Below are 58380 nucleotides of genomic sequence, written 5' to 3'. Positions count from 1 at the left end.
ATATGGTGATTATGGTAAGTGGGGTTATTTTGAAATTAATTATAAAATGTGGACTCAATCTCCTCAAGTAGATAAATTTTATTGTGTATCTTAGTTTTATATATAATATAGGTATGATAAAGTTACATTAATTCATATGCTCGGGTATCGTGAAAGAAAAAAATTAAAAAAAAAAGGTAAAAGATTATTCTAAAATGATATTATACTCACGATTCACAAAAAGAGAACGATGGTCGGCTGATGAAGTATCGAGAGAACAATATTATCCTGCAGTTTAGAATAAACAATGAAATGAACCGTGTATATATAATATGATGATAGTTAATAATTCCTAAATCATAGTAAATGATTCCTATAGTAAATGATATTATAATTCCTAAATTTTAGTTCCGTAATTATAGTAAATAAAATACAATTATATTTAATAGTACCGAAATTAGAGTAATTTATAGTTAATAAATATTCATATTGCATGTAATTAAGTAGAATTAAGGAATTTCCTATAAATAAAATACATAAATTAGGATTAGTCATTTATTTATATGCATATATATATATATATATATATATATATATATATATATATATATATATATATATATATATATATATATATATATATATATATATATATATAACCGAGAGTATATATTTTTTTCCCTTAATATAATATCCACATGTACTATAATTTAGGGATTAGTTGGAAAACAAATGGAATATTTAAAAGTGACATTATTCACATTTACTCTAACTTAGGCATTAATGTAGGAGTATACATATACGTATTTAATAAGAGTGTTTGTTTTCATTAATTGTGAATTGGACTTATTGCAATCCCGTAATTGACATACACGTATAAACATTGATTTTATTTTTTATTTTTTTCAATTAGCTGCTAATATAGATAATCATCTAAATTATATTAGCCATTATAAAATACTACTATATGATAAAATAATATTATATTATAAGTTTATACTATAAATAAACAAAGGTTAATTATGGTATTGCTATTATATTATATTATAAGTTTTATATTTGTACAATTATGAATGCATAATTTTAAATTAAATTAGAAGAGCTTATAATATATTACGACATTCTAGCTCAATGGTTAAATCACGAAATCAAGAGTTGGTTTCCATATTGTTTAATGCAGTAGTTTATACTATGAGATATTGCACTGAAAAGAGTACGTTTTCCCAACCTTCATTATATATATATATATATATATATATATATATATATATATATATATATATATATATATATATATATATCTATATATATTGTGACTATTTTTGTAATATATAATAATTGTTTTATCGTTTCTACATATTTATTTAATTATTTTATGGATATTCGTTTTCATGTGGATGCGCACAATTATGTTAATGGTATACAATGCTCTTTCAACATGATAAATAAAACACTAAAAGAAATGGAAATTATTTATAAATCGATGCAACTCATATTATTAATAATAAAACTTTAATGAGGGCGAAGACATATCATATCGTTGGAAAGGCTGGGCCGTGCCACACCTCAAGTACATCATCCCATTGGTTAAAAAAAAAAAGAATACGTGTGGCCGCAAACTATGTTATGTGCGTAACAAAACTCTGTCCAACCCTTAGTCAACAACATATACATTTTTCCATGTTTTTGGCGCGAAGATACCGCAACATGAAAATAATTTCCCTCCTCGTATCTAATATTGATAGTAGACAATCCGGTCAACCGAGAAGCTTCAACAAAAGCATTCTTTAACGGCTACATATAAAATTGAATGAAGAAATCAGATACAAAATAAAGCAATAATTCATTGTTACACTAAAAAAGAGACTATGATGAATATACCATTGCATGTAGGTGATACCAATGCAATTCTTTTTCAAGAATTCTCTCCATATCTCCGAAACAGAAAAAAAAAAGTATGTGGAAAAGTTGAAGAATGTACATCATGTTGAATGTTAATTTATAGTAGAGTTAGGGAATATAAAAAAGGTAACAAAAAAAGTAATTAATATAAATTGATGATAAAATTTATTGTGAAATTAATTCATTAATACTATGGGTGACTATGGTAAGTTTTGTTATTTTGAAATTAATAAAATTTGTGATATATGTGGTGGAACATAATTGCATTTCAGTCCCACGATTTTTTTAATGAAAATATTATAATAAAAAAAAACTATTTTACCAATAAAAAGACACTATTTTGCCACGTAGGATAGATGACATTTGAAAATTGGGTTTTTTTGGCAATTAATATAATATTGTGCATAAAATTTAATTAACGGAAATTAAGTGGAATGTCCATTTATATATTTACGTTTTTTAATATGATGCAATGGACCCAAAAGGAAAATCAATAACCAATAAAAAGACACCATTTTGACATGTAGGAGAGATAATATTTAAAAATTATTGTTGTGAAATTAATTAATTAGTAATATGGGTGAATATGGTAAGTTGGGTTATTTTGAAATTAATAATAATATGTGATATATGTGGTGGAACATAATTGCATTTCAGTCCCACGATTTTTTTAATGAAAATATTATAATAAAAAAAAATTCGTTAACCAATAAAAGGACACTATTTTGCCATGTAGGATAGATGAAATTTGAAAATTGGGTTTTTTTGGCAATTAATATAATATTGTGCATAAAATTTAACTAACCTAAATTAAGTGGAATGTCCATTTATATATTTACGTTTTTTTAATATGATGCAATGGATTAAAAAGGAAAATTAATAACCAATAAAAAGACACCATTTTGACATGTAGGAGAGATAAAAAAATAAAAACTAATAATGTGAAATTAATTCATTAGTAATATAGGTGAATATGGTAAGTGGGGTTATTTTGAAATTTATAAAACATTATGAACTCAATCTCCTCAATTAGAAAACTTTGATTGTGTATCTTAGTTTTATATATAATATACATAAACTAGTAATTCACCCGTGCGATGCACGAGATCAATTTTTTCAAAAAAAATATTTTGGATAAAATAAAACGAACGAAAACTTTGAACAGTTGACATACATGTAAATAATACAAAATATTCATTTGTTTGTGATTTACCTTCATATTCGCTGAAAATCTTTTGTCACACAACATTGCTCGTAATTTTAGTTATATCGCCCGATTCTGAGTTGATAATTATTTTTTATCTCAAATCTACTTTTATCTCTGGACATTGCGGCGTACAATTGCCTATCCACCCTAATATTAACACTAATATTCCACTAACAACTACTACTACTAATACTAAAACCAACATTGATAATACTAATACCAATACTAATATTAATACTAAAATCAACACTAATAATACTAATATTAATACTAATTTTAATATTAATACGATGATTAATACTAATAGTCTAATACTAATATTAATATCAACACTAATATTAATAATAATACGCCACTTCTAATATGAATATTTAATGTTTAAACTAATAAGCCAATACTAATAAGAAAACTAATACTAATACTAATGCTAATGCTAATGTTAATGCTAATAGGCCAAGACTAATATGAATTTGAATACTAATAATAATAATAATATTGATAATAATATTGATATTGGTATTGATACTGATACTGATATTAATTTGATACGAATATTAATACACATACTGATACGTACATATTGATACTGATACCGATATCGATACCGATACAAATACTAATATTATTATTAATACTTATACCAATACTAATACCGATACTAATATTCATACCAATATTCATACCCATAATCATACCAATACTCATACCAATACTAATATAGATATAGATATTGATACATATATTGATACTGATATGGATACTCATACTCATACTCATACTGATGTTGTTATTGATAAATACTAATACTGATAGTGATACTGATACTAATATTGATACTAATACAGATACTGATATTGATACTGATACTCATACTAATACTAATACTAATACTAATACTAATACTAATACTAATACTAATACTAATACTAATACTAATACTAATACTAATACTAATATAACTAATATTAATACTAATATTGATACTGATATTGATATTGATATTGATATTGATATTGATATTGATATTGATATTAATACTTATACTGATAGTGATATTGATATTGATACTATTGATGATACTGCTACTGATATTATACTGATACTTATACTGATATTAATACTGATACGAATACTGATACTGATATTTATACCCATACTTATACTCGTACTCATACTCATACTCATACTCATACTCATACTCATACTCATACTCATACTCATACTCATACTCATACTCATACTCATACTCATGCATACTCATACTCATAGTGATATTGATACTGTTATTAATACTGATACTAATATTGATATTGATATTGATATTAATACTAATACTAATACTAATACTAATACTAATACTAATATTAATACTAATACTAATACTAATACTAATACTAATACTAATACTAATACTAATACTAATACTAATACTAATACTATTACTAATACTAATACTAATACTAATACTAATACTAATACTAAAACTAATAATAATATTAATACTAATACTAATATTAATACTAATACTACTACTAATACTAATATTAATACTCATACTCACAGAGATCTTCCTCAAATTTCAGTTTGCAATCTCAACAAATCCGTAATCGAGACCTACTTCATAAATATCAATCTCGTAATATTGTACGTCGATTTCTTTTCATTGGAATATCAAACCATTTTGTTTTAGGGAAAGAGATAATTTCTCTAAAATGTTTTTAATGATCCAAAGAATACACACACATAATGTCCTCGTTGGATTGACAACATCGATTTTCACATATGTATATTTTACTATATATTTCACACATTATTTTTAATGTGTTTTTTTCCTTCCCTGATCAATGTAGAATGCTATATAATTTATATATTTCTCTAGTTAGTATAGGTTTTTCTGCAAAAACATTACTTCTAAATCCTAATATGCTTGCATAAATAATTATTTCTATTTCAAAACATACAAAATCAAATATTGTCACAAATACATCTAGGCACAATGTTTCTAATATATCATAATATTGGAATTACAGTGAATGAAGAAGGGTGAATCTAATATCATGTATGTACATAAAGATTCAAAAGATTAACAGCAAAAAAAAAATTATGAACGTACAAACTAATAATATTTTACATAAATATTAAAAAATGATAAAAATAAAAGAATTATTACGATACGTACAAATTAATATTGTAACATAAAAATATAAACACTAAAGAAGATTTATTTAAATATGTTCAACAAATTATATAAGAATCTCTATTACAAATAACGAAATACATACATGAGTTACTTTAGTATTTTTTTATTACATTATCACCTTCATTAAACTCAACTTCTTCATCGAAACTAAACTTACAATTATTGAATGTATAATCAAAGATGGAAAACCAGAAGTAAAAGTTTTTAAAACCCATCCATATAATATATCTAAATCATATATTTGTATTCTACGCAACGCCACAATGCTTCTCCCTTGCGGACGTCGCCGCATATAGCACACACGATGTTATCCATGAATTTGAAAATTAAAAGGAAAGCAAAACAATGATTTGTTAGATTATTATACATACGCATACATAATAAACGTATAACGTAATAAACACTTGGCGATAAATAAAATGCTTCAAAGCGAGCATGCACATCGCACAATACTGATCGCATTATGAAATTACAAAACATAAATATGAAGAAAAAAAAGTTTTAAGGTGAGGACCTTGGTTTAGCATGATCATAACAAAACGTGTTGAGAAAGAATGAGATAAATGATCAGTTTGTGTTGATGGTCTTTATACTTCATTTTCACATACTAAATAAGTTAATAAAATAACTTTAAGCAAACAATATATTTTATTATTTTTTGTGTTACTCGGTTAGAACAAATCAAACAAATTCAAACAATTAGAATTAATAAGAATCCGAAATTATTGAGATGCATAATATAAATGCGATTGTTAGGGGTTACTAAAAAAATTATTCAAATCACATGTATTGATTTGATAATAACATTAAATAGTAATGAATTAATCAGAATCAGAAATAACATAACCAAGGAAACATAACCAAGGAAACATAACAAAAGTAACCAATTTTAATATAACATGGCTTTTAAAATATTACCACTTTTACGTGTTTATTAGGTATAAAATATTATGCTCATAATTTATTTAGCATAATACACACATTGATTTGATACAATAATAAATAGAAACCTAAATAATATCAATTTGTATTTAACAAAGACAAACATAACAAAAAATAAATAAACAAATAAAATCAGTGATCAATCATATCCTTAAAATTCATACTTTAAATAAGAATATCAAACAAATGAAATCAAGTCATTAATCTTATCCTTCAAATCAATACTTTTAATAAGAATATCAAACAAATCAAGTCAAATTATTATTTCATGCTAATGTAAGACATTATTTTTTTTCTTCTCTAAAGTATAAGTTGATATGCAAAATAATCATTACAAATACTTATGTTACAACATTATCGAAAATACAAAAAAAAAAAATCATAATGAAAAATGCTAGGAAAATTAAATAAATAAAGTAATTTATATAATAAAAAATTATTAAAATAATTAATTCGTAATAAATGTAATAAAAAATAAAAATCTAGTTAATAATGCGTTTTATTACTTCATTAAATATTTAATGGAATAATATTGAAATATGTTACTTATATATACCATTTATTAAATTATTTATGACAATTTAAATATATTTCATTCCATTAATTGACATATTACTATTCAATTAATATATTATAATTTCCTAAGATTGAGTATATAAAAAGGACAACTCGATACAATATTTTATTCCATTAATTGACATATTACCATTCCATTAATATAATAATGCATTAATAAACTAAATTAATGTACAATTATAAAACAATATAATTACTATATAATGAATTAGTGATAATATATTAGCACTCAACATTTCAATGTAGTTAAGTAAAACAAATCAAGAAAAAAAGACGAAAACAATAAGTTTCCAAAAACAAAAACGACAGATGATCCAACTTTACACGAATTAAAAAATGAAATATATAAAATTTTAAATAGCGAAATTGCATATATAACCATATACTAAATGAGCTTGATGAAACAATATTAAAAATAATTACAGACATATATAAAGAATAGAAAATTGATAATTGCATATAATGTTTTACATTTATCACTTCGATGACGGTCTTTTAAGGATTGAAAAAAATGAGTATTTTTTCTCGCACAATTCATATGAGATTCACGAAATTCTTTCTATTCCTTTGACGCAACCAATGTCGTCACACATAGCCCATATGTCGATATTATCCATAATATCTACAAAAATAACATAAACAAACAACAAATAACATGTTAGACTAAATACATGTATATGTGTAAATAACCATTAGACACATACATTATATCAAAATAATGAAATAAAGAACATGTAAAACTATGAATATATTAACAACAAAAAAATACAATATTTCCTCTTTGCAGCCATTTCGGGCTGACCTATTTTTTTTATTTTTATGCGAGTGTAAAATTCGGGTGGAGAGTATGAGTGAGTGAAATGGATTGGAATGAGGGGTATTTATACTTGAATTTTATATAATAAAAAAATAAATAGTAAGTTCTTATGGAAATACACATTTAATGTTATAATCTTACCAATTATTTGATTAGATATTTTCCATGAATTAACCATATGAATCAAAACCAATCAACTTAAAAAGGTAAGAAATCAAATTATATGACATAAAATTGGGGAATGATTGATAATTTATAGTAAAAAAATATTTGAAATTCAAAATTTGGAATACAAAAATTTTAATTTCAATTTTAAATGTTGTTTAGTTATTAATATTTATAAAATTAAATTAATACATATACATTAAGTTGGCAAAACATTTAAACAAAAAAAATCCATGTATAGTGATTAATAATTATTAATGATTTGTAAAAATAATAATTATTAGTATTATTATTATTATTTTCGAATATTATTATTAAAAAAACTAAATTCCAAAATATATATCATAAAAAATGAGTGTTCGATTTAAAAAAAAAAAGACATTCGAAAAATATATTTCGGAGAATTAAATTAAAAACGTGAGATAAAAACAATTAATCAACCGTGTATAGATAATTAAATATAATAATAATTATTTCGCTATAAAAAAATAGTGTGTAAAATATGATATAAAAAATCGAATATTCGTTAAAAATTGAGTGTTCTGAATTTAAAAATAAAAAAGAATAGACGAAAAATATAGTTCAAAAAATTAAAACTATAAAAAATATAATATTTTTAGAAATGATAGGAAATTAAATTCCTGAAATATTATATGTTAATATGTGGTAATTATTAAATGATTGTGTAAATGTGAAATAGGAAAGAACTTAAAAACATACCTAAATAAAAATGACACATAATCAATTGAAAAATCCACCTCATCAATTGAACTCCAACTAAGCAATTTTGACAAATGACATCATCATTTGCCACATGTCAATCATTGAGGGCATAGATTCTCTTTTTATATTATATATAGATAATAAGATAGTATAAGCGTGTGACTTTTGTCACAGCTTTTGATTCATTAAACAACTAAAGTAATATATAATTACAAAAAGAGGGTGGAAAAAAATAGATTTCTTATTAAAAAAAGAAAAGTGAAAAGAAAAACAAGGTTTGAGTCAGTCAACATGTATATGTGAAATATAGCATATATGCAATATTGTATATATCTTTCAACATGAAGATTTGAAGGATAAAATATAGATATATTATATATATATATATATATATATATATATATATATATATATATATATATATATATCTTTCTCAAGGTTTGAGTCAGTCAACATGTATTTGTGAAATATATCATATATGCAAATTTTAAAAAAACGTTGACCGTGACTTTGTTAATGAATCTAAATAAAGACAACCGTCAAACCCTCACGTTGACCATTTTATTTGGTGACGTCATTCTTTCGTCTAATCGATTACGTATTTATTTAATTAATTTATTAATTTTAGAAGTTTCCTATTGAACTAAAGGAAGATGTGTTTGGTTTCTCTAAATTTTTCATGTTAATTAATCATTAAAAGAAAAAAGAAAACAAAAAATGCTTCAAAACATTTTAGTAAAAAAAAAAATTAAAAAAATACTATGCTCTGGACCAAAGAAAAAAGGATAAAAAGGAAATTTGGTATACTTAGAGGGTGTTTGGCTAAGCTTATAAGATGTTAAAAGGAGCTTATAAGATGTTTTAGAGCTTATAAGCTCTTTCAAAGTGTTTGGTAATTTTTTTAGAAATTTTTTTTTTTTTTTTAAAATAAGCTGTTGGAGAGCAAATAAGATCTTTTTAAATAAGTACCTCTACCCCACCTTTTTATTTAAGATCTTTTAATGAGTACAAATAGGAAATAAGCCCATTATCCAAACAATTTAAAAATTAATTATAAAAATAAGATATAACAGCTTATCAGCTCTTAAAACATCTTATCAGACGGAAGAGCTTATCAGCTGTTTAAAATAAGCTTAGCCAAACACCTTCTTATTTGGACAACTCAATAGGCTCATCAATTATTCTTCAACATTATCAAAGATAGTCCAAAACACAATTATCGGAAAACAATTAAGCTAATGGCCCTATCCCATTAAATTAATGGTATATGTTTTCATACAATTAAGTGTTGAACACTGAATGCTGACTACGCAAACCGAATATCTAACAAATTATAGTTCGAAATTATAATTAAATTTAGTCTATTTTTGTTCGAAATTTTATTAGTCTTTGTTCAAAATTCTTTCAAATATATTTTACATATACTATCTTTGTTAAAACAAATTGTGTTATGTTTTAATATTTCTAAAAGTTAAATATTTGAATGAGGGGTATTTTTGTACTTTTTAGTATTATACTAAGTAAATACTTGTAATATTTGGTCTTCAACTAAGAAATGCTTGTACCTAAACAAATTATGGTAGTAGAAATAGCTGTCACCATATCTTAATGATATTTAAAAAAAAAATCACCTTATGAATTACAATACTTATTGGGCCAAAAGTTGGCGATGTTATTTAGTGGGCTTGTTGTGTGTGGTGATACATTGCATTAAAGGCCTTTTAGCCAAACCCTATACTTCCATACTACTATATAAACCCAATTTATCTTTTTTATATCTAATATTTTTTTCGATGAATATTAAAAGTATTCTATTCTACTATTATACTAAACTAGCATTTTTCCCGTACGATGCACGGGATATTATTTAAATAATGAAAAAAAAAATCAAATTTAATACATAATAAGAAAATATAGTACATAATATAGTAAAATTTAATAATGTAGTATTATTCATATTTTATATAACACTAGTAACCATGGCCCGTGCGTTGCACGGGGTTAAATTCAAAATAGAGGAAAGTAATTATTTAATAGTTGACATACATCTAATTATTGTTATGAGCTTTATTATTTTATGTTCAATATTTGTCTTAAGGAATATTATTTAGTTAAAGTAATTGGTCCATTAAAAGTTATGAGCCAAAATGTATCAATTAATGAAAAACTATAAGGAGACAATAAAACTTTAAAGATTCATAATATTCGTCTATTATTAAAAGATAATGATTTTGTAAGCAACACCCCCTTTGATTGTGCTACTTATACCATGCAAATAGTTTTACAAAATAATTGATCGAGTTATACATAAAAACGTAAACTGTCAAATCAGTAAATTAAAGAGGAGGATCATGAAACTCTAAAAATTCATACCAATAGTCTATTCATAAAAAAATTGTAAAAGTTGGCAGGAAATTTTATGTGTCAGTCTAATTTCAAATAGAAGTGGAATGCATAATATTTGAAAAGTATAGAAAATAATAAAAGAACCAATTCGCATCTAATGTCAAAACATGGCATTGAATTTTAATATAATTCAAACAATTTGTTGATGAGGCAAAATCACACGATCATCCTGTTAAGAGAACCTTGAATAAAGCTTTGTTAAAGAAAACAAATAAACATACAGTTCATAGAATAGATTATACATTCACAAACCAAAATGAACTTGTGATAAGTTCAAGAAACTATCTCGTGTATTTTCTGTATATGGCCAAAACAATTCGATGTATGATTAAGTTTAAATATCTCTATCAAATAAACTTTTAATGGAGAAACCTTACAAATCCATTTTTCTCAAATCATGATTATAATACTTATAACCAACTATTCCCAATGAAATGTACCAATGTATTTGCAGTAATTTCTCTCCGTGTGTATGACTTGGCTTGGAGTTTTCAAAATTTTAAAACAACAATAGAGGTTTTACCTAACTTTTGTTTCCTGCATAAATACAACCATTAGTGCAGAACTACTTGGGTAACCTAGTATCTTTCAAAAAAGTTGAGGCAAAAAAGTTGGTTACATTCTTAGCTCGGGCTTCAGTTTTCCTTTACTTTTGCATGAATTTCTTTTTCTAAGGAGGCTACTTTGACATCTTTGCTTCTTGTTTTGGGGAAGCACGGAGGAGAATTCTACAACTTCAAATAGCATTTGCGTATCAAATTGTGTCATAAATACAATGGATAAGAATAGAAGTAATCTACAATTCTAATTGATTGTTAAGCATGCCTCTATTAAAATTAGTACACGATCTCAAGTCCCATAAAACAAATTTCTTACAATGACGACAACAAAATTGAGTCTAAAATGACAAAAATCTCATAGTAGAGCAACAATATAGTAATACTCATGGCCCCAGCAACTGCATTGCAGAAATAAGAATCAGTCGTGAAATTTAGACATAAGTTCTATGAATCATTTTTCTTAAGTTGTTGAGTGGAAGTCATTTAGGTCATGTCCAAGGTCCCCTTGCGATGCACGCGACATATACGAAATGCAAGAATCTTGTAACTCAATTTATGGAGACACGAAAATAAAAGAAGAAATCACAAAAAAAAAAAACTCACCCCTGAGTCATGAGGTACCCGGGATCACGAAAGAGGACTTCGGCTATTCAGCCCGACCCCAGATTTCTTTGTATCACATCTCATTTTTCTTATGATTTGAGGGGTTAACATATGAGAGAATTGTTTCTAATCTCTCAGAAAATTTTTAACTGTTGAGTAGACTTGCGTTGCTAAGTGGGAGATTATGTCACATCTCATTTTTCTTATGATTTGAGGGGTTAACATATGAGAGAATTGTTTCTAATCTCTCAGAAAATTTTTAACTGTTGAGTAGACTTGCGTTGCTAAGTGGGAGATTATGTTTCTCCGAGAAAGTGAAAAAACGCTGCTACAACAAAAAACACAGAAATAGTGAGGTAATTTAAATAAATATCTACAGACTTGTTTAATAATAATAACTGAAACACCACCATATGAGGGTAAAAGCAGTTCAATGGGTTCAAACATTATTACCTAAATCTATATGCACAGCTAACCCCGCTAAATGAATTAGAACTACAATGCAAATTTGTGAGGAAAAAGAAATACATTTACAGAGACGGGTACATTTTTTTGGCCGGTTAAATAAAGATGAAAATACAGGTAAAAAAGGAAATTCAAGAGAGTGAGAATAAATTGTATGAATTTCGGACAGAGAAATTGTGAGAATCTCTTCTTACTTTTTATTCTCGGATGTTTTTTCGTACTCTTCTGACAAATGGTTGCTCTTTTAATTCAAGATATACCAAATGCCATAAATCTGCAATTTGTTTTTCGAAATGATAATATATGAAATTAGATTACCTCTTTCGACGGATTCCAGATGTGGTTCCGTAGCTAAACAAATTTATTCAAGACAATTGTTGGAGATGCCTGGATTACTACAAACAACAATGATCATAAATATTATTAATTAAAAAAAAAAGTTGAAAACGCCACCCATTGTATTGAATATGGAGACCAAATTTAAGAAGTTGTTACCTTGAGCCTTTACTTTATGATTTGTGAGGAGGAGTTTTTTCTTCTAGTATTTGATGGCGGAATCTTCCAAAAACCTGAAAATTATGGACAAAGGGAAAAAAATAAACACCGAATATAATCATACAAAATTACGTACATAATGAAGAAAAGTATTCCAAAATTGAACCGAGATTCAACTGTTTTCACCTTTGATAAAAATTGTGTGATATGTAATTTTCTTCCTAATTTTCACCTTTAACCGCCTCTGTCATCTTTTCTTTTTCTCTAGTTTACTCACAACTGTAAATTATTTGTAAGAGGATGTTTTTTTTCTTTTTTATGTGAGTTTTTTTATGATAAACCAAATGATTAGTGGAGGATGGTAGTGGTAGATGTGGAAGTATATATGGAATTATCACAAATAATTATTTATATCGTCGGCGGTTTTATTTTAATTAATTTATTTATTATTTATTAACATAATTTATGAGACAACTGGTTAAGAAAACAAAAAACACGAATATTAAATATAATAATGGAATCAATTTTTATTACCGTAATTTATGAGACAATTAAATAAGAAAAAATAAAACACCAAAATTAAAGATAATTATGGAATCAATTTAATCCCTTATTAATAGGAATCCACTAATCACTAAAAACTTCACCCGTTTAAAATTCCTTATCTATAGGCAACCACTTTCATTAAAAATTTAAAATAAAAGAAACCTTTAAATTAAAAAAAAAAAAAGAAAAAAAAAAAAGACTTTCATTACAATAGAGAAAACCAAAATCACCGAGAAAAGAAAAATTGAAAGTACGAAAAAAAATAAAAAAAATAAACAATTAATAGAAGGAAAAGGAAAAAAAAACTGTCAAAATAGAAATGTCTAAAATACCCCTAGGTTTAGGTTTAGGGTTATAGTTCAAAATATCTTCTTTTTATATATAAGATTAGTTTTTTTTTTTTTTTTAAATCTTACATATTAAGATTTATAATCCAAATAAATAGACTAAGATTTAACAAATCGAATTTCTAGCTTTATCTCTTAAGATTTGAGATATATTGATGAAAAATAGGAGATTAATAATTGTTGAAAATTATAGTTTAAAAATTAGTAGATAAAAAAATATTAAAAATAAATAATTACATAAGTACCAATAAGGTAGGATTCTTCATGGGTTAGTTTTAATTTTGATAATTGTTAAAAATTATAGTTAGATATTAGTAGAGATAAAATATTAAAAATAAATAATTAGAGAAATACTATTAGGGTTTTTTTAGGGTTCCCAGCATTTCTTTCTTTTATATATAATATACTGTAGAATTAACTCTTATGGGCTATAAATAGCGTTGTAAATAAATTGGGTCGAGTAGAGTCAAACTTTTGTTTGTTCAAGCTTGTTTGAACTTTTATCGAGCTTCCAAAGATGTGTTTGACCTTTGTTTGATAAATAATTGAGTTGAGTTCGAACGAGCTTTAATTGATCCACACACAAATCGAGTTCGAGAAGTCTGATTTTGTATGCATATTTTATAAAAAGAATTCTAAATAAGCTCGAGCTGAGTTCATAACTTAGTTCGTTATGCTGACAAATTGAGCTTAAACGAGCTTTTAACGAACAATGTTTAATCGAGTGTCGAATAACTTGATTTTATTTTGTACATAAAAAAATTGTTGAATGCCAATTTTGCATTTTCTTGTTGCGAAGGTACAATACAAGGCCAATAAATTTGTGGGGAGGCCATGGCCCCCTAAGCCCCGCACCGACTTCCGTTATATTTAGAATCCATAAATTATTAGTTAACTTTCAAAACCCCAAAGCAAGATTCTTTGGTACTTCAAAATTAGATTCCAAAATTATTAAAGATTCACAAAGACTCAACGTATCTATAGTATGATGATCTTTATTTTTTTCTTTTAGATCAATTAATTGAAGATTTGAATTATAGGTTGTTGCTAAAAAGAAAGCTCATTATTCCACAACTTTGCAGCATGCTATAACTTATTATTTTTTTTTAATTTTTTTTTAAATTAAAAAGAAAAAAAAAAAACAAAAAAGAAGGAAACAATTGAGGCAAGACAATAAGGCAGATATACACATAGGCCATCGATAAAAGGAAAAAAGAAGAAAAAAAAAAGAAAATAATAATAATAATAATAATAATAAAGCCTCATAGTTTCCTTTGGCCAGAAGACTAGACCTCCTTGTAGGAGACAATTTGGAGGTTTACAGTTTTATCTTTTGGATTTCTTGATTTGATATTTGACTATGACTTTTCTTTTTCTTTCTTTTTTCTCTTGATCCAAACACCCCCTTATAGGTATTATCATTATCACTATGACTAGACTTATATTTGTAGATGTGTAACTCAATTATCGCATTTTGTCGATGTCGATCCGCAAATATTAAAATCGAATACTGAATTTTGATGTTCGATTCAATTTTAGTTTAAGATTACTCCATCAATTCCAATTAACCGTTACTTTAGAGAAATACTGTTGTTTCACATTATGACTAGCCTTATATAGACAAGTAACTCAATTATCAGATTTTGTCGATTTCGATTCAAAAATATTAAACTTGAATATTGAATTTTGATGTCCGATTCAATTTTTGTTTCAGATTATTCCCCATGTTCCAAGATAACTGTGGTTTTAGAAAATATTTGTGGTTAATATTATCTGTTGTTTTAGAATTCCAATATCATACTAAATTCGTTTTTTTTCCCTGTTTTATCCATATTTATTCAACTATAATATTGATTTTCTCGATCATGTAATTAATTAATGAATGTTATTTTAGTTTTTTAATATATTTTTCCTGAAATTGATAAACATTTATTGAAATTCTTACTTCTTGTTTAAATCTACAAAACCGTTATTATTTAGGAACCGATGGACTATAATTTAAAATTATATTATTTGTATTTTTCCTAAAATCGAGAAACATTTATTCAAATTCTTAATACTAGTGTAAAGCTGGAAAAACGACTATTATTTATGAACAGAGGGACTAGTATGGTGTAAAAATTCTATTATTTTGGAAACTAAAACATTAATTTTTAAATCTCGCCGATTTCAATACACCATTTTTTTTTTGTTGCATTGAAATAGTTTTTTTTTCCTTTGTTCTCAAAATTTCAATTTTCAAATCTTCATTGAAAAAAAAAATGCAATATGAATATGAATATATGATAAGCAATATATATTAATATGAATTAAGCATAATAATGTAATAAGTCATATGTTTCTTTTCCTTTACTCCATTCCCCAACTCCCTCAAAGACATCAATTCTTTAACATGACCTGCCCAAATATAAAGTAGATCCTGTCAACAACGACACTACTATACGTAGACCAATCTCTTTCTCTCTCCTCTCTCCATTCATCATACATACATACTTAGAGAGAGAAAGTGATAGTGGGAGACCGGGATTCACTACTATACTACGTCGTTTTACATATAAATTCCAGTTGTAATCTATCTCTCGTTGCTTTTGAGGAATGTTTTTTTCGGAACCTCAACATTGTTTCTTTTTTCGTGACTTGTAGTTGTAATTATACAAGATTCACTCCAACTTTACTTTGTATCTATAATATATGTGTGTGTGTGATGCATCGATTATCACGTTCTTGCATGCATGCATTGCATGGGAATTATGAGTCCCGTTGAAGGCCACGTGGCACGTGGATTAATGCCAATGATTAGGGGCCCCCCTCTCCCCCCTTTTCTTGGGTTAGAAGATCTTACTGTATGATGATGATATGGACTGCAAATATTTTGGAATTTGGTAAAGGGGAGTTATAATTAATGCAGCTGGATTTTATTTTCAAAAAATATATTGTGATTAATTAAGTAATTATCTTTTAGTTGATAGTATTTGGTTATTGCAATATCTTTTTTGGAGTAAACATCACAATTATGAAAAATAAGTTATTATATTGGCTTACATAAAAAAAATTAATATATTTTAAAAAAAATGAGAGCTTAATAATTTATTTTGATTAAGTGTAATCAAAATAGACATCCAGGAAAATTGATCGGATGTGTACTGCGTAGCATCGATCACACGAGGAAACGCACATGCGCAAGCCATCTGAGTTGTCTATGTTCATGATTATATATTTTTTTTTTTTGTTACTTAAATACGAATTTTTCGTTTAGTCAAGTTTTGGGTCGAATATTTTTATGTGTGTATTTATATATATTTTTAAAGAATATTTTTATTAAAAAAAAAAAGTGAAATAGAAACATATGACCAAATATACTTGATATGTTTGTATTTATTTCAAAAATTTGAAAAAAATATTAAAAAATAAAAAGGAGGTTTGGAATAAACAATTCTTAAAAAAAAACAGCTTAAAAAAGAGTTTGGGGGGTGGGTCCCACAAAATCCAAAGAGGGGGGCGCATAAGATGATGATTGGGGGTTTGGGGGTTTGGTGGGGGCAGAGATTTGATTTCCCTCAAAGGCTGTGACAATATTAATTGCTTCGTTCGTGTGGGTTTTCTATTAATCATTAATTAACCAAATCCTACACTTTTCTATTTTATTATTAATACAATCAGATCGCCATTAGAAATCAGATGTGACCAATATTCTTTTCTTTTTCCGTTTATATATAAATAAAAAATTCTTTAGTATTAGACATTTTTTTTATGTGTCCCGAATTTGCCCCCACGGGAGTGCATACATTATTATTATTATTATTATTATTATTATTATTATTATTATTATTATTATTATTATTATTATTATTATTATTATTGTACACACTTATCGAAGCCAAATTGTTTTGCATTTACCCTAGGGTGGATCTCATCTCAACTTCTTTATACACGAGTTTGGATTGATTCAAGCTCATATATCATGAAATCTTTTTATTATATGCTTAAACTCATATATTATAGATCCAAGCTCGATTCATGTATATTATTGGGCTTCAGATTTACATCGAGTAATATATAATAATATAAATTACATATTTTATAACTTTGCAGTCGAATGTGTTCAAAAATAAAAAAACATTCGCAACCAAAGTGCAAAATTTAGTGTTTTGTAAATATTTAAGGGTAAATTCTACTTTACCCCCTCGTACTCTGCCCGAGAATCACTTTACCCCCTCGTACTCTCACTTTCATCGATTTACTCCCTTGTAATTGTACAATTTTCCAATACAGCCCTCTCCTTCAACTTTTGTCGATTTTGACTCTGATGTCGTTTGGTCAACTCTGTAAATTACAAAATTGCCACTGCCTATAACGCGTCGTTTCTTTTCCGTCAATATTGTCGTTTCTTCTTCTCCCACCACTTCACTTTCCAAGATATCCCCAAATTGAAGCCCTAACTTAGCAAAAATCAAGACCAAAAAATTGATCGATTCCACCCAGTGCAAAGAAAAAAATACATGAATGTGTGAAACTTTATCTTTTCTAATCCCGAGAGTCAAAATCGAAAAAAAAACAATATTTACGTCAATATTTTGACTCTTGACCAGACGGCGTCAGAGTCAAAATCGAAAAAAGTTGACGGATAGGGCTTTATTAGGGAATTGTACAAGTACATGGGGTAAATCGATGAAATTGAAAGTACGAGGGGGTAAAGTGATTCTCGGGCAAAGTACGAGGGGATAAAGTGGAATTTACCCAATATTTAATCCTTAAGTAACCATATGACAAAAAATGTACCAGAGTCGTCCAAAATGAAAGATGTAAAAGATTAATATAATATCTCTTATAATTGAAAACATTTTATATTCTCAAATTTTGGTGATATGTTAAGCAATTATGTTCGGTTGGATATCTTTCAATTGATTCATATTTAAACTATTGACACCGCACTTACTCCTTTTGGACTTATTTTCAAAATAAAATGATCTATTACTTATGTGACCGATATGTTGTGTCATATCACTAAAATAATATTATATTATATATTTAATGATTAATTAAATCGGGCTGACCTTATTCGGATTAAGTCATAGTAGTCTCAAACTTGACTCACAAATTAATTGTGTTTGGTAAACTAACTTGAACTCGGCTTGGACGTTCACTAGCATTCAACCTCTCAAATATAATCGTATCGAGCTATCGGGTTTTGGTTAAACCCGACTCAATTGTCTGTTCTAGTTATACTTGATGATAAGTATCACACCAACCCTTTTAATATAAGAACATTTATAGTTTAATATAAGATTTATCTTTGGCAAGTTAAGCGTTTTTTTTTTTTTTTATTAAAAAGGAGAACTGAATATAGGGTTGCATACTTGAATAATATAATGATGTTGATGTATTCAAAATATATTGAGAAAGAACATTTTTTTTTTCTCGATAAAAGCATGATTTTAGGGATGCAATGGAGGTGGACAAATCTACATTATTATAGATACACGTACAATTAAACTTCTATAAATAAATAGAGTTGGCCCTAGTAAAATTTTATTAATTTAATAATACATTAAATTATTAAATAAATAATTTAGCATGTTGTCACGAAGCTGGAACCAGAAAAAATTATTATTTAACAAGAATATTATTTTATCGAGGTTCTACTATATAATAGTTTATAGTATTTTTTATATTTAAATTAAAGGAGTCAATTAGAAAATATATTAAAAAAAAATTACTCTTAATCTTCCTAACAATTACAAAAGTCCTCTCAAAATATTATATTTAATAAGAGCACTATCTCACTCCCATAATATAATACTCCATGTATGTTCTTTTATAATTATCGTTTTTTAGCTTTACACAATAATTAAGGATTTATTAGATGAGATTTGAGTTTAGGAAAATGTATGTTTCAAAACTAAAATTCCATTGTCCCTAATTCAATTAGACAAAATGTAGGAAATAGATAATAAGGGTAAAATTGGTAATTATGCAATTAAAGCAGTAACGAAATTTTGAAGTGACGAATAATATGGAGAGTTTTTTTTTTTAAATTGACAGGTTATTGTGAAACTAAATGAAGTAAATTGTAGCCCTAAGTGCATGTAACATAATTTACAATCTTATCGTTATCATTATGAAAAGAAAATCCTAAAATCTTGTTGCTAAAATAATAATCAAGTGAATGATGGAAATAAATATCCTTAGAAGAGTCACGTAGCCTGCACGTGCTTGGCTGGCACGTGGTGGGGCGGGGGGGGGGGGGGGGTGAGCGAATGAAATTTGTGGGTTGGGTGAATCGCAGTTTACAAGAATTGTTTTAGAGAGAGAGAGAGAGAGAGAGAGAGAGGGGCATCTTTTGGAAAGTGGTGGTCTTCCCATTTGTCGAACTGCCTCTCTCCAATCTCAAGACACATCTTTTATTTAACCCCTTATTCTCTCTCTCTCTCTACTCTTTCTCTCTCCTCTTTTTTTTTTTTTTTAAATAATTATTTTTAATTTTTAGCTGTTTTTTGAATCTTTTGATCGAATCGATCGATATTCCAGAGGACTTTGTTTTGTATCGGGGGTTTAATTTGGGCCCCATCCATCATTGTGGGGTCACTATTGCTCTTCCTTTTTTGTCCCTCACACTATCTCAATTTTAATTATTTTCTTTTTAGTAAAAAAAAAGTTTAACGGGTCTATTTTTACTAAATTTATTTATATAAGTTACTATAGGGGGCAGACGATAGTTTATGAGATGCTACTACACCTGATGAAAAAATACGAATAATTTTGCACCATAAATTTATACAAATAACTACCCATTTAGTAAATATATACATAGGTACGTGTGATGCTGTGCGGATGGTGCAGAATCACCCCATGTACTATATACAAAATTGAGAGAGTCTATAAGATGCTACATCTGGTGAAAAACACCGAGTGATTTTACGTCATAGATCTATACTAATAATTACCCACTAAACATACATACATACATGGGTATGTGTGTTAGTATGAATAGACCAATGATATAGAATCATTCGGTGTATTTCATCGACTGTAGCATCTACAAAACTGGTATATAGTTTTCGTGGCTTATCTCGCTTAATTAAATAATTTTGTTTTGACAAAAAAAATTGTTATCCAATTGGGCTCATCATATTAATTTGGATTTTGTAACAAAATAAATAAATTAAAATAATGTATAATATTGAGCACAATATTTACTTAGTCGACACGATAGTATATTCTTGATTTGATATATGGAAATAATAATAAAGAAAAGAAATTAAGGAGGATGGCGTGTGTATGAGTGTGTTAGTATATAGTAGTATATAGTGTTAGCTTTTCTTTTTCACAAGTTTCCATCTTTGGGTCAAAGATTGCTCTTAAGCCCAGAAGAACATTTTGTTGCTTTGATGATTGCTTTCACTTTTTTCCCACTCTCTCTCTCTCTCTCTCTCTCTCTCTCTTTATTATTATCACTAGAATCTCTCTAATTACACACTACTATATTTCACTAGAGTGATCATAGACTTGGGGAAGAAAAAAAACTTTTTTGTTTGAATCAAGAATCATGATTCTTAGATTTGTGTTCATATCCATCCATCCACCTAAGTGTGGAAATTAAATAAAAATATCAAATTATCATTTAAAAATTAACCGAATCGAATAATTTTTTAATAAGAAGAAAACTTAATGAAAATATCGAACGTATTGTGATCGGAATTTTCACAAGGAAAAAAAAGAACTAATTACATTTTTGTTAAAACAAAAACAAAGGAAAACAAGTTTTCGAAATTGGAAGGAACGTCACAATTTTTATCTAAATCGGCAGAATTCAGAATTTATGTATATATTTTTTTTTATCAATTATAAGTTGTAATATAATAAATAATATTGATGTTATAAACTCAATTCTCGGAAGAACAAGGGGAATGTTTCTGAATTATTTTCGTAAATTGTAATTGAATAAAAATTAATAACCAAAAAATTGAAAAAAATAGAAATTTAAATGAAAAATGTTGTTATATTTAGAGATCAAATATTTTCAGATCGAAATAGACGAACATAAAAAATTCCGTTCCGGTTCACCCCAGAATACCCACCCATATATCTCCACTAATTAGATTATTTATTAGCTAGCCTATTTCTTAGTTTTAAATTAAGGATCACAACATTATTTTGTAAAGTTATAATACTACATTAAATGGGAAATTTAAGAGAAAATAATTTGAAGTATGAAATAAAAAATAGTGAAGAAAATAAAAGAATTTGGCAAAATCCAAAAAATATATAAAGTAGAGAGATTTGATAAGTGGGATTTTGGAGAGAGTAAGTATGATTGAAGTGATGACCAAGTGGATTGGTTTTATTGATGAGAGAGAGAGATTCCCAGTGACAGTGTACGGCTACTGATTGTAATATTAGCCTGAAACTGCTTCTTCTCATTGCTCTTTTGATTTTTCTCACAACTACACTATTCATATATTCCTTCTTTCTTTTCTCTCTCTAGAATAATTATTTCTCTCTTCAAAATCTTACATGATTATAAAACATACGTAATTTAATAACAAAATATATTTTACTTGAAAAGAAATTTTCGTACTTCTTTTGGAACTTAGCATTTGGCTTGGGTGTACTTAGAGTCTTAGACCATCAAAAGAAAGGGTGTAGATGAGTCGAATCGAGTCGGGTCTGATGTATCATGAGCCGACTTGACAGAAGATCGAGTCATTTTAGGAGTTCAAGTTCACGCGGAGTTTTAACTGTTCATGAGATCACGAGTTTTATTTAGGATGTTTTGTCACACCTTTCAATAGTAGATCTTTTATAAATGCTCTCTTACGATTTTCGAAAGAGTGTCATTATTTTTGACAGTAATCTATTAGGATATATAATTATTTTGTTGATTTATAAAATTATGAAACTACTACATTAATGGTAAATTATACATGCATAAGAACTTTTGACACCTTAGATGTACTCGCAATCCCCGCACGTAATCACGCGCACATATGAATTAAATATGCGTGTATAATGAATGACATGTCGATGCACAAGGGTTATTATTGCAGATATCGTGATGTAGGAAGAGAGTTCAGTTACGTTCACCAAGAGACACAACAATTAAACAGCTAATGAAGTAGCTCGACTTTCACTCAAGGATCCCTACCTTGAACCAGCTATGGCCAATGTAATTATCAATAGTGTAAACTTTGAAATTGATGATGAATAAATCAAAGTCTTCTCTAAAAAAATATAAATACAAAAATATACATGTATAAGTCTATACTCTATAATAGAATATAACAAAAATTGACGGTGTAAGTTTAGTTCTAGGCAATTTGCAAGTGCTTAACTATTTAATTGCGGTCAAATTGGAATAGAACTGCCAAAAAAATCTCTCCCCACATTAGATCAATTAATTAAACTTGCAAATCTAGAGAATTAATTTAATCCAGACAATACAGTAATATTAGTACCATGTAATATTATATATATATATATATATATATATATATCTATTATATATATATGTGGTAGTATAATCCAAAAAACCGCATAGTCCCAACATGTTCTCATCGCATCCCATTAAACAATCAGATCAATTAATTAATTAATTAATTAATTAATTAAAATGAGTTAAAGCCTACTAATCAAGGTGTTAATTCCCGTGAGTAGTGGTCGGAGAGACGGCGGAGCACGGCGGCGAAGGTGGTGGTTCATTGGGAAGTGGGGTGGTGGCGCAGAGATACGGACATAAGTTAAATTGAAGTATTGGGTATGTGACTGTTGCCTCGTGATCGGAGACGGCAGATCCATGGAAGACTGTTCCCGTTAGTCACGTGGGCTCTTTTGACTGCCCAATGACCAATCCCACCCCCCCCCCCCTACCCCCACCCCCACCTCACAAAAGGTCTGTATCTATAGGTGTATGTATATGCAGATGAAGTCTATATATACGTGTGCAAAAACATAGTAATTTCAAACACACAGACCCCTCCTTCACTTACTAATAAGTCCCTCGTGCCTTATTCTTACATACATATACATACATATATATATATTCTCCTATCTTAACACTAAATTACACACACTGCAACGTGTGACCTGTGCACACTCTGAGCGTACCTGTTTATATCTAATTTTACTGTGAGTTTTTTTTTTTTTTTTTTTTTGGTTCATTCAATTCGCGATTGACGACAAACGTGGGGGCTCTTTAGTTTGCAGGGTGCTGACGTGGCGTTTTCCGCCATTTTTTTTATAAGCTGCTGCTTTCGTATAAACCTCAAACAGTAACAGACAAACGTTTGATCTCTCTCTCTCTCTAGCTTTCTCTCTCTCTCTCTCGTACACCTCAAAAAAACAGCTCTCTATCCCATGTTATTGTTCAAACATTTTATTATCATTACACATCCCTTTCATCTCACTATTTGCTCGTACTTCTTTTCTTAGACCCCCCCCCCACCCCACCCCACCCCCCCACCTCCCACATTCATTTCTGCCATTTTCTTGTTTAAAGAGCTTGAATTATATTCGAAGCAGCAAAAAAAACGAAACCCATTTTGTATTTGTATTTCAAGAATGTACCACACGCAGAGCAATTCGTTTTCGATGCTTTTCTCCATGGCCAACGGCGGCGGCGCCGGCGGCTACAGAGGTAATTACGACGACGGGGAGATGTACTCTTTCGCCAATTCCGGCCATTCCGCCGCGTCGGTTGATTGTACTCTTTCACTTGGGACGCCGTCCACCCGCGGCGGCGCCGCCGCCGCCAGTGAGGCCGGTAATCATCACCACCATCAAGAGAAGAAGCGGTCTTCTCTCATGTCTAACTTCGGCTGGAACATTCTGCCGTCGAAGCACACTCCGCCGCCGCCGCAGCAGCATCCGAAGAGCAGCCGCGGCGGAAGCAATGGCGGTTCTGGCGGCGGCGATCCTCTTTTGGCTCGCCGGTGTGCTAACTGCGACACCACTTCTACTCCCCTCTGGAGGAACGGTCCCAGAGGCCCAAAGGTGATTTAATTTTTATTAATTTATTAACTAGTCCCTTAACTCTTGCTTAATTAAACACTTAAATTAATTTCATTTTCTTTTACTAATGATGTGACGAATTAATTAATTATGGCAGTCGCTATGCAATGCTTGTGGGATTCGGTTCAAGAAGGAAGAGAGAAGAGCCACGGCGGCAGCCGCCAGCAGCAACGGCGGCGGCGCCGCCGCCCATGGTTCCCACCACGTCGACACTACTCAACAGTACATGATGAATAACGCCACGTGGGCAAATCAGACACCCCAGAAAACGCCGTGCTATTCATCGGCGGCGTACGGGAACGAGTTCAGATTCATGGAAGACGACGTCGCCGGCGGCGGCGAGCAATTCCTGTCGTGGCGGTTCAACGTGGCGGACCGGCCGAGCCTCGTTCATGACTTCACAAGATAGATCAACTACCAATCAACATAATTAATTAATTAATTAATTAAAAAAAAATCAAAAAATTAAAAATCTAGAGCCAAAGATCACGATTGATGGTGACGGTGGTGGTGGCGGAATCTGAAAGCTATGGGTCGTGAAATTCTTTTCTTTTTCAGATGTTTTTTTTTATATTTTTAATGTAGTTTCATATGAATCTTTATTACATACGTAGATGGAGTGAAAATGAGTTAATTCTATGTTTGTTTGTCGTTAGATTTTGTTTTGCTTTTTCATTTTCTTTTTATTTTTATTTTATTTTTTATTTTTTATTTTATTTACTTTATTTTGTCGACCTTTGTTGAGACTGCCTCCATATATATTATATAATTCTACTATGTATCTCTATCTAGGATGACCTTTTTGTGTTGGTCTATTTCATACACTTTGTCCAAATATAACAATTTCGTTTTTTTTCTTTATTCTTTTTTAATTATTATTATTATTATTATTATTATTATTATTATTATTATTATTATTATTATTATTATAACTTTATGAGCACCGCACCCATTTGCATTATTAACATGTGTTTAAATTAAATAGTAAAACTTCTATTTCGTTTATCTTTGTGGATAAATCAAATTGGTAATTATTTTGATATTTAATTTTCGATAATGTAAAAATGCATCCCCATCCCAAGATGAGTGCACTGCTATTCCGACTTCACTAGAGCTTCGAGACAACGACGGGTTCTCTGCCCCTGCGGGGATGGACAAAATAAGTTTTGAGAATTTAAGATAAGGTCACGGCGAAACGAGTTGTTTATCATTACGATAGGTGTCAAGTGGAAGTACAGTAATATATGCAGTTGAGGCATTCTAATAAATCGGTAGATTTGAACCTTGTTTCTATATGACGTGATCAATTTGATCAGGCACGCAAAAAGAAGTATAAAAAAATTAACTACCCAGATAACCATTATGAATTGAATATATCAATTTTTACATATCATTATACTTATATTTAAAATTTGATAATCAAATTAATGCTTGTGGGTTGGAGCAAATTGGTATAAAAATTAAAATAATAACATCAAATTAGTATTTGATTGAACCATTTTAATGTTTTGCCATTAGAGTTACCCTAGAGACAATTATGATACATCGTTATGCCAAAACTAAAACTATCGTTAACCACTTTGTTGTGAAAATATTTCCAAACGTAATTTATATATTTTCGTGGTAATTGGATAGGTCAAATCGGAAGCAAATGCACGTGTTATACAACGTATCCTCACGCTATATGCTCAAGCCTCGGGTCAAATTATTAATGCGGATAAATCTACTGTCACTAGGCCAAAACACAACACTGGCGACGAAAAAATGCGACGAAAATTACGACCTTGGCTGAGAAGGAGTCGATTCATGCTATCTTGGGCTTCCAGATTGTGGATCAACACGAGAGATATCTTGGGCTTCCGGTGTCGATGGGCAAATCACGCAAGGAAATCTTTGGGTATCTTCGAGATCGGGTTCGGGCACGGATAAGGGGGTGGAGGACGAAACAATTGTCCAAAGCCGGCAAAGAGATTCTCATTAAATCAACTCTCCAAGCCATCCCGTCATATGCTATGTCGTGCTTGGCCCTTCCAACCGGCCTGCTCAATGAGATTGAATCCATGATTCGCCGATTTTGGTGGGGTAGTGGAGACGGAAAACCATTAGCTTGGAGGGCTTGGGAGTCTATATGCTTGCCGAAGGAAGTTGGAGGAATGGGCTTCCGAAATCTTAAGGCCTTTAATCTCGCCATGCTTGCCAAACAAGCTTGGCGTATTCTCACGAAGCCCGATCTTCTTCTCTCGAGGATTTTGCAAGCCCGGTACTTCCCTCATGGCGGGTTTTGGAATGCTACGAAGGGTCACCGTCCATCTTCTACGTGGTGTGGTATTCTCATGGCGCGTCATCATCTTCGGGAGGGCTCCAGAATCCGAATTGGTGATGGCAGTAGCACCTCTATATGGTTAGATAACTGGTTAGTGGGCGATGGTCGGCAACGGATTCTCACACCGCGACCAGCTAACACTGCCTTCCCAAACTCGGTGGCAGATCTCGTTGATCATAACACCGGCCTTTGGGATCTAACCATTATAGATAGAATTTTTTGGCCGATCGACCGATATCGCATTTTGTCGGTTCCTATTGGCGGGCCCTCAACCAACGACCGACTGATTTGGTCACTCTCGGAATCCGGTCAGTTTACCGTTCGGTCTTGCTATCACCATATTATGGAGCGGAACGGCAAGCGGGAACATTCTCCAGCCTCTAATGATGGTGAACCGAGTGGCACGTCTAACCGAAACTGGAAAATGATTTGGAATCTCGCCATTCCCCCCAAAATCCGGAATTTTCTATGGAGGGCTTGTGCTAATATCTTACCTAGTAAGCTCGAGCTCTTTAGAAGCACTATCGTTCCAGATCCTTTTTGTGTATTTTGTGGAAAAATGGTGGAATCCCCGGTGCATGCTATTTATGGTTGCTCTAAAATTAAGTGGATATGGGAGAAAGAACCGTTTCAGATCACTGATGTGGAGGACAGTGCATCCTTTTGGAGCTGGATTGAAGTTCTTAAACAAAAACTTCCCGACGAAATGTTTCGCCTGGCGGTGGTTGTGGCCTGGAAGCTATGGGAAAGGAGGAATAAGGAGCTACATGGGGAGGAATCCCTCGATCTGGATCAAACCGTGAACTGGTGCAGTGGGTTTCTTCGCTCCTATTTAGATGCCCAGTTTCCTCTGGTTGGTACAACTAAAATCAACGTCGATGCTGCCTTCCCCGATGGTGAAGATTACTACGTTGTATCTCTCGTTGCTCGGGACTCAGATGGTAGGTGTATCGGGTGGAAAGTGAGAAAAATTCAAGGGCGTGTCCGACCCCCCGAAGGAGAAGCTCAAGCGGTTCTTCAAGCCCTCTCTACTGCTCGCGGTTTTAATTGGGATTCTATAATAGTAGAGGGAGATTGTTGCCAGGTGATGGAGAGCTTACGGACAGAGAAACAATCACTCAAATCATTTGGAGCAATCTTGGATGGTTGTCTTTATCTAGCTAATTTCTTTTCTTGTTGTTCTTTTAGTTTTACCAAAAGACGTGGCAATTGTTTAGCTCACGATCTTGCTACTATTCCTGTTTCTGTTTGTTTGGAATTAAGGTCCTTCTCTTCCACCCCATTTGGCCTGTAGTGCCCAATAAAATCTGCGGTTTTACTCTAAAAAAAAAAAAAGGATAGGTCAAATCGGAATTAATACTTTCAACTCTAACAAAAGAGATTTGGACAAATCAGAAATATGCAATTAAAATGAAAAAAAAAAACTTGTTCTAAAGTTATTATTTATTGAATCAGAATCGGCAAAAATAGAAATTTTTGTTTTTCCATTCGCCTACAACATAAAATACGCAATTAATATTGATACTATAAGTGTAACTGAAATGATTTATGCGGTAGTAAAATTACGAATGTCGTTCAATATCTCTTTCTCTCTCTAAAAACCTCCAAATCCACCCAAACCCCAAAACGCTCAAAAGCTCCAAAATTCACAAAAACCCTCAACCTTTGTCACAAATCCTTCCAAATATGAAAATCTCGTCAATTTGAAAGGTAATATAGCATCTAAAGTAGTTATATATATTGAATTTGTGGTTAATAATGTGAAAATCCCCAAAAAATTGCGATTTAGGGCTGTTGTTAATGTTGGGTTTTCGATTTTTCCAAGGCGTGAAAACTGCTTTCACACGCCCATTTTGGGCGTGGAAAATTGGTTTGGGCGTTCGGTCCAGACGCCGGTCAGAGTCTGCACGTCCGGTCCAAGCTTGCAGACCCCTGACCGGCATCTGGACTGGTCGTCCGGTTCAAATTTGTTTTTGCCCAGTATAAATGAAATGAATGATTATATTTACATAATTATTAATTAACAAATTTGTTGTAGCTTAGTTGGTCAGGGGAGTTGGTACTTGCATAATATGAATTTGGGTTCGAGACCTTGTAGCACGCAAATATCACCTTCCATGTAAACTTTGCAAATAAATGAAATTTTCATAATTACTTTTACAAACTCTAACCGGATCTCGAAAACCAGAATCTTTTATATATTCCAATTTCGTTCCAAAAAAATTCTATAAATACGGAAATCAGAAGTTTCGACATTCAAAATTGGAAATTTGTTATCGACATAACTCGTAAATTCCGTTCCAATTGTCAGCCCATTTATGGCCCACGGGCCCACGGGCCATAATTTTCATGGGTTTAAGGTTTAAGGTTTTAATCTCCAGCTTCCCTGCAAACGTTACGATCATCAGTGCCGTCGTTTCCTTCTTCAAATAACCCATCGCTGAACTCGCCGTCGCTGGACGGCTGCCTGCCGGTAATTTTTTTTTCTTCAGAATTCTATTAACGCCGCCCCTTTTCCGTCGGTGATTTATTTCGTTTGATTTCTTCCGATGCAAAAATTCCAGCAGGTTACGGCTGATTATACTCGATGATTGAATGTTTGCGCGGATCAAATTGAAATCCGGGTTCGAGAAAATGTTCGGCGGATTTGAGTGTGGGCTTTTTTTTTTCCAAAGCTGCACACAAGGTATTTGATAAATGTCCCATGTGAAATTAGAGTTAATTGCTAAAGCTCTGTGGGATGTAAAAATGGTGTTGAAGCTGTATCTAGAATCTTGTAAAAGACTTCACTTTTCATATTCGAGTGATCGTAATTTTCTTTGCGTTCGTTCGGGGATTGTGTTAATAATTAGAATTTGTGAAGATTTAACACTTTTGTTTGATGAACTCTGTTGCAAATTCATGTTAACAGATAATCAAATATTTTGATTCCACTGCCCTGTTGAATGAACTATCGTATCTGGCCTTAGATACGGCGATTATCGGGAAACCGCAAGTTTCATGTGATGATGCCAAGAGGGACACATTTTTGTATCTAATTTTAAATAACGGAAAGTCTTGAAGCGGTCTTGTTTAGCAAATGTCGATTTATGTTCGTCACGGTTCTTAATTAGGTAAATGATCCGAATGCGTTTTTTCTTTCCTTTTGATTTTGCAATATGAATGTGCGTTTTGATGCCTGTCATAGACGTCGAGTAACTGCGAATATGAAGAAGCTTCGCACAATTTAGAAACATCCTTCTTACCTTATCATAATTGTGCAATATATGGCATAATGAAGATTCTTGACGAATAAGAGTGACAATATACGAGAAATCAGATGCTACACCTGGTTATTTACACTGGTGGATTTGAACAGTAAATCTACACATAATCACACAACACACACAATGTAAATAACCAGGTGTAGCATCTAATTCCCTTATATATATAGTTGGAGTACTTTCCTTTCAAGATTCTTGCTCAACTAATATTCCGTTTTCTTGATCCAAGCTTCGACTTATACAAATGCCCCGAATACACGAAAATTCTTAACGCATTTTACGTTTCCTAAGAATAGAATCAATACGTTGGCTAATTAACCCTTCCGCACGAATCGATACACATGAACACCAACTCTACCCCCATCGGAGGGGCTATCGGTATGTATAACATCAACATCAAATAGCTTCTTGGCTTTCTTGAAAAACGCGGATTCCTTCTTCCACCTCTTCAAATGCGCCATAACAAACACGATTCTCTTCTCGCTTTCGAGCAAGAAGAATTTGAGGGTTTGCAGCAGCGGTTCGTAGAGGTGGTCGTGGTACACTACGTCGGACCCGAGTACGATATCGTAGTCCACGCCGACGGCTTCCATGTGGGCCCTGTCACCCCACGCCAGCGCCGCCACGCCGACGGTTCCGCCGCCGGAGGCCAAGATTCCGGCGTTGGCGTCGACGTTGAACTGGAGGTTGGGGAGTACGCGGGGGAGGTCTGTGACGGTGACGGTAGCGCCGAGTAGCGCGGCAGCTGCTATTCCGACGAGTCCGGTGCCGGAGCCTAGTTCGAGAATCCGGAGGTGGCGGTCGGGGGCGGTGAGGAGGGCGGAGAGTGGGGTGGGTTGGGCTGCGTCGCCGCTGCGGTGGCGGTCGAGGAGGGTGTAGAGAGTGGTGGCGGCGGGCCAGAGCTGGAAGGAGAGGCCCTGGGAGGGGAGCTGGCGGATGACGACGGCGGAGTTAATGGAGTGGAGGGGGTAGCTTTGTTGTTCTTGTTCTTGAACGGCGGTTTCGGGTGGTGGTTCGGACATTTTGGAGAGTTTAGAGGCGGCGGCGCAACTGTGGGGTTTTGATGTATTTATGGAAACCCTGATAATAATGGAAACCACTTGCTTATATATATATATATACTATTAATATATGTATTTATGTTTGTGTTTGATTGGCTAATTCTGGCAAGTGGGGATGAAATTGAGATATAAGCCTTTTGGAGGGTTGAAAATTTGGGTATTTTAGATTTTGAGCAAATCCAACACATTAATTTTTATAAATGAGCTGACTCCTATTTTATAATACACTTTTAATAATGGGGAAACTACAGATAAATCCCTAATCCAAAACTTGAAACACAGATCAGTCCCTAGGTAGTTTCCCCAAGCAATTCAGTCCCTACTCACGCGCCTAACATGCAGATCAGTCCCTAATAAAATGTGCAAATACTAAAATACCCTTTACTTTATACTAATTTTACATAACTTCTTTTCAACTTCCAACGCGCCGTTTGTGTTACACGCTCTTTGCCCGTTACATTTCAAAAATTAAACAACAAAAAAGAAGCTAAAAAGGCGCAGAAAAAAACCACCGTTCAGTTATACCCATTTTCAGACCAAGAAGAAACGCAACAGAGAAACGAAGAACAGAGAAACAACAAAGAAGGAAGAAATTACGAAGCACGAAGAATCAACAAACCGCAGAAAAATAGTATAAAGCGAACGGAAAAATAGAAATAAACAAACCCATTTATAAACAATGGTGAAGCAGGGCAAACAACAAGGTTTGATTTTTTATTTTTTTTTTCATTTTCTTGGAAACAGACCCATTTGAGTGTTGCTTAAGCAGGGCAAAAAGGTTTATTTGTTATAGAATTGCATGATTTTGAACATATCCACTCATGGGTATTATGCCTCGACTTTATTCGGTGTTTCCCCTAATCATTAAATCGGTTCCAATATTTGTTGTTCTGTTGTTTGGGTTTGCAAAGATCATTTATTTGTTGTCGAATTTCATGATTTTGTAACAGTTTTCTCATGGGTATTATTCTTCGGTGACATTAGCATGTCCCCAAAGCATTTTGAGTCCTAACAAGGGTTTCATATAGGATATGGGAAAGAGGCTTATTGTATTTTTCGTACTGGTTCTATAGTATGTGTCATGCGCAGTAATGGTATTAATAGTGCATTTAGATGGTATAATCTTTGATGGTTCTGTAGCATGTGTCATATGCCACAATAGTATTACTAGTGCCTTTGAATGGTATTACTAGTGACTTCGGATGGTACTGACATGTGGTACTAGAAGTATAATGTTTGATGGTCCTGTAGTATAAGTCATATGCCATAATAGTATTACTAGTGCCTTTGAATGGTATTACTTGTGACTTCGGATGGTATTGACATGTGGTAATAGAAGTATAATGTTTGATTGTCCTGTAGTATAAGTCATATGCCATAATAGTATTACTAGTGCCTTTGAATGGTATAACTAGTGACTTCGGATGGTATTGACATGTGGAACTTTATAGTACGTTGTATTTGTTATAATTGTATTTGTTTTATGTGTATGTAATTACAGGAATTGTTGTAAAAGAAAAAGGCAGCAAGCTATCAATAGGCTGCAGGTGCTCACCGATCGCCTTTCAAACAACTATGGAAGGTGTGAAAAAAGTGATGAAGAAACAACATCATGAAGTACTGAAGAAAAATCCCTTCTATCACTACATGTACATGCCTAAAATAAACCACAACTTCCATAGGGTTGTGTCTCTCATGCAAGCGTACAATCCAGAAGATCGGGCCTTCTGGTTTGGGGGAAATACTATACGCTTGGAATTCACTCCGCAGCAATTATCTATCGTATTAGGGCTGCAGTACGAAGGCGTACCGGTGGATGTGAATATGGATGGCAGAGACACTGATTTCATCACACGTATTTTTGATGGTAAGTTATCTTTAATGACGAGGCCATATATTGGTTATAAACTGGAGGCCTATGCAGTTATGACCGATCAACAATCTGTTGAAGATTTCAGCAGATTGTACACTATTTATCTGTTTAATACTATTCTACTGCCAAAGGGGAACAAAACGTTAGAAAGGTGGGTTTATCCGCATGTAGAAGATTTGGAGGTTTTAAGGTCTTTTGCATGGGGAAAGTTGGTGTATGATATTCTTGTTGAGAATATGGAGGGGTATCTGAAGGGGGGGGGTTGAAGTATTTTGATGGATGCACTATCGGCTTATTGGTAAGTGATATCTAATAGTGAATATATATTATGTTATATTGAATATACCAATTAATATTGATTCCAAAATACGCAGGCATGGGTGCATGAAAGGATCACGTTACTAGGGGTTAGCACCAGTGTTTACAAATTTCCCTGGTTCTTCCGGTGGCAAGACAGCAAAATCCCAATCGATGAAGAAGCAGCTAGGTTGCTTTTTGATCAGATAAAACAAGTGCAGGTAACACTTTGAGTTACAAAATATATAATGTATTAGGTATTTGCTAACAAATTTTTTACGTTTATTAGGTTATACCATTTTCTGTGTACAGATTTGTTGAAATAAGTTCTGAGAGTAGTGAAGATGAGATTGGAGACGTGGAAGCAACACCTGTAAGTCATTAATACAATAAACCCTAAAATTCATACTTCCATTCACATTGGAACATACTATATGTCAACTAACACTACAAGAAAATGTAAAATAGGCAACAATTTCTTTGTGGACGAAATTAATTTCGTTGCCAATAATTATATTTTAGCAACGAAATATAGTATTTGTGACTAAAAAATAACCTTTTTGTAACAAGAAATTTTTGTTGCCTTTGAATCTCATAGGCAACGAAAACTATTGTTGTGAATAGTATCATATATATTTCGCAACGAATTTAATGTAAGACAACAACTTCATTTGTTGCAAAAGAGTGTTTCTTTTTGCTACGATATAAAATTGTAGTAAATACATATACAACGACAACAAATTTATTTTGTTGCCAATAAGTGATAAAAGACAACGAAATATTTTGTTGTAAATACTCCAAGTGATTTGGCAACAAAATATAATCGTTTGTAAATGTTCCAAGTGATTTGGCAACAAAATATAATCGTTGCCAATTTACAAACCAACTATTTTTTCTTGATTTTAATTTATTGAATATATTATTATTATTATTATTATTATTATTATTATTATTATTATTATTATTATTATTATTATTATTATTATTATTATTATTATTATTATTATTATTATTATTATTATTATTATTATTATTATTATTATTATTATTATTATTATTATTATTATTATTATTATTATTATTATTATTATTATTATTATTATTATTATTATTATTATTATTATTATTATTATTATTATTATTATTATTATTATTATTATTATTATTATTATTATTATTATTATTATTATTATTATTATTATTATTATTATTATTATTATTATTATTATTATTATTATTATTATTATTATTATTATTATTATTATTATTATTATTATTATTATTATTATTAATATTATTATTATTATTATTATTATTATTATTATTATTATTATTATTATTTATTATTATATATAAAATAAAATATGATAAAAAAAATATTATTTATTTATATAACTATATTAAACATTTTTCCTTGTCTATTTAGTTTTTATAAATTTATTTTCAGCCAATTTGCAGAATATAATGTTGCCCCAGCGGTTTGAAGGGGCTCTAACTTCAAATCAACCAAGGTTCAATTCCTACCATTGTCATATTTTCATATATTTAACATTTATCAGCCTGTTGGGCCGGTCGTGAGTTCGACCCAACTCTTCATATTCCGAAGTAGCTCGGTGGTCTAATGGATGTGGGTCAGGCTTGGCTCGGTGGTCCAATGGATGTGGGTCGGGTTGGCGGACGTGGGTCCGGCTTCGATAAAAATCCGGACCATAATTTTGCAATGAAATAAATTCGTTGTCTATACTATTGGCGACGAAAATAAATTCGTTGTGTATACATAATACATTGGCAACGATATATAATTGCCAACAAAATATATTCATTGTGCATTCTAAATGTATAGGCAACGAAAAATATTTGCCAACGACATGAATTCGTTGCGCAAACTAAATGTATTGACAACAACTTTTAATTCGTTGCCCCGAACTTTCCGTAACAAATAAAAGACAACGAAGCTAGCAACGACTTATTTTCGTTGCGAATGGAATTAGCGACGAAATTATATACTTTCCTCAACGAAATTTGTTGTAGCCAAATGCGAACTTTCTTGTAGTGTAATATAATACTATTGTATAACATGTTTCGTACTATTGTTTTTTTTAGTTGCAGCATAAGAAGAATAACTTAAAAAGGAAGAGGGGGAATGTAACAGAAGAAAAAAATAAAGAAAAAAAAATGCAGAGTAAGAGAAAGAAAGAAAAGGAGATAGAGAAAGAGAAGGAGATAGAGATAGAGAAAGAGCAGGAGAAAGAGAAGGAGAAAGAGAAAGAGACAGAGAGAGTGAATGAGAGAGAGAATGAGAGAGAGACAGAAAAAGAGAGAGAGACAGAGACAGAGAAAGAGATAGAGATAGAGGCAGAGATAGAGATAGAGGAAAGGGAAAAGGAAGGAGAAAAAAATGAAGTAGAGGGGATGGAAGGTGAAGGAGAACGAAATGAAGAAAGAGAGAGAAATCAAGGAGACGAAAGTCAAAGTCAAAGGCCAAAGTTCCACGCGTGCGAGGACGAGGACGAGGACGTGGCCGTAAACAAGTTCCTGTGTCCAAGGTTTCGGTTTCAGTCCCTGGGATCAAGGTATTTTTATCTAATATTAGTATTACATTATTATTATTTTTTGTCATAATTGGTGTGATTTATTCGTTATATAGAATGCCGATTATTACCGGGGAAGAAAGGACTACGTACGTCGTGACCAAATATCCGAAGAAGATAGGATATTGTTGGATCAGTTCTTGGAAAGTGTTGATTTAGGGTAAGAGCACAACCACCTTGATAGTACATGTTAATGTCTTTAATGGTATATGTCAAGTGAATACATAGTACATGTTGACTGCATGTTATAGTATGTAGTAACTTTGTACATAGTATAAGTTTACTTATCCAATGGTACATGTTGACTGCATGTTATAGTATGTAGTAACTTTGTACATAGTATAAGTTTACTTATCCAATAGTACATGTTGACTGCATGTTATAGTATGTAGTAACTTTGTACATAGTACAAGATTACTTATCCAATAGTACGTGGTTATGTCTTACTGTAGTGAAACTATTGTGGAGAGAGGCCCACATCAATTGACGGGAAGGCATATGTGCGAACTTTTATTTGATGACATGCTGAGTGCAGAACACATAGATTTGTACTTGAATCTATTATGTTCCGAATCTATCATGAACCAGCATGGACATGAGATTGATTACCTTGACTCCCCTGCCCAGGTATATAGTGGTTTAACAAATATGTTGCATACATTACAATGTTTATCTAATATTCTCTATTATGTTTCGTAGCAAGCGTTACTGTCGCGACCTCGGGTGGACGTAGAACGAATGAGTGATGCCAAGTTTGATAGTCTTCTCAATGATTTTACTATTTTTGGAACGATGGCTTTTGACAAGCTAAACACAACAAATATCTTCAGTAAAACATTTGTCATGATACCTCTCAATTCCAGTGAACACTAGTTCCTGCTTGTTCTGAACCCAATAGATAAATGTATTTACCATTGGAACTCCATAGACTATTCTCCGAATTTCCCAGGAATTGCGAATTATGTCGTAAGCCCATATTCTTGTAATTAGTTATTCTTTATTCTTGCGAATTGTTGTAGACTAATATAATATTTTATTTTCATAGGCCTCGTTTTACAGCAAGGTGATTGAAAGAAGGTCTGGGTTGGAGATACAATCGGAAGCTAAATGGGTTCATGGATGCAGGCAGCAGGATGGGAACCTTGATTGCGGCTTGTTTGTCTGCATGTGGGCATATTGTCATGCTGTAGACAGTGAAGATATTTGGTTTAAGGCAAAAACTTGCGATATCAAAACACTTCGCCCAAAACTAGCAGCTATCTTTCTGAGGCATCGGGGAGTAGAAGTGGAAGCTAAATATGAAATAGATCTGGCGTTATTGTGAAAAAACTGGGAGTGGAAGTGGTTTGGGGTTTTTGTGTTTTTTTGTAATGAACAGGTGAATGTGTTTTTATGCCATAAACAATCTGTCCTTTTGTTGTAGAGCTAATAATACTATTGATTAGCTCTACTCGTACTTTTTCATTGTATACATTGTACTATATGTTTCGATGAAATGTACTTGCCTTTTGAACACATGGTACTATAAGTACGGGAGATGCATAAATTATGTTTTAGATGATTATTTTAAGGTAGGTGAGCATTATTGTTGCGTTTGGAATACAAGATCCCATAAATATGTTGAATTTCATACATGATACTCATATACTATACAATATATTCATACAAGCCTACAATGCTCAAGTGTAAAACTAATATTTTCCTCAATTGTTACCATAATCGATATTGATCAACTCCCACATTGTCTCCATTCATTCTTAATAGTCTTAAACTGAAGAGTTGTGTCTTCAAATGCGATCATATGGATGCATTGGCCCGACAATAATATATAGAGTGTAAAAATACTATATGAATGGCAAACATATCCTTTATCAGTGAACAAATCGTACTATAGTCACGACTCACTTGTACTTTACCAGCTTATACATTGTACTTATTTGGTGAACAAAGCGTACCACATTTTTTGATGAATTGAATTGTACCAATTTCATTGACGTTTTAATGATCAATAAGTACGGGAGATGCATAAATTATGTTTTAGATGATTATTTTAAGGTAGGTGAGCATTATTGTTGCGTTTGGAATACAAGATCCCATAAATATGTTGAATTTCATACATGATACTCATATACTATACAATATATTCATACAAGTCTACAATGCTCAAGTGTAAAACTAATACTTTCCTCAATTTTTACCATAGTCGATGTTGATCGACTCCCACATTGTCTCCATTCATTCTTAATAGTCTAAAACTGAAGAGTTGTGTCTTAAAATGCGATCATATGGATGCATTGGCCCGACAATAATATATAGAGTGTAAAAATACTATATGAATGGCAAACATATACTTTATCAGTGAACAAATCGTACTATAGTCACGACTCACTTGTATTTTACCAGCTTATACATTGTACTTATTTGGTGAACAAAGCGTACCACATTTTTTGATGAATTGAATTGTACCAATTTCATTGACGTTTTAATGATCAATAAGTACGGGAGATGCATAAATTATGTTTTAGATGATTATTTTAAGGTAGGTGAGCATTATTGTTGCGTTTGGAATACAAGATCCCATAAATATGTTGAATTTCATACATGATACGTACTCATATACTATACAATATATTCATACAAGTCTACAATGCTCAAGTGTAAAACTAATACTTTCCTCAATTTTTACCATAGTCGATGTTGATCGACTCCCACATTGTCTCCATTCATTCTTAATAGTCTAAAACTGAAGAGTTGTGTCTTAAAATGCGATCATATGGATGCATTGGCCCGACAATAATATATAGAGTGTAAAAATACTATATGAATGGCAAACATATACTTTATCAGTGAACAAATCGTACTATAGTCACGACTCACTTGTACTTTACCAGCTTATACATTGTACTTATTTGGTGAACAAAGCGTACTATATTCACGAATAACCCTAACTTTACCAGCTTATACATTGTACTCTTATGTTCACTAATTAAACAACAGTACATAGGTTTTACATAGCATGTAGACTGCAAATATTACTAGATTCAACACTATCAAACTATGAACTACTCCACCTTCAGAATTGCAATTCTTCACTTCACTTTCTTGATGGACTTGGTTCATCGACGCACTTGTAGCTTCATTATCTTCACGATTTGAGTTGGAAAAAGTTTGCCCAACTTCAAATGGTTCACACCAATGGGAGTAGCCATGGTGTGGGCAACAGTAAAATAACCTTCCGGGATTCGAAATAGTTTCTGAAACCATGATTATTGTTTTCTTCCCACAATCAAGACGCTTGCATTTCCCTTTTTTGTATTTTAACCCACTCATTTGAGTGGTGCTACTAGAAGAAGCCATGAATTAGAAACAAATGAGCCTATGTGTCATTTATGGTCATATTATGACTTGACTAGTTCTGACAAAAAGCAACGGCTATATTGTAACGGTCATAAATTCAGTAAGTCATACCATCCTATCTCATAGATAATACCATGCGTAAATCAAATCAGTACCTTTATACTGAAAATGATAAACCATCAAGCAGCAACAAGCATACCATCATATCGCATATCTAATACCATGTGTAAATAAAAATAGTACTATTAGACTGAAAATGATAAACCATCAACCAACAATAGGCATACCATCCTATCTCATATCCAATACCATGTGTAAATAAAAATAGTACCATTAGACTGAAAATGATAAACCATCAATGAACAGAGTACCTAATACATAGTATAAACTACAAATAGCAAAAACATAGTGCAAATTGAAACATAGTACAAAGTTCAAAACAACATAGTGCAAATCACATAATAATAAAGTACAAACAGCCAGTTTTCATTCACTTCAATCACTTGAATAACATAATGGGCAATCATGTAAGCTCTCCTCCATCTTGTCCTCCCTGATGAAAAACATAAAATTTACATTAGAAACAAGACTAGTTAGTTTAAGTAACACAAATGCAGACAGTATTTACATTAAAAAAAATTGCTAGTCAGATTGGTTGTGTGCAAGTACGACGATTGTGTCCAGGCTTCCCACACCGAGTACACTTCAGTTTACGAGTTTGCACTTGTGAAGGAATTCTTTTTGTCTTTCTACGTCCCGGTCGAGTTCTCGAATCAGGTGCATTAACAAAGACATCGGGCGGAGCATTACACGCATCGTACAAGTCAAAGTCCTCATCAAACGAGGGAATTGGGTTAATCGTGAATTGATATACCTGTTTGTACGTATCAATATGAAAGCATGGATCAACAAACTCATATACTGAGTATCCTTTTGACTCCAAACATGCACATGCATGTTTGCATGGAAGTTTCTCTAATTGCCATGCTTTACAAGAACAAGTCTTGTGCTGCAAGTCAACCTTATACGACTTGTCCTCATCATATACCTCAAAAGCAGTACTACTTGATCTACAATATTTTAAGGAACGAGAGGCCATATGATTGATTGTTAATCTCTTTAGAATTTTCTTGCACAATATGCCAGTCATTGCCAAACTTTTTCCTTGTCGTTTAACTAGCATCTCCATTATTTTGATCCGTATGTGATCAATCATGGATGGAACAGGCAAAGATCGGGCATCTTTAACCCAACCATTCCAATTTTCTGCCTGATTATTGTTCACGATTCCCCATCTTTCTCTAGAAAAATAGGCATTGGCCCAATGATTTGGATCAGAATTCGAAATAAATGATGCCGCGAGAGGCATAGATTGCACTATACGAGAAATAGTTGCATCGAACTCCTGCCGAGTAGGAGCATATGCAGCATTATGTAAAACACTCGCCCAATATGACTTGTTGTGCAATGGGTACTTCCTCAGGACCTATATTATTTTGAAACATGTTATACAAATGTATGAAACATGCTATACAAATGTATGAAACATGTTATACAAAAGTATGACACATGTTACACAAATGTATGAAACATGTTATACAAAAGTATGAAACATGTTATACAAAAGTATGACATGAGGTGACAAATGGTACGTTCCAATTTGCATATTAAAGAGAATCAAAATACCTGAGTTCTAAAGTTATCCACCAAGTGTCGCAAACAATATGCATGGTGGCTACTAGGAAATACCAACGGGACGGCTTTAAGAAGCCCCGAATGACGATCAGAGAAAATGGTAAAAGATCTATTGTCATTGTGAAGATCTAGAATTTGTTTCAGTTTAATGCAAAACCACTCCCAGTTTTTATCATTCTCAGCATCAACAACTGCGTATGCCAATGTATATAAGGAATCATTTGGATCCTTGCACACAGCAGAAAGCAAGCATCCTTTGTACTTATTTTTAATGTGAGTCCCATCCAAACATATCATCGGCCTACACCGATGAAAGCCGGAAATAGAACTCCCAAAACTAATAAATATTCGAATAAACTTTTGAGTAGCAGGTTCAATCTCATACTCTGCCATGCTACCAGGGTTATGCATTTTTAATGCACGACAATAGCGTCTCAGTTTATCATAACATGTCGTCTCATCACCATGGATATCACGCATTGCTTTTTCTTTACCCATCCATGCTGTGTAGTACTGAAGCTCCAGACCATAATCATCTCGGATATCTTCTAACATACCACATGGTGTGTAAGGTGGCTGCGTTCTCAATTTTCGTTTCATAATTTGGGCAATCCATGTAGCATCGGCTTTAGGATGACCCCTTGTACGAAGAGTAGCATCACCACAAGTGTGCTCAAGATTGCACTTGCGAATGCTAAATAACTTATCCGACTTGTACAATGATGCATAAACCCTCCATTTGCAGTTTTCGTCAATGCATACTGCTATGATCTTTTGTTGATCATTTTTCATGTACTTAAATGATCGATTATTAGCAATAGAATAGTTTTTCAGCATATGCCGAAAATCATCAGGATCTTTAAAAAACTGATTCTCCCCACGGATGCAATGTCTCCATGCATCAATTGAATTTCCAATTAAACCCACGGATGCAATGTCTCCATCCATCAATTAAACCCATACTATTCAGATGAAGGTTGCGTACTATCTTCCCCATTATATGATACTATGTTTTCCCACCAACAGTACCAAATTTACCTATCACCCATACTATTCAGATGAAGGTTACGTATTATCTTCCTCATTATATGATACTATGTTTTCCAACCAGCAGTACCAAATTTACCTATCACCCATACTACTCAGATGAAGGTTACGTACTGTAAGTACCATACATCCATACCATATTTATATTAGCATGATACTATTATGTGCCATATTTTATACTATGTATCACACAATAATTAACAACCATAAAGAAATGCATTTCAGCAGTACAGAAAAAGATGGAGACCTACCAGCCATCGGTGCGAACCCTCTTTCCACGCGAATTAGCTTCATCTTTGCGGATCACGACAATGTCGACCACACTCATCTTCATTATCAGATGCAATGCAACCATATTCTCCACATCTTCATCACTGCCCAATGTCACATACAATCTTTCCCGATGAGCCAAGTATTGGAGGATCAGTGCATCTGGATGGATATGATTCCATTTGTTGATAATAGCACCATATATCTCCATTATGCTCGAATTACTTTTTATGGAAATAATGTGAAGTTGATTTTTGTATCGACAACTTCCAAGAATCACAGTGGGTGCATCATTAGATACATCATTTGTAGCCATTGTGGGGTGGGTGGGTTTTACAGTGATTTTTTCGCCGGAAAAAGAGGAAACCAGAGGAGAGAAATGGAGAAGAAATAGAGAAGAAAGAGAGCAGATAGAAATGAAGAGAGAGAAGAAAGAAAGAGAAGATGAAGAGAGAGAAAAGCAGGAGAGAGAAAAGCAGGAGAGAGAAAAGGGTGAGAGTGAAGAGAAAATATAATAAAATATATAAAATTCACATTAGGGACTGATCTGCATGTCAGACGCGTGAATAGGGACTGAATTGCTTGGGGAAACTACCTAGGGACTGATCTGTGTTTTGAGTTTTGGATTAGGGATTTATCTGTAGTTTCCCCTTTAATAATCGGGTAAATTAGGGTCGGCCACTGAAGTAATGTCAAATTACGAAATGAAAATTGTGTTTGGGTAATTACGACCATCTTTCTCAACAATGAATCTTCTTAGACGTCTCAATCTTATGGTGTCAAATTCAACGTAATCCTCTACAATTCGTGGAATGTTCTCTAGTTTGTACTCGTTTTTGTGGAAAATTGTTGTTTCTGAAGCACCACAATTTGATATTTATAAGTCTAGAGACACATCTTATGATCATCTTGTTTCAAAATGTGAAGTTTGAATGAGGTAAAACATGTACAAACTGAAAAATATTCGACATAATTTGGAAGATTCCACTGAATTAGACATCGAAATGGTGGATGTGTAAGAAAATTCATAGTTGAGAGCGCCGTAATTTACCCTTAATTATATTTCAAAAAAAAAAAAAACATTTATTCGAGGTCAATCATTTTACTAAGATTTAAATCCGCAAAGTTCAACTTAATTTTATGTATTTTCATGCATAATGTTAATTATCTATATGTTTTTTTATTAGTGAGAAACTACAATTTTTTTCATATTTTTTTAAAATAAAAATTTGATTATTTTTCTTCAAGAATATTTAATAATTTCGAGTTCGATCTAGAAAAAAATGTCAATAAGAAATTTCTTCGTGTTTTGAACATTGTTTATCAAATGAAATAGTAGTTTGACAAAACTTAAAAAAATATGACCCAAAAAAACCCGGAAAGACGATTGCTTTAAAAATTAAAATATTGCGATAAATTGACGATCTTTTAGTTAAAATCTCACAAAAATAGATGAATGGTGCATTTTGTGATGAGATATACAATTTGAGGGTGAACTTTGCCATTTTTAGAATTTGACGGTGTAAATTGCGAATCCATATTATTTTCAAGGTGCAAAATGCAATTCACCAAAAATACTGTATACACAATATATATAAAGGAACCTTCTTACACATCCACCTTTGAAGTGCCAAATTTACTGGAATTTTCTAGATTATTAGGAATGTTCTCTAGTTTGTGCTCGATTTACCTCATTCGAACTCCACATTTTGTTAAACAAGATGATCATAAGATGAGTCTCTTGACTTGTAAATATCAGATTGTGGTGCATCTAAAACTATATTTTTGCACAAAACGAGTACAAACTTGAGAATATTTCACATAATCTAAAAAAATATGTTGAATTTGAAAAATAATGATGGACATATAAGAAGACTCATAGTTAAGGGGATGTTTGTAAATATTCAAACAATGTGAGTTTTTTTCGTAATATGACCTTATCTCAGGGAGGTGACCGTAATATACCTATATATAATAAAAATTAAAAAAAAAAAAAAAAAGCGCAACAACACGTTATAGGACTTAACTTTTTTCTCAAGACAATAGGATTTTATTTCTTTATTCAATTAAAAAAAAAAAACTTTTTTCCCAAGCCAAGAGTCCAAGACCCTTATTTTCTTGCGAAGCAAGTCCATAAAACTGTGTATATATATATCCCCTCCACCATATTATACATATAACTCCAAAACCAACCCCTCTCTCTCTCTCTACTCTCTCTCTCTCTACTCTCTACTCTCTCTCTATTCGTTATATAACATGGATCATCAGAACGACGCCGTATCGACCACAAATTCCTGTTCAAAGAAACCATATGATAAAAGTGGAAGCTTTGTTGACAACTTAAAGAATCGCTTTGATGGTTTTGTCAACACTCCCATGAAAGAGCACAAGGATTGCTTCAAATTGTCGTGGCACAGGGTATTTATATATATATATATATATATATATTTATATTTTTTAATTTACATTAATTTTCTATTTTTTCTTTTATTTTCAATTAATTTCTATATTTTGAAAATTATAAAAATTTCTTACTAATTAATGTCGTGAATTATGTAGATGATTGATAGATTCTCGACGAAAACGGCTTCAGCCAACGAAGAAGTTCAAACTTCGGTGTCAGTGTCTGATCTTCAGCCAGCTTCAAGGAACTAAGATAGATATTGTGTTTTTCATGATTTATTTAATTTTGCAATTATATATTCAGTTAATATAATATGTTGGTAGCTAGAATTTTAATTTGTTTTTTTCAGAGCTACAATTTTTTTCTTATTTAATAAAAGTTTGGTTTTATTTCTGCTGAGATTTTATCCACCACTTGTATCTATTAGATTATTTTCTCTATTTTTTTTTGAGGAAAGAGTTTATTTTATTAGGCACCCGAGGCCACATAACGAAACAGTAAGAGAAGCAAGAACATGAGCAAGTTGGTTCCCTTGTCTCTTAATAAAACTAAAAGAACAAGAAATAAATGACCTAGCAAGGAACAGGCATTCATCAACAATTGCACCAAACGGTGTGAGGGAATGATCTCCGCAACAAAGAGCGTCCATAACCTGTAGACAATCTCCCTCAAATATAATGGAGCTCCAATGAAAACGATGCGCCGTGATAATTGCTTGTCGGCATAAACATGCATGTCTAAACTTGTGTTAAAATTAGATCATTTAATTCTTATAAGTGAAGTTTTCGTACTACATAAATTAATATTTTTTTTAAGTATAAGTTATAAATTAATGGAAAAAAATAAAAAAACGCATCTACGTTTTATTAAGTGGATTTTTTTTGAGGTATTAAGTGGAATTCAAAGTCACCAAAAAAATGAAAAGATAGTTCAAATAAGAGCCAATAATTTGAGTCCATTGTAGAATTAATTATTTCAAATAAGATCAAAGATTTGTTGATGTGAAGTTAAAAGTTTAAGTCATTCCATCGAAATGTTACCTGGAATTGTTTGAAGTAGTTCATTGAACAATAAAAAGAAAAATTAAATGATACACTTGGTTATTAAATAACCATCTACCAAGAACACATACGTGTGTGATCATAAGTAGATCTGGTTCAAATCCACAAAATGTGATTATAAGTGGATTTGGTTCAAATCCACAAAATGTAAGTAACGTATGTAGCATCTAATTTCCCCGATTTAGTCATTCGGTTACCACATTTATTTTTTATTGGCTAATAGTAGGGGTTAATAGGACGATCGGTTGACAAGGTTCGTACTTACTCAAATTCACTAAAAAGTTCAAACATTCAGTTAAATACTACTATTTCATTAAATTAGTATTTCTCCTCCCTATAATTAATTTTGTGGGGGTGAGTGGTGACTGAAAAAAGAAAAACACAATTTTATTGTCAATACTCATTGTAATTTTGCTAAGTAAAATATTTTATTGATAAATTAAATTACATACAATACTAAAATTTAACAAATTTAATATATGGTCTAATCAAAGATACCGAACATCTTCCTAGGTCAGTGTTTGCAAAAGTTATTACTAGGATGGAAATAGGACGGAATCGATCGAAAATGATTTTCTCGAAAGTAAAAAATGTGTCAATTTCCGTTCCAAAATAATCGGAATGCAAAAAATTCATTCCAATTTCGGAATACCTCTAATCGTTGGAATTTCGCAATTTTCTGAAAGTACATTAGTTTATAATTTATTTTTTTCCAAATTCAGTTACAGTGAAAATTTATTTTTTCCATCTTTTTTGAAATTTTGTAAGAAATTGTAAGAAAATTCAAAAGATAGTTCGACCAACGCAATAAATAAAAACACATGTAGGAACAACAAATTGAAACATATACTTTCTTATAAGGAAAAATGCAACATAAATTTCTGATACTAATTAATCTTTTCTAAGGTTTTAATTTACTTGACCCTTCCATTTATAATTTGGGTGTTTGTACCATGAGATCCTATGTTCTAAACTTATATGAGATACCCCCTTCAAATTGCGACACGTGTCCCAGCAAAAAAACCTATTTTTTCCTCATTTATGTATTGTCGCAAATACCCTTTGTACAAATATTATTTTAAAAAAATCGGCAATTATAAATTATTAATGAAATGTCAATTTTACCCTCTCTATTTTAATGCAATTTTAAATATATATATTTATTGCTGAATTAAAATTTATAAAGTCAATTATATCATTATTCATAAAAATCATTAAACCACCCATTCAAAATTGCATCAACCAAATTCGAACTTGTGACCATCTAAAAACATTCAAGAATACTTACCATTAAGACACAATACATAATTGACAATAAACTAACAATACGGATATATATCACAAAGCTACAATTTATAATGGTTATAAAACCTATATAAATAATGTTAACTAAATTATTAATTCTCATATAATTATTATTATATATTAAAAATATCCCATACTAACAAATCTTTATATAATATAATTTAAAAATCTAAGGAAATGCTGATCGATCAACTCGTGTAATTTAAAAATGAATTTCGAAAGAATTTGAAGTTTGAATTGAATCGTAAATTGTAAGATTTAATTAAATCGTAATATTTGAATCAATTAAACTCATGTGTTTTCAATTCAAAAACAATATTCAAAGATTTGATCGATTAAGCTCAACTCATTTCAATTCGTAGACAATTTTCAAATATTTGAATCGGTTAAACTCAATAATTTACAATAGCGTATTAATCAAACTATGTATAGTTAAAGTTTAGTATATTTTTTTAAATTTTATCATAAAAAATAATAATATTTAATTCGTTAAAATCGTAAGACTTAATCGGTTCATGATTAGATTAAATCTTACGATTTACAATTTGATTCTTACGATTTTACGAATTAAATTATTATTTTTTTGTTAAAATTGAATTAAAAGGATAGTAAACTTTAATATAAAGGACTTGAGCTTAACTGGTTCAAATATTACGCTTTGATAAAATATAACGATTTACTATTAGGTTCTTACATGTGTTAGGAGATGAAGTACTTTCTGCGGTCAGACTCATTCCTCGATTAAATTTATTATTTTTTCTGACAAAGTTGAATTAAAAAGATATTAGACATTACTTATAAATAGTTAAATCAATTATGTAACACGCTATGTCAATAGTTAAGCAACCGATTCAAATATTTGAATAATGTTTACTAATTGAAAGGATTTGAACTTAATCGATTCAAATCTTACTATTTGATTAAATTAAATATTAAAACAAAATTTACAATATAGTATTTGTAGTATATAATTTTATTTTAAAGAAAGAAAACTACTAATTGGAATGAGTTATAATTTTTTCTTCTTCTAAATAAATATATTATTTTATTTTTCTTTTGGATTTGTCACACTATCGATTTAATAATATAAGTGAGTTTGAATTAAGTTATGCATTTTTTTTATATTTACTTGAGCATTCTTTGCATTTTTAAATGGTGGAGTTTATTAATATTTCTAATATTATATAATTAACGATGGATGTTTGGCGTATTGAACTGCAATTCTTTATATTTTTCAAACTTTATTATATTAAATTTGTTAATAATTTATTTAATATCATTTAATAATAATAAATTTTGCAATTAATATTTTAATTAATAGTATTTATACAATTATGGTTAAATATATCATAATAAGTTAATGTGCTTGGATGGCTAATGTGTTAAGATGTCACAAGTTCAATCCCTAATGAATGCATTTTTTTCGATTATTTATCAAAACTCTGTCACAATGAATGTAAGTTAACTATTTGATCAAAATATAGTAGGGGGTAAATTAGACAATTCAATGTTAATCAATTTTATATTAATTTAATAAAAAAAATAATCGAAGGATAATTTGGTAAAATACTTCATTTTTTAGAACATAAGTCATGTTATTTTCCTAGGGTCCAGATTTAATCTTAGAAAATTAATGGTGATTAATACATATCTCATATAAGTTTAGAACACATGTAGTCTCACCCTAGAAAGACCCTTATAATTTTCATATAAATATAACATAAGTTATATTATAGAACTACAAAATATATCATAAAAATATATTAAATATTTTAAAAAACGATAGAAATATTCAGAACTAAAATCGGATCGGAAATCGGAATTTCTGGTAATTATATATACCATTCCAATTGCATTCAAAATAAATTCGGAAAAAATGGAAATCGGAACTTCGGAAATCGAAATGAAAAATATAATTCCAAATGATATTTTTCGATTGGAATTGGCGGAATTCGGAAATTCCTTCCGATTTTCACCCCTAGTTATTACAAATAGATTATGAGCTTTTTTTTTTTTGCTCATAATCTATTTTTAGGTGTTTGAAAAATAAACTTTTGCATTTTTTTTAACGATAAACAACTTTAAACTATAACTTTTTAAAATATTCTTGGACCAAACTGTTCAATTTAAGTTGATTTTCCATCAAAAATGAAGACAATTCCAACTTCTAGAAATATGCACTTAAAAGTTAAAACCAACTAAACCCAAAATTTCTAACTTATACCTTTAAATAGACTTTTGCAAACACCACTAAGTAAATATAATTAAATAATCTATTTCAATCTAATTCAAATTAATCAAATATCCATAACCCCAAAAGAGTTATCTATGTATTATTTATTTATTGTATTTGAAACCATACCCCAAAATGATGTCCTTAAATCCAAATCAATCTAGTCCAAACACCACATGATATAATCACATATGGATTTTCCAATATAAAGGAGTATTAATTTTAATTTTAAAAGGTGGTTGAATGTCAAAGTAAGCAAACAACCCACAATTTACTCGACGAAACGACGTCGTGTTCCTAGAGAAGAATCGGAAGTTCCAAAAGTTCATTTTCAGGGTTTTTTTTAGAGTTATTTTATTTTCAAGTGATTAATTGAAATCATTGACAAAACCTCTTTTAAAGTCCAAACCCTTGTATTCAAATTCAATATTCGAACCAAGTTTTCTCAATTTTTTAATAATACGTCAGATAGAACATATTATTTTTAACAAACATGTCATATAAATATAATATTTGATCTAATATTTTTATCTTCGTTCACATCAAATGATTTTTCCTTCTCTTATTATAAAAATCATGGAACAAATATATTAACTATGTCAAATAATTATGACTCTTAGAATTGTGCAATTTTAATATATTTTATATCATTGAGAAATTATTCTTCTTACTATATGAATTGCAGTCTTACTTATCATACTACTAATTACTTCTTTTTTTATTTTTTTTTATTTTTTATTATAAGCCTATAACTTTGAACCTTAACCAAAAAGGTCTTATTAGGGAAGCGATAAAGTGGACTAGTCTATTTTGAATGACAACATAACAATTTTTTTTTTGGTTAATAACAATTGATTAAAGGTTAGACTCAATTAACCTTTTGATTTTGAAAAAAAAACCTTTATGCAGGGACAACAATAACTGATATTTAGTTAAACTAATAATAATAATTATAATATTAATATATAGGGTATATAAAAATATTGGCCCCCTCCCCTGTTTTTTTCTAGAAATTGCGGGCATAGGTGATGTTTCTCGCATACTCTTTGAACAAGTAGGTCCACTTTATCGCTTCCCTAATAAGACCTATATGGTTAAGGTTCAAAGTTAAGGTTCAAGCGCTCGAAGTGAAGGTTGAAAACGTATGGACGTGCTGACATGAACATCTGCCCAATTGAGTGAGTAAGTTCGAGCTTTAAGGTTCCTGCTCTCTAAAAAAAATAACAATTTTTTGGACAACTTTTTTGGTGTCCACCCAACTCATTTAATGTGATCATTCGATTAATTTGACTCAATCTAAGTCTACTAATTTATTAATTCAATCTCTGCAGCTTCGGACCATTCGAACCATTTAAACAAGAGGAACAATTTATTATAGTTCCTTGTATGTAAAATCACTAGAAATGAGGACACATAATATTTTCGTAGCCTAAAAATCCTTCGCCGTGATTTTTTTTTTTATAGAAATACCAACTGAAAGTGCTTGGAGCAGTGCACATGCAGCGTGCACTATGCGCCCTAAGTTCACACAAAATTTAAAAAGCTCAATGCTATTTCTCATTGTCAATTTAAAAACTTTGTTGTCAATTTTAAGCTATATACATAAATTTGGTACCAACTTCATGTAATATTCAAAGTAACATTCTTTACCATGTTTCGTTATAATATTCATATCTTATTGTTATTATACAAAAATTATCAAATATCTTCTATTGAATTAAAGAAGCCCATCAATTTTAGAAGTTCACATCTAATTTTGAGAGTTTGATGTCGTAATTTTTTCAAATACTCAATATTCTGGCAATTTCTACCATTCTTTTTAAAATTCACTGTCAAAACCAGAACTTCACCATCAATTTTAATCTAAAATAGCAGAGTTTGCAAACACTAGATTAATTGAATACGAACTTTACAGATAATCCACAAAATATACTCTTTTTTTCCACATTAGTTAAATGATCAAATCAAATATATAGAATTGATCAAATATATGAAATTAAGTCAAAATAACACATTTGAGCTAGAAAATAGAAAAACAAAATGATTCCAAGAAAAAGTCTAAAGTAGTAAGTGTCTCGATGTATTTGTAGAGTACAAACCATCCCGGTAAAATAATTTAGTGAAATGTTACTAACTATAATTTTATATAATCCAAAATCAAAGTGTAAAATGATTATAATAGTTATACAAATAATGTTTAATACATTATTAGTGTCAGTACTAATATTATGTTCTTTAATGTTTAATACATTGTGTAGTAGGTTGCATTCCTCGAAATAGAGTTATACCATATATTTTAAATGATTTCACTTAATCTTTATATCGTGTTTGCGCGCTTCACGTTTTCTTCTTTGGAATATTTAATTTAATTTTATATGTTAAAACTCTGAATTAAGAGATAAAGTTTATGGTTATTTTTTTTATTTCCTTCCATTTTATTTTACTTGAATTGATGTTGTTATAAAGAGATAGTCGTTTACATATTATTATTTTTCTCATTTTAAAACTGACCTCCGTGCAACGCACGGGTGAAGAACTAGTTTTATATAATCCAAAATCAAAGTGTAAAATGATTATAATAGTTATATAAATAATGTTTAATACATTATTAATTGTCATATTCATTATTATAATATTAAAAATTTCCACTAATGACAAATAAAGTATATTAAATTTAGAAAATTTGTTATAAATTAATACATATAAATTAATATTAAGAAACTTTCTGCATAGACAACTATAACTAACATTTAGTTTAACTAGTACTTATAATGATATTAATATATAGAGTATAAAAAATATTCCAGTCTCCCTATTTTTTTTCTAGAAATCACTGGTCTAGGTCGTATACCCTCTCAACCGGTTAGTTCACATTATCGTTTTGCTGATAAACATCATATGGTGTTTCAGAATATATTTCCAATTGATTGGCATAATAACTTAAACTCATATGCAGTCTATCCATTTCATAGATATTTTCAATTTGAAGGGTATTTGGTATAACCTGGAGGGTGACTCACGTAAACTTCAATTGGCTCCATTGGATTCGCCAATCCTTGCTGCACAATATCAATAACGGAGCTGTAGCCCTAGCTTGGTCGAATCCCACCAATGAGGTGAAATCCCTTTTGACCCTGGAGGTAAACCCTTACATTTTTTTTTTGTCAATCGGCTGAAAACCAAATGACACGATCATGTAGTTGGGTGGCACGACACTGAAGCCAGAGCAACAACAAGATACTTTGATTTCTGAGAGTGAAAAACAAAATTATGTATGCTTAAATAAATAAAAGTAATTTCAATTATGGATATTACCTTTGTATATTTTCTTTTTTTTGGGTTGACTCTAGCTAGGTAGCTGTTATGCTGCATCATCCTCCGAAATTGCATTTTTCAGCTCAGCTACAAGCTCTTTTGCTGAATTAGTCTCATAATTAGTCATCGATATAGATCACTAGTTTTTGTTTTGTTTTGTTTTTTTTTTTTTTTTTTCAGACTTGGAGTCTATTTGAGTTATTCTCTACAATTTGTAGAGTGCAGTTAAAATTTAAAATTCAGGGTGTGTATATTTGTTTGTACAAAAAGGGTTCATCGTGTGACCACTCTATATAAAGGGAACACCATTATTTCTCTTCTTTCGTATTGTTTTCAATACTGTTTATATATACCAATTTGTGGATAATTTTTTTGAAACTTATGTTTTATGCTTATTTTGCGTTGTGGCGTATTTTTTCTTGTTTTCATCATGTATTTGGTGGCATTGATTTATTTCTATTGGTATCAGGATCTAGAGTGCTGTTAGAATGAAAATTCATAGATCTAGATTTGGTTGTACAAATAATTCATCGTGTAACCACTTCTTAAAAATGGAACACCATTATTTCTCTTCTTTTGTATTGCTGTAATACTGGTTATATATACCAATTTGTGGATAAATTAGTCTAGATTTGTTTGTTCAAATGGTTTATCGTGTGACCACTTCAATTAATATCAGCGCCAAAAGTTGACCTATACTAAATCAAAATGTCATCTATGGTGACCTTTGTATGTATTATAAGGGGCCTTTTGGTTTTTAAGATGGGATTGGAAGCATATCCGGATTACACTGTTTGGATCAGTGAAAAATAGTCTAATATCATGTTATGTATTGCAGATTAACACAAATGGATTGTGCTGAATCCAGAATCAGTTTCAACTTAGGTTTGCAAGATATCAATGGATATCTATGGAATTTACCGTTTCTGCCCTCAAAATATATTAAAAAAAATGGGGTTGAAGATTTGACCAATAATATTATGTTGTACCAAAATGCAACTACTAAATTATGTGTAACCACTATTAATAAGTAATTGTTGGTCTAATATGCAATTATGACACATAAACCAAATTATTACTATTGTTTAGTAAAAAAAATCCAGCAATACACAGCAATGTTTTAGAATATAAAATTGCTAGACAGCTAGTTCACTATCAGAAGGCATATAAGCCAAATCTATTCACCATTTCACACACAGTTTCTGCAACTCAGAGTGCGCACCAACAACCAACACTCCAAAACTACCACAACTGGAAAAAAACACAAAAATCATACACACACCAGAAATCAGATTATGTGGAGAATATTGTGTTTTTTACCCTCAACCATGTCCTCACTGAAATTTCTTTATTTTTGCAGGGGCAGATTCTGTAATTACAGTGGTTATGTAGAGAATATTGTGCTTTTTCTGCACCACAATATTCTTTTTTGCTGCCAAATGATATATTCCCACGCAAAGTAACATATTTCACAAAAATCATCATTGTTATTGGGAAGAAAATGAAGTACAGTACTCCGTTATTGCCTATACATAGATGAACTTCAAATGACTTTCCCAAGCCACAAACATATACAATTTGCTTCTGCATTCCTCCTCCCCATATCATTGTATGGCTGCCAAAAAATCCATCATCTTCTCCCAAGCTGATTTCATGTATGAGTTAAATTGGGATGAGAAGGTGGATGATACATTCATTCAAGTTTTGTCCTACCAAGCTCGTCTGGGGGATTTCATTGTTGGAAAAAAAATGAGAGATTCCATCCGAATGGCAAAAAACGTTATCCAAAAAAAACATGGCAAACACTTCTCTCCAAAATATTTTCTTAAGAAGATAACCATTCTCGAAATGAGGTACGATACATTTGGTTGGATGTTAATTCTACCGGGGGTGGAGTGGGATCAAGCTACTAACGTTGTAACCGCGGGGGATGATGTATGGAAACAAATTTTGAAGGTATTAATTCTCATTTTTTTTAGAAATGTGTCAAAACGAAATACTATAGTTTTTTTTTGTTCACTCACCCCAAAATAATTTCGGGAAAATGTAGGATCACACGTTTGCTTGGGCTTACCGTACATACGGTGACTCCAAATGGGAAGATCTACAAACCATTTTCGCCCCACCCGCTATTGAAGCTAACCCGCAAGTTGAAGAGGTCATCGTGTTGTCATCGGAAGACGACGAAGAGGTTAAGCCCATAACTGCGCCTCCTGTGGTATCCATGCCCGAAAAGACGGTTGTAGACATTTCTTCAGATGAGAGTACATTAAACTTCAATGTGTGGGACTACCTCACACACAACTACGATTCCGATGGCTCTTTGAACACGGAGAATAGCACGGCTCATTCGAAATTCCGCCGTACTTCGGCGGCCCCGAGCCCTCTCAAACCAAAAGATGTTTTGATGCCAACATACAAGCATGTTGCAAACCTTTTTGGTGTAAGCTCATCAGGGTCTAATGTTCCATGGGTCGAAAATGGTGACACACACCGCAATGTTGATCGTAACGAACCCAAGCATTAGGACTAATGTGTGATGTAGTCTAATTTTTCCGACTCGGCTTTAAGTACGGTTAGATTTCGGTTCATGCTTTTTCCGTATTCGGCAAGTTATTTTGTATTTTGAATTGTTGCACCTTCTGTAGTAAGCATTTCATTTTGTGTGTGTGGATTAGTCTAAGCATGTGATATTTGTTGGTTTGATGTGTTCTAATTTTTTTTTTTTAATATTTGGTGAAAAGTTTATCTCTGTCATTAAACTAATTAAACTACATATGTAATTTATTCCACTGGTGTTATAAGGGCTTCAATATCAAATAAGACAAAATTAGGGTCCTATAAACAAATAAAGGGTTCCAAAAAAACACAATATTACAGTTCCAACTAATTAGCAAGTGCAATTAGGAGTTAAAAAATAAATAACTTAAGAGACTTTGAATCATGACAGTCATGCAAAATACAAGTACTAATACTAATGAAAATATTCTAAATTAGTGACAACCGAAGTATCAATAACGGCCTTCGAGAATCATTTGAACCATCACAATTTTCTCCTCATCTTTGAGCCCAAAAAAGATATCCAACTCCTGAGGGCTGTTACACACAGCTTTCGCCACATTGATCTTATCTTCGACGGATAAATTGGACATGGGTGAAAGCGCTTCCAAAACTTTTTTCCGTGCAATAAAGGCGTCGTGCTCGAATCCAATTCTTTGGGCCAATTCACCAAGGCACGTCTTTGTTTCGGCAAAGGATTTTGTCATATCAGCCATCATGTCAACAATACGAGTATCTAGCTCATCATTGTTTCTTTTGCGTTTGTGGGTTTTCTGCTTTCCACCGCTATTATGGTTGAAGGTAGATGTGCATCCGCCTTGCATAGATGACATGTATTCTGATTCGTCGTCGTTGGGATTTGCAATCACAAATGGAACATGCTCACCCCCACCTGATGCATCGCTTATACCAGTATCTTGCTTCGAGAGATTGTTCACCGCTTCAAGTAGTGTTTCGGCATTCTCACCGGTTGCACGATCTTTCCCAAAAATTGCAGCCCAATCGTTGTATAAGGGCCATGCTTTGTAACGCATTACACGTGCACTTGGATCACTCTATTGAATTTAATAGCATATCCGATTATTAAGACATTGATTAAATGTGTAAACACTAAATTACATACATAACATGGAATTTAATGTATGGATACCTTAATGTATTCAGCCCACAACTCATCTTCCACGTCAATTGTGTTGGCCGAATCATTCCAACCAAAACCGGAACGATTGAGCATAGTGGACAAGGAGCCATAATGCTTCTTCCACACGTGTATTTTAGACACAATATGTGGTGTAGCCCTAAGATCGGTGTTAGGAAAACGTTGCACCATGTGTTGTTCAAGTACACCCAAGTATCCCATTTTGAAGCCATTGTCACATTTCCATCCCCGGGATACGATGTCTTTAAGTGCCACTATTAACGCATTCTCTTCACTACCGGACCAAGAACGACGAGTAATGTTTCCACCTGACTTCCCTTTTCCACTAGACTTTTGAGAAATTGAGGTTGCCATAATTTATTTCCTAATTGATAAAAACAAATATACATCATACAATTCAAGAAATATGTGGAACACAAGTATTTTTAAATATATCACAAATTGACAGTCGCAAGATGACAAGTTCACATAACAAACATTATTTTAAAAAATACTTAGAATACATAAGTTCACATAACAAACATTATCTTAAAAAATACTTAGAATACAAATTAGTTTTTCTAAAAACAAAGTAGCATAAGTAGCTGGGTAATCAATACGTACTAAATTTGAATAATACATCACTGTATACCCCCTCTTAACCGTGCATTGTACATATTATTTGCTATTGTATCACGCCAAGTAGTCCACTCTTGGGATGGCTCAACAGTTTGGACAAAACCATACTGGTTACGATCTATTGGTGTAATAATTTCTTCGGGGACCTCGTCTTCCTCAGGGTCATGATCGTTTGTCGTGCGAATGAAGTTGTGTAAAAGACAACACGCCATAATTATTCGGCTTTGGAATTTAGTCGGGTAGTAGGACGGACTTCTTAGTATCCCCCATCTAGATTTTAATATGCCAAATGCTCGCTCTATTGCATTTCGTGCTTTCGCATGTTTCAGATTAAAATATTCTTTGTAATTTCGTACCACATTTCTACCCACACCAAATTCTTGGAGATGATACCTAGTATCCCTATACGGTGCTAGAAATCCAGGCCCATTCGTGTATCCGTTATCAACCAAATAATAGTGCCCTGGAAAAGTTAGAAATAAATTGCATTTAGTTTACGGGTTTTTTTTCGTCCAACTGTATAACATTATAAATTATGAATTGATATTTCGTACCATTTGGAACACGAAGACCGTCAGGTCTAGTAACGGCATCACGTAGAATCCTACTATCCGCAGCAGAGCCTTCCCAACCACTCAACAGGTAAACGAAATTCAAGTTTACATCACATACAGCAAGAACGTTTATCGAAACCGTACCCTTTCGATTTCTATAACGTGCCTTATCAACTAGTGGTACCCTAGCAGGAACATATGACCCATCTAATGCACCTAAACACCCCTAAAAAATGACAAATTAATGCGTTAAATAAAATAAACTTGTTGATTGGTTTAATTCACATGCATTTATTTGCTGCAAACCTACCTGAAAATATTTCCAACGCGCATGATCGCAATCCACAACAACGGGCTCCGGTGCAACAAGCATTACATTGTGCAATTTTAACAGTGCGTGCAACACACGAGAAAAATGAATACTAATTGTGTAACCTGACCTCCTATAATTTGTT

General features: G+C 31.4%; 6 protein-coding genes and 2 long non-coding RNA genes across 9 annotated transcripts; 3 read left to right on the top strand and 5 right to left on the bottom strand.

The window, feature by feature from the left end:
• Window positions 1–11578: 11578 nt before the first annotated feature.
• On the bottom strand, window positions 11579–13115 carry LOC148766244 (uncharacterized). The gene is made up of 3 exons (XR_016034975.1): window positions 13041–13115; window positions 12081–12940; window positions 11579–11875 (listed from the first exon to the last, which is right to left on the bottom strand). It is a non-coding gene; the product is annotated as an uncharacterized LOC148766244 (long non-coding RNA).
• A 10777-nt stretch (window positions 13116–23892) lies between these two features.
• Window positions 23893–25593, top strand: LOC105966814 (GATA transcription factor 18). The gene is made up of 2 exons (XM_012991393.2): window positions 23893–24922; window positions 25038–25593. The coding sequence occupies exons 1-2, from the start codon at window positions 24491–24493 to the stop codon at window positions 25347–25349; spliced, it is 744 nt and encodes a 247-aa protein (XP_012846847.2). The 5' UTR covers window positions 23893–24490; the 3' UTR covers window positions 25350–25593.
• A 4982-nt stretch (window positions 25594–30575) lies between these two features.
• Window positions 30576–31687, bottom strand: LOC105966815 (uncharacterized). Its single transcript, XM_012991394.2, has one exon. The coding sequence runs from the start codon at window positions 31546–31548 to the stop codon at window positions 30841–30843; it is 708 nt and encodes a 235-aa protein (XP_012846848.2). The 5' UTR covers window positions 31549–31687; the 3' UTR covers window positions 30576–30840.
• A 4132-nt stretch (window positions 31688–35819) lies between these two features.
• On the top strand, window positions 35820–37441 carry LOC105966753 (uncharacterized). 2 transcript variants are annotated; one of them, XM_088827137.1, is made up of 3 exons: window positions 35820–36330; window positions 36405–36508; window positions 37394–37441. In XM_088827137.1, exons 1-2 carry the CDS (start codon window positions 35933–35935, stop codon window positions 36505–36507), a joined length of 501 nt encoding a protein of 166 aa, XP_088683263.1. In that variant the 5' UTR covers window positions 35820–35932; the 3' UTR covers window position 36508; window positions 37394–37441. The 2 variants fall into 2 exon arrangements, with proteins under 2 accessions (XP_088683263.1, XP_088683262.1); XM_088827136.1 differs by lacking the exon at window positions 37394–37441 and adding an exon at window positions 36801–37008.
• Window positions 37442–38941: 1500 nt separating this feature from the next.
• LOC105968362 (uncharacterized) lies at window positions 38942–42098 on the bottom strand. The gene is made up of 2 exons (XM_088827108.1): window positions 41392–42098; window positions 38942–41191 (listed from the first exon to the last, which is right to left on the bottom strand). Exons 1-2 carry the CDS (start codon window positions 41998–42000, stop codon window positions 40352–40354), a joined length of 1449 nt encoding a protein of 482 aa, XP_088683234.1. The 5' UTR covers window positions 42001–42098; the 3' UTR covers window positions 38942–40351.
• A 12271-nt stretch (window positions 42099–54369) lies between these two features.
• Window positions 54370–55204, bottom strand: LOC148766243 (uncharacterized). The gene is made up of 2 exons (XR_016034844.1): window positions 55110–55204; window positions 54370–54680 (listed from the first exon to the last, which is right to left on the bottom strand). It is a non-coding gene; the product is annotated as an uncharacterized LOC148766243 (long non-coding RNA).
• LOC148766242 (uncharacterized) lies at window positions 54625–55754 on the top strand. Its single transcript, XM_088826697.1, has 2 exons — window positions 54625–54991; window positions 55086–55754. Exons 1-2 carry the CDS (start codon window positions 54647–54649, stop codon window positions 55560–55562), a joined length of 822 nt encoding a protein of 273 aa, XP_088682823.1. The 5' UTR covers window positions 54625–54646; the 3' UTR covers window positions 55563–55754.
• Window positions 55755–55834: 80 nt separating this feature from the next.
• On the bottom strand, window positions 55835–57475 carry LOC105960228 (uncharacterized). The gene is made up of 3 exons (XM_088826921.1): window positions 57357–57475; window positions 56745–57117; window positions 55835–56649 (listed from the first exon to the last, which is right to left on the bottom strand). Exons 2-3 carry the CDS (start codon window positions 57105–57107, stop codon window positions 56047–56049), a joined length of 966 nt encoding a protein of 321 aa, XP_088683047.1. The 5' UTR covers window positions 57108–57117; window positions 57357–57475; the 3' UTR covers window positions 55835–56046.
• Window positions 57476–58380: the final 905 nt, after the last annotated feature.

This window comes from Erythranthe guttata, chromosome 12 (assembly GCF_056151865.1).
Source record: "Erythranthe guttata isolate IM_541 chromosome 12, IM_541, whole genome shotgun sequence".
Lineage (NCBI taxonomy): Eukaryota > Viridiplantae > Streptophyta > Magnoliopsida > Lamiales > Phrymaceae > Erythranthe > Erythranthe guttata.
The sequence above is the reverse complement of the archived record's forward strand: the minus strand, read 5'-3'. Positions and strand labels throughout refer to the sequence as shown.

Excerpts from the sequence above, each read along its gene's own strand:
- LOC105966814 (XM_012991393.2), top strand. The coding sequence starts at position 24,491 with ATGTACCACACGCAGAGCAATTCGTTTTCGATGCTTTTCTCCATGGCC. Across the intron at positions 24,923-25,037 it reads ACGGTCCCAGAGGCCCAAAG|TCGCTATGCAATGCTTGTGG; the intron begins GTGATTTAATTT and ends TAATTATGGCAG.
- LOC105966815 (XM_012991394.2), bottom strand. The coding sequence starts at position 31,548 with ATGTCCGAACCACCACCCGAAACCGCCGTTCAAGAACAAGAACAACAA.
- LOC105966753 (XM_088827137.1), top strand. The coding sequence starts at position 35,933 with ATGCAGAGTAAGAGAAAGAAAGAAAAGGAGATAGAGAAAGAGAAGGAG. Across the intron at positions 36,331-36,404 it reads TTTCAGTCCCTGGGATCAAG|AATGCCGATTATTACCGGGG; the intron begins GTATTTTTATCT and ends TTCGTTATATAG.
- LOC105968362 (XM_088827108.1), bottom strand. The coding sequence starts at position 42,000 with ATGAAACGAAAATTGAGAACGCAGCCACCTTACACACCATGTGGTATG. Across the intron at positions 41,192-41,391 it reads TGGATAACTTTAGAACTCAG|GTCCTGAGGAAGTACCCATT; the intron begins GTATTTTGATTC and ends AAAATAATATAG.
- LOC148766242 (XM_088826697.1), top strand. The coding sequence starts at position 54,647 with ATGGCTGCCAAAAAATCCATCATCTTCTCCCAAGCTGATTTCATGTAT. Across the intron at positions 54,992-55,085 it reads TATGGAAACAAATTTTGAAG|GATCACACGTTTGCTTGGGC; the intron begins GTATTAATTCTC and ends GGGAAAATGTAG.
- LOC105960228 (XM_088826921.1), bottom strand. The coding sequence starts at position 57,107 with ATGGCAACCTCAATTTCTCAAAAGTCTAGTGGAAAAGGGAAGTCAGGT. Across the intron at positions 56,650-56,744 it reads TGTGGGCTGAATACATTAAG|AGTGATCCAAGTGCACGTGT; the intron begins GTATCCATACAT and ends TAAATTCAATAG.